This window comes from Pseudopodoces humilis, chromosome 15 (assembly GCF_049639895.1).
Source record: "Pseudopodoces humilis isolate 2021_Gansu_Grassland_sample_001 chromosome 15, ASM4963989v1, whole genome shotgun sequence".
Lineage (NCBI taxonomy): Eukaryota > Metazoa > Chordata > Aves > Passeriformes > Paridae > Pseudopodoces > Pseudopodoces humilis.
The window spans coordinates 18,305,439-18,368,810 of NC_142214.1; the positions used below are offsets into that span (position 1 = coordinate 18,305,439).

The 63,372-nt window shown below is 44.5% G+C and overlaps 2 protein-coding genes and 2 long non-coding RNA genes across 5 annotated transcripts; 2 read left to right on the forward strand and 2 right to left on the reverse strand.

The window, feature by feature from the left end:
• Window positions 1-13,384: 13,384 nt before the first annotated feature.
• LOC148183103 (uncharacterized) lies at window positions 13,385-17,933 on the reverse strand. Its single transcript, XR_015773836.1, has 5 exons — window positions 17,819-17,933; window positions 17,274-17,338; window positions 17,024-17,196; window positions 15,198-15,440; window positions 13,385-13,838 (listed from the first exon to the last, which is right to left on the reverse strand). It is a non-coding gene; the product is annotated as an uncharacterized LOC148183103 (long non-coding RNA).
• Window positions 17,934-23,054: 5,121 nt separating this feature from the next.
• Window positions 23,055-43,254, forward strand: ZDHHC15 (zDHHC palmitoyltransferase 15). 2 transcript variants are annotated; one of them, XM_005527398.3, is made up of 12 exons: window positions 23,055-23,196; window positions 26,131-26,157; window positions 28,191-28,285; window positions 28,950-29,070; window positions 30,072-30,141; window positions 30,507-30,539; window positions 31,609-31,729; window positions 32,842-32,974; window positions 34,162-34,288; window positions 34,861-34,970; window positions 36,094-36,176; window positions 37,160-43,254. In XM_005527398.3, exons 1-11 carry the CDS (start codon window positions 23,055-23,057, stop codon window positions 36,135-36,137), a joined length of 1,023 nt encoding a protein of 340 aa, XP_005527455.2. In that variant the 3' UTR covers window positions 36,138-36,176; window positions 37,160-43,254. The 2 variants fall into 2 exon arrangements, with proteins under 2 accessions (XP_005527455.2, XP_014111960.1); XM_014256485.2 differs by lacking the exon at window positions 23,055-23,196 and adding an exon at window positions 25,380-25,761.
• An 865-nt stretch (window positions 43,255-44,119) lies between these two features.
• UPRT (uracil phosphoribosyltransferase homolog) lies at window positions 44,120-57,081 on the reverse strand. The gene is made up of 7 exons (XM_005527397.2): window positions 56,779-57,081; window positions 51,087-51,129; window positions 47,452-47,521; window positions 46,702-46,764; window positions 45,863-46,024; window positions 45,215-45,313; window positions 44,120-44,514 (listed from the first exon to the last, which is right to left on the reverse strand). The coding sequence occupies exons 1-7, from the start codon at window positions 57,054-57,056 to the stop codon at window positions 44,408-44,410; spliced, it is 822 nt and encodes a 273-aa protein (XP_005527454.2). The 5' UTR covers window positions 57,057-57,081; the 3' UTR covers window positions 44,120-44,407.
• Window positions 56,047-60,455, forward strand: LOC148183104 (uncharacterized). Its single transcript, XR_015773837.1, has 3 exons — window positions 56,047-56,209; window positions 57,422-57,712; window positions 58,688-60,455. It is a non-coding gene; the product is annotated as an uncharacterized LOC148183104 (long non-coding RNA).
• Window positions 60,456-63,372: the final 2,917 nt, after the last annotated feature.

Sequence of the window (63,372 nt, forward strand, 5' to 3'; positions counted from 1 at the left end):
TTAGCATTCCTGTTATTATTTCAGTGAATGTCTCACAGCTACGTTTTTCTAATCTTTAAATTGCAGTGCAACATTTTTAATCCCGTTACGTTATCTCTCCTCATGACTTGAATGAAGTATTTTCTTCAGAGCTGTCTTTATTTTCTTTTTCTTTATTTTCTTCATTTTCTCTGTGTCTGAAAACACTCATATGGCTCAAACCCTGAGCCAAGCTATAGATAAACAGCTCATCTCAAACTGACCTTTGATTGTACTTCAAAACAATAAGGGACAAAGGAATTCTCATGGACTTGTAAATCCGTGGTGGGTCTTTGATGCTGGCACAATGCATGGATTCGTTCAAAATTTGCAGCAGAACCCAAAAAATTTTTTGGACTTTGCAAAGAGCCAAACTTTTTAAAGGGCTTCACAACCTGAGTGCTTAACCATGTCAAGTATTCTTGCAAATGAGTCTCTTGTCATGTGAGCAAAGGATGCTGAAGCAGGCTCTGAAATGCTACTGATGCAAATTTCTTCTTTTCTCTCTCTTATTTTGGATGTTTTTATCTTGTTGTGCACATTAAAGGGATGTGAGGGGTTTTTTTCCAGACTACTGTAAATTTAAAATAAATATTATTATTGATAATATGCACTAAGTTTATAAAACAGCTCAGCTGTGCTCGCTGGGGGTTTTAATCATTGTCAGAGGGGGTTCAGCACCTGCTGCTTTGACTTGTGATTTTCCAGTGGGAGCAGGTGCTGCATTTCTGCCTTTCTGCAGCTCAGGGAAGCTTGCTCAGACGAGGTTAAAGAACTGGTTCTGGCAGGATTATGTGTAGCTCATAGGTGAGGAGAAAAGGAAGGAAAATAGGAACAATTGTATGAATGTAGGAGAAATTAAAAGCTTCTCCTTGAATTTGTAAATAAAGTATTTCTGTAGTTCACTTCAGTTTAATTTATTATTTTCTTTTCCAGAAGCAGGAGGGGCAGGATAGCACTGGAGAGGGGTTCCTAGGCCTTTAGAAAAAGGGAATTTAAAAAAAAGCAACAGACCAATGCCAGAGAGGTGCCAATGGCTGCAGATGGGTCTGAGCATCCCAGAGCTGCCATTAGGGACAGTGAGGAGCTGTTGAGGCACTAATTTAATGTACTTCTGCACTGTTTCCAGTCACATGTGGCTGGATTTATCTCCTCTTTTTTCAGTCACCAGAGTTTTGGGGTCTCAGGTACTGAGATTTTACAGAAAGCAAGAAACCTCAGTATAGAGAATCGCAGAAAATCATTTATTGCCACACTCCTAAAATGGTTCTATCAGCCTCTGGTTTATTATTTGAAAGACAAACAGGAGTTTAAATATAGGACAGATATAAATTCACAAAGCAGAAAGGTTGTTTCTTCTTGTTATTAATTTGAGAATTCTCTTCTGTCACTGCCTGTTTTCCTTCTTGACACAGAAGTCACCCTGTTGGCCTGCAGCACGTGCTGAGCCATGAGCAGAGGGCACATTTTACTGCCTTAGACAACAGAAAATCTGTGAGGCAGCACTTCCACTGAGGAATGAGGATTGTGAGGGTGCCACGAGCACTGACAGGACTGCTCTGGCTCTGCAGCATCTGCTCTGCTCCCCTCCTGCACTAATGTGCTGCTGGTTTCACAGCAAGAGGTGATGTCCAGGTGTCCCCAGCACGTTCCTGGCACCAGCCAGCTCCTCTGGGCTTCCCAGCAGCTCCTCATCACATTGTCCCCACTCTCCCTGGAGCTGTGGCTCATGCAGCCAGCTCACTTGTGTGAGTGTCACTTGGTGTGTGTCACAGACACCCTCGTTCCATCCTGGCAGCACTCCCAGCTCCTCATACAGACTAGAGCATCACGCTCCTGGGAAATGCAGCATCTCCTCAGAGCCTGGGGTTAGTTCTGAAGGATCTGTGCAGCTGCTGAAGGCACCAAACAGCCCAGAAACTCAGCAGAGGGCTTTGCTGCTCCAGGCAGAGCAGGGTTTAATGGCCCGTGCAGCAGCACCTCTCCAAGCACGTGTTCCAGACAGCCAAAGCCCCAGAAACTTGATGCTCCATGTGAAGAACACAATGTTCACCTGGTGCTTGCTGCCAAGACTTGAAGGATGAATTTTGAGACCAGGGCAGCCTATAAACTCACACATTAGGCTGAGTCACTGTTCTGGCAGGATAGGTCTAATTTCTCTTTATATAAACTTATCTCCAAAGTACTTTATCATCCAGCAACTGCTCCAACACAACAGCCTCTGAATGGCTTAGCATTGCAGAAGCAATTATTTACATCAGGTGGGGGAAACAACTCTGTGGTAGGTCTTCCAAAGAAATGAAGCAAGCCCAGATATTTTATTTTTGTGCTTTGTTTTAATACTCAGCTCCCCTTCGGATGATTCAGATCTCGCAGTTTTCCACGCCAATTTGTCTTATCCTTCCCAAGAGCATTGGGTCAGTTCATGCAGCTTTTCATAAAGGCTCCATCTCTTCCACAAACACACACGCACTGACACCACTCAGAAATGGCCCCTGGTAAACAAGAATGGTAATTGCTGGTAATTATAGGCTACGAGGAGGAGGGAGGCGTTTAAAAGAAGCTGCAGGCTTTGCAAGACAACAATTTGTAGCTGGATTAAGCTGGAATAAACCCAGGTCCCAGGAGTGAAAAAACAGCATTTCTAAGCCTAAAGCAACACCAGTCTGCCAGTTGGCTTGGAGTGTGCAGTGCCCAGTTGTAGTTCCAGGCCCTCTGGAAGCATTTAACAACCAAGCATTAAGGGGACAGGAGCTTAACCCTTACATGCTGGAGGCCCGGGTTGTTTAGGGTTTTCTGCCTGTATGTATGAGTCCAGGAGGGTGTTTAACAATTTTTTAACCTAACGAGAATTTATTTTTCTGTAGTATCTCATGAACATCACTTGCTTAAAAAGCCACTTCAACAGTTAAAAGAATTAAGCTGAAATTCTTGGATTTCACTGGAAGGGCATCCTGTCCCTATCCATCAAGGCCTTGTCGCCAGCAGTTTTGCCAGGGATTTTGTTCTGAAGAGTGATGGACAGGCAAATGTTTGTATAACTGTTTATTGTAGACTTTTTTAACTCCAAGAGCGCATTGGCCACAATGCTTATCTTGACAGACTTCAGAGAGAGGCCATACAGGACAGGTATAATTGTGATTTTGGGCGGTGAATGCTTTGCAGAACGTTTCTCTCCCAGAGTGTTGGCATTTCCAGACTTGAGGGGATTGTCAGAGGTCAGTGTTTCAAGAAATTAATCCCTGGTTTGGCCTATCCCAGAGTCTTTATGTCAAACAGCACAGTTTGTAGCACATGGTTTGTGCGCTTGGGTAGTTTTTCTTTTTCCCCCTTTTCTGGCTACAAATGCAAAAAGCAGATATAAATGTGAGGTTTTACAGAAAAGTGCTCACAGGAAAAAAATTGTCCTCACAAAACCTGGGCAAACTTTAGAGGGGCCTGGAAAATGATTGGCTTCATCAGCATAACTCACAACTGTTAGATAAATATACACAACAGAAGCGTGCTTTAAAATTATTTTACTCTGCAGATCCCTGTGAGAACTCCCTTGAAGGAGCTGATGCCATTCTGGAAGGAAAATATTCTGTTCAAGGCTGGGTTTTAGCAGAGGTTCAGGAAACTTGGTGCTTCAGAGGTGAACTGCAGGACAGGGGTGTGTAGGGTGTGATGGGGAAGATGGTGTGGAGTCCATCAGGATCTTTTTCAGGTGGCTTTGATGCTACAGGAAATACTCATGAAACTGCATCCTCAGTTTCTAGTTGTAATCTCCTAGCATTCTCCTAGAGCATTCTTTAGGACATGCAAACAGATTAAAGACTTGGCAGAGTCTTTATTTAATAATAATTTATCTATAAGGAGTATTCAGTGTCTTTTTAAGTATTCACTTTCCAGGAAAACACACGCAGCAGAAGAAATCATTTCAGGCTTAACGTATTTTGGGTTATTTTTCAGTTGTTGAAATCACATTTTCTGAAGTTTTCCTTTAAAAATGCCAAGCTGATTAGTCTAGCTAGCTGCTTTCCCAGCCTAGCAGCCTCTTGCAGGGTTAAAGTAAAAAAAGCAACAATTGCTGGATCTTTTAATTTCTGAGCCTTGCTGAACGTGCTGCCTGTTAACCCCTGAGGACTGTGAAACATTTGTGCTCTGCAGGCCTGTGGCCAAGCTTAGCATGCCACAGATGAAGTAATGCCATACCTGTCCATCTGTTTGGCCTATTGCTTTACAATATTTGGAATAAAAATTGAATTTCGTCTCATTTTCTCTGACATTGTTTAGAAATAGACCATTCTGACGTGTCAGAATGAAATGCAAATCACCCCTTTAGCAAACCAAAGTGTGATTTCTGACTGATATTTTGCAAGCCCTGACTGTTATGATTGCTACCCAGTTGTATATCCTCCCCTTCCTCCAGCAGAAAATGTAATGGAAAACGTAACCCTGACAATTACATACAGATGGCACCACCCCATGATTTCAGCTCTGTGTGGTGGCTTAGATTTCTGTGCTACAACTGGTGTAAATTAAATTGTAGTCATCCCCCTGCACATGGATTATATTGTATCTGCAGCAGCAGTGAGAGCTGCACATCTGCTGGGTGAGAGGCCGTGCTGGCAATATTCAATTTATTTGCCTGGGACACGGTGCAAGTGCCAGTGAGGGCCCAGGGATCCAGCTGAATTTGCTGGAGACCGTATGAAATGTCTTGGATCACCCCAGCCAGGATTTATCATCTCTGTATGGTGACAGAACAGGCTGGGGTGTAATTTTTTTTCCTCATCTTCTCTCATGCTGGGAACAGCAGCCTTTTCCAATTGGAGTTAGGGGATCTGTTATGGGGTCGTCATGTTCAGGGGGAGAGAGGTTGGGTTTGTCCAAGCAGAGGAGGGAGGAGAGGGAAACAAGAGTCTACACCCTGCTGCACCCTTGAAAAAATCAGTATTCTCTCTTTTCTTTCTCTTTCTCTTCTTTCTTTTTCTCACAAATGCTTGGTTTTTCTTTTGAAAAGAATCAGAGGAGAAGGCTGTGGTGTCCCTGAGCCACACATGGGATCCAGCCCAGCCCCAGTGACAGCCACTGTGGCCAACACAGCACTGCTGTCACTTGTCCCTCCTCAAACCTGGCACAGTTCTTCTTCAGCCTCAGGAGACTTGGTCTTCAGCTGAGCTAGGTGAGAATATCTTTTAGAGGCAAGATGAAATGATTTTGGGGCTTGTCAGAAGAGTCAAAACATCAGCAGTAGAGCTTATCCATTGGTGTTCCCAGGGCTCTTGCTGTAGGGATTCAGCTAATTAAAATTCCTTTTACCTACATTTTCCTTTACTGCTTCAGGTGGTTATAAGAGCCTTCATTTCATGTCCCCAACTATTCTAATGTGTAAACCAGATGCTCTGCTCCACTCTGAAGTGGCAGCATTTCAACAGTGGATCAAATGATCCTCCAGCATGAGATCTGTTACTGGCTTGTGCCTTCGAAGATTGTGGCAAGAATTTTAATGAAAAGTCTAAGAATAACATGAAATTTTAAGATTGTAAGTCTTTGTGCGGTATGAAGTGCTGGTTTTATTTGATTTTACCTTCTTTCCATCCCATGGGTATGTGTGTGTTTATGTGTGTGTATATATCTCAATAAATTAAAGCAGGAGCTCTTTCTAAAGACCTGGCTGTGTGATTCATGCATGGAAAAGGGACAATACCAAACATGTGAGTTGTTACTGTGAGGTTATGAGCCCAGTCTTATTCCCAGAGAAATTGGTTTAAAGCAAGGCCTACATCCTTAATGTTTTCTACAGAAAAGCCTGAGACAGTAACCTTAGGAGAATGAAACGTGAAACCCCCGGGGCGATATAAGTAGGGCCACAGTTGAAAAGCAGCAAGAACAGGTTCCCTTTGTACTTGTCTGAGCTGCACTTGGCATCCCTTGGGGCAAATGGGGAGAATTTCAGCCTTCAGTGTCTACACAATCCCTCATTTTTCGGGAGGCTCGTTACAGAGGAATGCTCTCTGTTCTTGTGAGCCTGGAGTGGAAGGTGATCACTGATTAAAGCAGAGGCTTTTGATTAAATGATGAGGCTACTTTAGTGATTAAACACACAAAATAAGGTATTTTGGAGGGTGCTTTCTGTAGGAGCTTGGGTAGAAGGGTCAATGGTGGTTTTGGTGGTTGGGAAGGTGCACAGCTTGGAAGGGGAAATTACAATTTCAGGATTATGCCAGTATTCATCTGTAACCGGATCTCTGTTTATTTTTGTTTCCTGAGATGCTGTCACAGACATGTATTGTATTTACCTTTCTGACTCCAGACACACAATGCTGTGTCACTCATCACAGATAAAAGGCTTCAGTGTCCTCGGATAATTACGGAAGTTTTTATTAGCTGTGATGAAACAATGATAAAAGGTATCAGGGCTTTGATTCCATCTTTTGGAAGGGAGCCTATTTTTTCATCTGCATTTTCCTTTTATTGGAGCAATTTTTAAAGGACTGGTAATTTTTTAGGAGTCAAACTACCCATTTCCATTAAGCTTTTACCCATATTCTCAAGGCATTGACTTCTGTAATCACCATAATTAGCACTGCACACAGACCCACTGTTGCAGGATGATTCATTAGTGGGAGGGCACTGAAATCTCCTGTCCAGTAATCTCAGTGCACAGAACCACAGAGGTTTTGTTCACTAGGACAGGAACTCTCTGGTTTATGTGTAACTCTGCTCTGGTCTGTGTGTGCAATCCCAGCTCTGTGGAACTCCTATAAAATCGTGGAAAAAAGGCTCTTCTGCTGACATTTGTTTCTATGTATTTTGCTGAGTTGCTATGCTTGCATTTTTTAGTGTTTACATGCTGCAGGGATGTAAAAAGCGCAATGTTATGGGGGAAAGGGCAGGGTTTGCTTCAAATTATCATTGAAAGAAAGAAAAAAATGCAGAGAAATGTCAGGAGATCTTGATGAACACGTTTCTGCGGGAACTGGAAAAGAGACCAAACCACAAAATTGAGAACTAGATCCAGATTCCATATCCTTCAGCCTCACCCCTAAGGGGATGAGAAATTCAGGGCTGAAATACCACAAGTTTGGATGAAATTTCTTGACTTCAACCCCTCTCTCCACAGCCTGGTTACACTGATAACCTCCTCATAAATGTTAGTAGAGCAACACCTCTATCTGATTGTTGTTTCTGAGCATAACAAGAGCGTTTGCAATCAGTTTAAGCATAAACGTAATTTCTTCCTGTTTTTTTTTTCCATTGCATGAATGCGTTGTTTGAAACAAGCAGTTATGCTAAATATTACTGAGTTGCCTACAAAAACATTGTGAGATGTTTTCTGCTTTTAAATTCTAACTCAAAAAAATCATTGAACTTGTTTACACTCTGGCCCTTTAACCGATAAAACATAAATTAGTGATTGTAAGAGGCAAACGTGTCAGTTTTTGGACTGAAAGTAAGAGAGTTTTTAAATCTGAAAAACTAATTTGATTACAAGCCAAACCAACCCACAAGACAATACCAGAAGCTGCATTTAACTAAATAATCCAGCCCTTTTCTCCCAACTATTTAGGTGAATGAATATTAATGTCAGAAATTTGTGATACTGCTTTTAATTTCTAAATATCTCGATGACAGTAAGTGAGAACTAGTTGTAACATGTCTTTGGGTACCACAGTATTTCCCCTTCCTGCATAGCAACACTTAAGATAAAGCAAGAAAGAAAATCTTCCTGTGAATTTTAAGATTCACATTAGTGTTGTTATAATTATAATTAAATGATGGTGGGGTTTGGTGTCTTGGGTTGGCAAGAAGTGTCTGCAGGAGATGAGAGAATGTGTTGATGCCAGAGGTGCTGGTTTTTGACCCAGCTCCCGGTACCTGCTGGGATCCCCAAGGTGTGATTAAACCCCAGAGATTGATGCATTTTTGTCCTTCAGTATTGTACAGAAAATTGACTATCCCTGGACCTTTGGAATTCTGAGACTTTCAGGAGCTTTAGTCATTTAATTTATTATGTAAAACTCTGCTAATTATCTTCACAGTCAGAATGTTCTTCCTATTTTCTCTCTTCTGGCTGAATTCCTCTGATAAAATAGAAGTGAAACTGTGCAATGATGGGAAGGAGGAACCACATTTCTTACTAAGGGTAGCCAAGACATAAAAGATGAGATAAAGAGACTCAGGAACAAGAATACATCAAATCAGTCTGAACCTGGCTGTCTGCCTTGTGCCTTTTATCCTCCATCACAGAGGTACCTGCTTGTCTCTCTCTAAGTCAGAAGTTCTGTATCATTGGTCTGCTGCCAGGTCAGCTATGACAAAAGAGAGTTTACTTTCTGTAAAGAGAAAATAACTGTTGAACAGGCAAAACTACATATTTTATATTGAATATATAATTGTATATAATATATATACATATATATATATACATATATATATAATTGTAATTATAGAATTATTATAGAATATTTTTATCAGAATTATATGCAGCACCAGTTCAGTTGGTTCAGCCATACCTGGTCATTAGAATTGGCCATACCTGGCAGTATAACTGGCTTTCAATAACAATCATCTGTTTATAACTAAAGTTAGTTCAGTACCTTGACTTAGGTCAATTAATTTATTGATTAGGACTAGGAATATTATAAGCTTGGAGTAAAAGTCTCATTTCTTGCACTGTTTTACTCTGTTGGAGTGTTGCAATGCATTTAAAAAGACATCTAGTAGATAAGGGTGATATTTAGGTAAATTTAATCTGATCTGAGTTCTGCAGAACTGCCTTGTTGATCTCAAAAGCAGGAACACAAAGCTGTCATTGCACCAGAGCAGCAGCAACTGAACTCTGAAACACGTGAGGATGATAATTACCTTCAGCCTCTCTCCATGGATTCTGGCTTTTGACAGGACTCCCACCAATGGATAGAAACGTTGTGCTAGTAATGAAAATGACCTGGGTTTGTAAAGGGTTTTTTGGTTTTTAGGGCTGTCTGTCCTGGGGTTGTGTTCTGTTCCAGCAGCAGCCCGGGAAGGGCTGTGGGAGCCCAGGGACCAGGCTGGGTGGAGGCAGGAGGAGGAAGGTGCTGGAGAAGGTCAGGAGGAGCCGGGGTTGCCTCTCCCAGCCCAGCCATGAGCCAGGGCCGGTTGGTGGGGCACAGGAAGGGAAGCGGCTGAAGGTGTTCGGAGACTTAAATCATCACAGCTGCCTTTTTCCACCCGGTTTTGTTCTGCCTCCTCTGAATTCCGACACCTACACAGTGCTCTGTCTTTTCAAAACAATGTTGGAGTTCCCGACATTGAACTCTGCAAACAAGTGTGTTCTCAATTAAGGGAAGAACTTCTCCTGCCCCCCCTGCTCCATCCCAGCCTTGGCTCAGATGTGCCGGCCTCCAGAGGAATCACACCAGCACATTTTTCATAAGGTTTCCCCCTCCCAAAATCCCATTGAATGGCTGTTTCTTATAAACCAATGGAGATAATTTCATGGCTTTTCCCTTTCATGGCCACCCACCTCCTCTTCCCAGCTAGCTTTGATATAAAAAGACAAATCCTTTCCCATTCACATCAAAAGCAGGAGGGTCGCCCTGTGTCACCTACCCTGGGATTTTGACTCAAGCTTTTGGAAAAAAATTAATGGAAAGAGCAACTTGGTTTTAACTCCACCACAGTGTGTGTCACCAAGAGTTTTCAGGGTCATTGACAGATCAGTTTCATAGACCAAACAGATAAATAGGCACGAGTTATTCTTTATTATTATTGTTCATAATTTGTTCATGCCATAAGTGTGCTGAGTGCACGGCAGGGATACCAGCCCTTCCTCAGGGAACACAGGGTCTAAGCTGGACATATGTTTTGTATATTTTCAGTGTGTATTCAGGCACCTCCAGCACTGGATAGGCACTTTCAAAAACAAATTTGAAGTAATAACAATAACATGCTGAGTGATAACAACAGGCATGAGGGTGAGAGGAGGACGAGGGTTACAAAAATAAAGATCATGTGAATTGTTTGCTTTATGTCACACATGAGGCTTGGGATCTCTCTGTTTTTCTTTTTCTTTGAATGCTTTTGTCATTCCTTTCTCTTTGGCAAGAAAAGCTGACAGACTTCAGAGGCAGAGGAATTGCTGCTGGAGTGGAGGAGCAATGAGGCAGAGGAAAGGGGCTGCTCCTGCTGATACCTGAGAAACCTCTGGCCTTGCTGCAGGCTGAGGGCTGACTTAGAGAAGGGGAAAGAAAATCTGAACACAATTTCTACCATCTCTGGTGTATGAGGCTGTCCCTAGTATGAGGCTTAACACTGATTTTCTGAGGGTTAAAACTAGAAATACCTTTCTTTGTTCTTATTCCAGATGCCTCTAACAATTGTGGAGGTTTGTGAAAGCAAGAGAAAAACTGAGTGAAGTTCCCAGGACTCAGCACTGATATTTCAGTGCTCATTCTCAGCACATTTACCTGGTTCTACATGTACCTGGCATCCTTTCCTGAATCTGCTAAGTGCTTGGAGCAATCCCTGCATATAGTGGATGTTTCTACGACACCTTTAGCCCCAGACAAGTGCTGAGCACCCTGCTCTTCTGAATGGTTTAATGTTTGTCAGCTCTATCCCTGAGCATCTTTCCTGGTGCATGATACCAGGAGCTCTGTGTAAGCTGAAGAGCTGTTTGCTCCTGGGGGTCAGGAGGCTCTGGAGAGCTGTTTACACACCGGAGGATCTCCTGAGGAGCACAGGCAAGTCCCAGTTCCACACCTCCCTCCCTGCCCCGGGCAGAGGGGACAGCCCAGCCCCAGCACAGATTTGTGTTTACGTTTGCCCTGGTTGCTGGGCCAGCCCTTGGACAGAACCAGGAGCCACTTGGACTCGTGGTGGGAGTCACTGGCTCTTACTTTGTCTCAAAAGTGGGGTGTAAATTTACTACTTGCTTTGACAAGGTTGTCATTACACAAACACCTTTTTCCCTGCGCCTTACATGCTGCAAATCCTTTCTATTTCAGCATATTCCCACCACTGCATTCCCAGTGCCAAAGTCTATGCCTGCCAGGAGATGTGGTCTATTTGTGCTTTTGTTTCCAGTTAATTCTATTTTTTTCCTCATCAGCTCTTGAGAAATGCTGTGGCCTGTAGAGATAGAACACATTTTTGCGTTTTCTCCATTGCGTGAAGGAGTTAGCTGCTAATAAAGCCAATTCCTTTATCAGATGCTGCTTGCAAAAATATTTGTAACACATGCTGGAACTAATTTTTTTATCAGTTATTTGCTTCATGTGGGGATTACAATGGGCTGTGCTTCATCTGATAACTTTTGCAGCTTATTAGATGTGAATTTACTAGCTGTGAACAGTTGAATAATATAAAACTCACAGAAGAAACAAGCTGCACCATCACTAGTGTAACGATCTCTCTTAAATTAGCTCCGGCCAAAGTTCATATTTCACAATCCACTAAATAGCTTTCGTATGGATCATAAGATGAAGATACACTGAGTGAGGCAACTGAGTTTGTAATATCTTTGGGATAAGGTGAACACTTTCTAACAGATCATGACATTATCAAAGTGCTATTTGAAATTGGCTCCATATGCTGCAGCAATGCTGTGAGATTTCACCCAGAATTTCATTTTCAAATGTTTTCCATTCAAGTTCACTGAGGGTAAATTGGAAACACTTGGGTATATCCCACTTATGGACCTGTTAAGACCCACTTAATTTTAACATGTGGTTGTGCAGAGAGAGAGGAAGGAGAGGGGAGCTGTAGGATGGGGTGAGCAGGAATGACTCTATCTACTGGTGGCTTCAGAAAATCTGAACAGTGTGTGTTGGGTAGGGATTGCACAAGCACTGCTGTAAAACCCCCTCACCAGTGCATGACTTGTGTGAAGGATGAGATTTTTCTCTGAAGGGGGCAAGAGTCAGCCTTTGGCTCTGCCTGCTTCAGGTGGCAGCAGGCACCAAGGAAGAGCCAAGGCAGAGCTGCACTGGAGCTGTGCTGTGGCTGGCAGGCTCTGGGCTGGCTGCAAACCTGCCCTGCCAATGCAGGATCTGCTCAGGATGCTCTGGGCTGGCTGCAAACCTGCCCTGCCAATGCAGGATCTGCTCAGGATGCTCTGGGAGCAGGGCTGGCAGTTGCTCACTTTGCTTTGTCAGGCTCTGACAAAGAGTGGTGATCTCAGTATCATCTTTTTTTTGTAATTGTCGGGTAAAGGATGCATCAGAAATTCCAACTGGGATTGGAATTAGAATCTTTCTTTAGAAGAAACTGTATGAGGGACTTTATTTTGCAAAGAAGGATTCAAATTTCTTATTTCACCAAGGAGAGGAGCTGAGGAAGGGACCAAACTGCTTCAGTGGCCACTGGCTCCAGAAATGAGGAATCCCCCAGAGCTTTGTTACACTTGTAGGCTGATAGCATTCCTTATGTGAGCATTCTGCACCTGCTAGGAATGGGTATAAAAAATGGGATTTGGTAGCAGTACTAAAGAGTCTTTTCAACTATTTGTATAAGATATTATGGAGTGCTTTAATTTAGATCCCAGGGGCTGGACTCGATGATCCTTTTGGGTCCCTTCCAACTCAGGATTCTATGGATCATGATAATTAATTCAATTTAACAGGTTATTTGGAATAATGCCTGAAGGGGGAAAAGTGCAATTTTCTTACTGCTAGTTCAGTTCTGCATTTACATTTATCTGTGATATTTAATTATGGGCAGAAACACTGACTATTATTTGCATTAAGTATCTCAGTACCCGTCTGGTCTTATTAAATATATTTGATTTTTCTGGTGCTGATAGTTGTTTTTGTAGGTTAACCACATTCTCAAAACGTGTGGGTTTTTATCACGCTATTTCTAGCAGGTTTTCAGTGCCAGACAGGACATCTTTTCCCTAAGGGGAAAATGCAGAAGAGAGCTAACTGGGAGATGGGATGCGACAGCTATCACAGCTCCACCACATCACCCAGCAGAAACCACGGCAGGGGAGGTGATTGCACAGCTTATCCATGGCTGGAAGGGTATGGTTCTCATTTGGAAACTGCTATTCATCTAAAATCTCCAATTCTTCTTCCCTCAGCATGAGTGTTTCTGAGTTTTGCATCAGAGCCTGGAGTGGAGCCGCACACGTGCACACCTTTACATCTGGTGTTTTATGGATCGTTTGGAGGAGCTGTTACTAAGCAGCAGCTATATCAGGGCTCCATTTTATAAAGAGGAAGGGCTGTGTTACTCATTTTGTTTCCAAAAAATTCATTTGTTTTGCATTCCCAGAAGGTACTTTCATTCTCCCAGAAAGGTCAAGCAGAAACATTGATGTAAGTCCTGTTTATGGCAATTTTGTTAGATTTCCAGCAACTGCAATGGAACATATTTATAACAAGTGTGTTTCTCTCTAGGGTGATACCATTAGTCAAAATATGCTTTCTCATATTTCCTCTACATAAACACAAATAAGTTTTAGGATTCAAACTCACTGGTCTTGAGGATTTCCACAACCACATCTCATTAGAGGCTCAGAAGGCTGCACTAGCTGTAGTTTCAATTTGGGATGAAAAGGTTTTGTTAGGAGAAAGAACTTCAACCAAACTAAAAGGGTGAAAAACAGCACAATATTCCATGTTTGGGCTGTGGTCCTGAACAACACAGCAAGCCTGAGAAGTCCAACACTTTAAACATACAAGTTGAGATTTGATGTGCTGAGGATCCAGCTCTGGGATTTGTGTTGTTTCCATAGCAGTCAGCATCTCACAAACTTCCACTCAGTGTGCTCAGGATCCAGCTGTCATCTGTGGTTCAGAGCAGTCACTGCCTCTGTTCTCTCCATGTATCCCAAAATATGTGGGGTCCTAGAAGAAAATGGAAGGAAGCAAATTGTGCCCTGCTACAAATGTCAGGAACAGACTTGACAAGTAAAACTGATGGCTGGGAAAGAGATCAGGGGCTGAGAAGATCAGAAGTTGTGACTGATAAAACCATGGGGATAAAACAAGATCTATATCTCCACTTCCATCTCATTTTTTCACTCACAGGACTTCTCTTTAAATAACCTGAGTGTTAATCTGGAAAGTGTCCAGACAAAGAGGTAAAAATCAGTCAAGCTGAAATGACATTTTAGATTTCAATATAATAACGAACTGGCCATGAATTAATTATTGAAAGCAAAGCCTTCTGTGATGCCTTAGGAGGATATGTCTGCAGCATGTGTCAGCTGCTTTTTTCCATGTACGTCTCAGTCTGAACAGAGCTTGGTACAGACACAAAAACTGATTTTATAGAAATTTTAGAACTCTGGTACCTTGAACTCTACATTTAAATGCAGATCTCACTGATGTACGTGGGACAAAAGTGAATAAAACTGGAAAGTTCAAAACCTCTTTTTTTTTTCTTCTCCTCCTGCTCCAGTTGAAGAGCAGCTGTTTGAAATGCAGAGGCCCCCCTTCCTGGGGTCTACCAGCACAGGCATTAACTATTTTTTGGCAGCAATATCTCCATGTCCTAGGACCTCAGTGAGTTGAAACAGAATTTCAGGCCCAAGTTCCAAGGAACAGCATTAAGGGCGTTGTTATGTATCACTATGTTAAAAAACACTAACTACAATTCAGCGGGAAAAAAGCTGGCAAAACCCTGCCTCCTTTGCTCTGCCAATATTTATGAGCACTCTGGGGGCTCATCGGCGCTGCGAGGGAAGAGCGAAGCGAGTGGTTAGATTATGTTCTGAATATTTGGGGCCAAAACTTGTTTTTTTCACACAGCATTTCAAGAAAAGTATTTTGTTTTTCCCACAGATTAGAATGGACAATTGACAATAAATTGCATTTTTCTCAGGGTCACCAGCCATAATTCCCAGCACCCATCACATCCCTCGCAGTCACAGTTTAGAGGAGTTGGAGCTCGTGTAAAGCAAGAGAAAAGGGATGTGGGCTGTCAAAGGTGGGTTTGACCAGCAGCAGTCACTGCACTTATTGTATCTTTTTGTACATTGAAGGCTAAAAGTGACAATGCCAGGTATTTGAAAGTGTCCTGGTTTTGTGTGAAATGGATTTATTGGAGATTCGTAACAATGAGAACAAAACATTCATCGCTGATGGACTCAGCTGTATCCCAGTGAATAGAATTTGCTGAAGCTAAGACAGATCTCATGGCAGCTCAGAAGAGAGAAGTCATGTGCTAGGAATAGAGAACAATTTAAATTACACAATACTCACCAAATATTCCTTAGTATCACATTAATGGAATAAGAATGGGAAAAAAAGTGATGGAGAAACAGAGGTGAAGAATTAAATAACGGTTTTGGGAATCACTTTCTGGGCAAGCAACTTTCACCAACTTTCTGACAGCCAGAAGAAATAAAGCCATGTGGATAACGTGGTCTTCTCTTCTGATTGCTTTAGTTGTACTTCATCAGTTGTGGATTTCTCTACACCTCCAGCTTCTCTACCCCAAAGTCTCTATCAGACAATGAAAGCAAAGGAAATGTATTAGAACTGAAGGCAAAATAATAGTGAAGAAAATGGATGTTATCTCTAAAATGTAGTAAAATGAACAACTCATCCATTGGAATACTATGGACAGAGCAAAGCAGAGCCTGCTAAGGACAGTTGAGAAGGCACATTCTGAGATGATTCCCACTAGAAAATGTTTCCCTGTGTGCACCACAAGCGTGCTGGGGTCTGTCTGTCACTGCTGGGGTGGTTGAACATCGTGAAAGGAAAAACAGAGGGGAAGATTATCATGATTGACAAGAGATTAAAGGATTAAACAATTATAACTTGGATAAATGACAATTCAGGATGAGAAAACTTTCTGAAAGTAATTGAAGTTGAGCTCTGAGAGGGAGCAAAAGTGCTCAGGGTTTTTCCTGGGGCTGCAGGTAGGAAACTGAGAAAAAGAACTTGGTAAAGCTGAGGGTAAACACTGAACTTTGGTGCAGTTGTTCTGGTAAAGGTAGTACAAACTCCATCAACAAGTCCTTTATATTTCAATGTTATAAAATCTTTTTATGCTGTGGGGGATGATGTGTTACTGTCAGAAGTGCAAACCAAATCTAACACTCTTAATAGATATTAATTGTCTTCTGTGTGTCCTTGCTGCTCGGATAGGGCAGCAGAGGAAAAAGGTCATGGAATTAACAATTCATCAGCTATAATTTGTTTCTCTTTAGGAATATATCTTACACATGTAGTAGTAGATTCTTGTGGGCTTTTCCATATGTTTTCTGAGTCAGGAGTTAATATATTATAAATGAAATCACTAAAAAATTGTTCACAGGACCAGCTAAACTTTTGTATATCTTGGATTCATAGCGTTAGACAGGCAAATATTTGAATAGATCTTTTTTCCAAAAAATCAACAATTCCAGTGTCCTAGCAACAGTTCCATAGTTGATTACAAATATCAGATTTCCCAGGGTATTGTGGAATTCATTCTAGCAATCCAATTTAATTAATTCTCTTTTCAAACTGATCACCAGACTGACACAGGTTCTGAAGCTTGGAAGAAACCTCAGATGTAAATGAGAGTGGAGCATCCTCCAGGAGATGGGCACGGATCTGTGAGAAAAGGAGTAAGAAAATCCATTGTCAGTAGTGATGGCACTAATTTTAAAAAAGTGCCTAAAGCCAAAGCTTATTTCTGTTTCATGCTAGTGAAGGAGTAGCAGGATGCTTGAGAGATTTCTGCAGCACTTATCATTGTACTGAAGGAATGGACACTGCTGCCCCAAGGGAGACCCTGCCTTGGGTAGTGCAAAACCTGAGAAATCAGCTCAGAAGGCTCAGTTTGTGTTTTACTTTCAGAGGCTGAAGGGCAGTGAACTTGCTGGAATCACACCAGCTCTGTCCCGTGGGGCATGGAGGGAGTTATCAGTGTGAAACCCTTTAAAGAAAAAACAAAACTCCAGCAAGATAAGACAAAATTACATAAATAGAAAAAGACAGTTGCCTTTTCCATATGAGTGATTCTGTAGGCAAGAGAATTTGAGTCAAATGCTGAAACTGCCTCCCTTGGTTCATTAAGGATGGCTCCTCCTCACCCTGATTAGTCCAAATGAGGGAGTCCTGTGCCAGGGATCCTTAGCAGGGGCTCATCAGCAGGACCATGGGTTTGGATTTCTGGTGTCCTGATCCTGTGTAGGCTCTTCCTCAGGCTCTGCCTAGTAAACCCAGTTCTGAGGTGCTTTCAGCCACAGGGTGCAGGTTCTCCTCACTGAAATACATTTATGGTTCATTATTTTGCAAAGGACAACCCTGCAAGGACCACAAGCAGTGTTTTCAAGTCTATACCTTGAGCAGAAATTCAAAGCCACGTCGTTCTTCCGATTTCCTTGAGATTTTTCCTCCTTCAGTGCCTGAGGGATAAAACCAGTAATTTGAAATTTGCATCCATATTATCTGCTGCCTTCCCCATCCATATGCACCATCTCCAACAGCCCAGGGCAAAGATGCCATTATGCTCAGTCACTGCCCAGCCAGGTGCAGTCAGGAGATCTAACAATGTTAATAAAAGGGCTGATGAAGAACAAAAAATAAACAAACCTGCTATTGTGCCTGTAAAAATTGCTGCTACCAGGAAATTAAAAAATTACACATGGCATATGCTGCCTGGCTGCACTCAGCACTGCTGTTCAACTCTGAAATTACTGCCACCAGGTACAAAGAAAACTAAGATTTGCAAAAAAAAAATCAGTTTACAAAACATGATGAGGTTACAAAAACGTGATTTTCTTCTCTGCATCTCTGAGACTGCATATTTATTTTCATGGCTTAAAACACAACTCTAAGAAATTCCATTGCTGTGTACATCTCACTCTTGAAAGGTCTTTTCCAACCTGAAATCTGTGATTCCAAGACTGTTTTAAGCACTGTAGCAGCCCAGGGATTGTCCCAGCATTCATCTCATCTCTTCCCTTGAGGGAGTCAAGTGCGACAAGGACTCCTTTGGCTGAAAAGACAGAGATTTAAGACATCACAGAGGAACCTCCCTGGATGTAGTTTCTCTCCACATCTCTCCTTCTCTAAGGGCACTGTGTGAGGAAGGCCTTTTTCCTTCACAAAGCGAAAAGACCCCTCTGTCAGGTCAGTAGAGTCAGTGCCAACTGCTGTGATCAATCCAATGTCAAATAACAAATGTCTGTGAGAAAAATTCAGGATTCACTTGGTGATCCCAGGAGAAGAGGAGGGATGAGTAAGACAGCTTGGCTCTAAGTATGTAGAATGATATTTGTGTTAATGTTTTGCTTTTAAAAGGTGTGAAAAAATATCTGTCGTCTGTCTTATTAGAAGGATGTTATTTAGGGTGCAAAATGAAGAATTTGGAAAATAGGAAATATCAGGTTTATGGTATTCCATGGCACTTTTTACCTAAATCTATCTTATAAGTGCATTTGATCAGACATAAATCTTTGTGGAGTCTGTGAAGACAACAGCTGTAGGGAAATATTTCGATCGATATTTGGGCAAGGCTTATACACGTGACAAAACAAGATTATGGCTTTTCATCCCCAGATTTGTCTTTCTGAAGCTCTGCTGTCCCTGTGGAGAACGAGCAGCTCTGGAGCTGGATGTGGATTGGGATTGTGTGGACTCCAGCACCCTCTAATGGTGCCAGCGCTCCCTCTACGTCCCTAAATCCTTACAAATCCTTTCAAACAATGTAACAATGAGAACAATTCTACTGCAAATGGCCAATTTTTCACTCGGTGGCAGTTTTGTGCTATTTTAAACAGCTTTAATTGCAATCTGTTCTGTCAGACACACTCCATATATCCTGCCCGTATTTCCACGTTAAATTAGGAGAAAATGTTCCAGTGGGGGATGGGAAAGATGAGAAATCGGAGTGAGCAGATGCAGGTGATGACAAAGAGCAAACACCCCTTGCAGCTTGGCAGGGCTGCTACTGCTGGGTAGGACAAAAAAAAGCTGAGAAACCTGAAGGGAAAAAGTCAATCCACTTTGGTTTAATATTAATGGGAAGTTAATTGTCTAAGTGTAACTTTTGTCTGAAAGCTGAAGAGAAATCTTAAAACTGAATGTTCAAACAGAGCTCCACCTGCTTCATTAGGGCTCTGCTGATTTACATGAGTATGTTCTAGCAGTTTCCTAATTTATTTTCTCCACTGCAAGGCAGGATCCATGGGTTTATGTGAATAAAGGAATGGTAGGACCATTGTGTGTGTGCACAAACTCCTGTGAAATGCAGGAGTCCCACTACAGTGCTGCAAAATCCTGCTGAAATAACAAAAAAGAGCTTTTCCTGGGGTTTCTGGGAAGGTGTTAATGTGTAAATGTGGCGGCTTATCCCACATAGTGGAGAATTCTTAATGCTTATAACAAAAACACAACTTGCTTGTAGGTCAGTACCAATCCTCACTGCATGCTCTAGGAAAGCTCCTCTGCACGAGCTGGGGTGCAGCATTTTTGATAGAAAGCCCAAATCTGATATGATAACATTTAGCATTTTAGAGTAGATTTATCTCCTTACCTACAAGTACAGCGTGTGATAGTCCAAGATGGGATTGAGATAGGGAGGGTTGCTGTGTTTTCCTACAATAAAGGACAAAAATGGGCCAGCCTTGGGGGCTCACAAGCTTTTTTAGCTCAGCAGGAGCTCAGGAGCCAGCCAGGGTTGGGTTTAGTTCCCATTTTAGCTCATGGATTATCAAATCTTCTTGGATGTCTGTCACTGATAAGCAAAAGCATGTGTAACCTACCCAGCTATAAATATGTCTTGACAATTGGGTCACACCTTTATTTTACATGCCCTTGCTTTAGAGTAGTTTGAAAAGTTGGCTCTGTCCAGGCTTTGGCTCCCTGCAGTTTGCAGGGGTTGTACCTGACTTTCCCCACAGCTCCAAGACTCAAGATTTGGAAATGAACAGTGGGGAAGCAAATTGTACAACTTGGGTTTTCTGGATCAGAATATAATTTTGAAATTCAGACAGTAATCCAGGCATAGTTTCACATTCAGCACTGCAAAGACAAACTGCATTTTCCAATTGTGTTTCTTTCTTTTACAGGACGAGACAACTGAGCATTTTCTACCGTGAGTGATTTTTTTAAAGCATTTTCTCACATGAAAGAGCATCTCAGTGAAATTGGTACACGTGGGGGTTTCTGCAATTGTAAAAACTGGCATTTCTTTCCTGATTTCTTCTGTTTCCTGATTTATTTTAGCTGTGTTTGGACCAATGCCAGAGCTGTCTTAGCTGCTGTCAGCCTTGCTGTGGTTTTTAGCTCCTGGGGATGACGTGTTCCCTGATGCCCAGAGTGTCTCTGCCACTGGTGAGTCACCATCATCTTCCTTTCTTTAAGCACCCAACAATTTGTTTTTCAAGAAGAACCAGCGATGATGAGCCTTATTTAAATCACCCTAAAGCTGCTGGGGCTTGGGGTTTTTCTGCAGTCTGTGCCAGTAGTTTTAAACGGTGTAGTTACACCGTGGGTGCAATCACAGCTTCCTGAACTCTGCAGAAGCCTCCCTGTTTAAAGTTGTGTGAAATGTGTCTCAGCAGGAAACTGCTCAAGGTCAGGGTTAAATTTAAAATAGGGATGTTATTTAGGATAATCCCACTTCCGTAGTTTCTGTGGAGTCCAACCAGGCTGCACACTCAGAGAGCTTTTTCTCTACTTTTACAATTGGCTGAAGGTCAATTTAAATTTAATATTTATTTTGAATAACACCTGCAGTGTTGATTTCTGGAAAGGGCACAAGGTGCCTTATCCCACTTATATCTCACTCCAGCTTTTTCAAATGGGGAGCTACCAGCAGAACCACAAGTGCAGAAATACATCCTAAGAATCACAAGATTTAAGGTCACCTGATTGCTTTGTTTTAAAGAGCTGTATTTGGGAATCTTACCTCAGATGAGCTCGTGTTTATATAACTAAGTCTCCTATGGAAGCCCAGGAAACAAAAGAATTTTGAGAATAATCATGTGGACCTTAGAGAACATAGAAATACTGGTTGTTCAACCAAAGAAAAAGTCTTAACTTTATTTGCAGAGGCCTTATCTGACACAGTCTGCTCTCACTTTTGCATGCTCCTTTGCTGTCTGTTGGGAAGGTGCCTTCCTGTTTTACAGGAATATGAAGGGAAAATGTCCCATTGATGTGCTGTTCATCCCATCTATCTCAAGAGAGGAGATTCTGTGATTTGCTTCAGGGAGTGATTTAACTCACAAGAGTGATTTTTAAATCTTACTGATTATAAAATATATTGCTGGCAAAAATATTCCTTCTCAGCACTTACAGTGGGGCAAGGAGGGAAAGCAGGGGGCACTCACATCTCCTAAATCCTCAAAACTTTGAGTGTATGTGTTCTAGATCCTCTTCCTCAGTCTCCTGAGAGGAGGCTTTTCATATGTATATGTATATATATAAATAAATATAATCTTAATATTACGTAATATGAAAATAAATATATATTTCTAGTTTAGGGTTACATGCAGCTCAAGCCAACCTATGTTATCCTATCTGCAAAGCACTTTTGCTACAGCTACCCAAAATCTTGGTTAAGTTCAACCACACACAGAAAATTAAAACAAGTGCCAAAACGTTCAGGTTTTATATTAAAGAAAGAATTTAGAAGCCTGGAGAAGAGGATTATACTGATTTTATAGCCTGAGCAGGGTAGAGAAGAGGTTAAGACAGTTGTCAGCTCAGTAGTGAACAGATTTTTTGTCAAAAACAGGGGTTGTAGATCATACCCATCTTAAAATATTGAGAGAACTAAATATGGAATTACAGGTGTAGTCAGAGGATTTATGGGTGATGTCTTAATTCGTTGATCTGGGCAGGAGAATGGCAAATGTGGTGTCAAAAAGAGAAAAGGCTTGGTAGAGGCAGCACAGCTCTGAGTGTGATCCCAATAAGGGAAGTTTTAGAACAAATTCTGAGGGGAAAAAAACCTTGCTGAACAAAGAGGTGACCAGAAAGTGTCACAAATTACACCAGGGGTTTGTCAGAAGAACATTCTGTCAGATAAGTCATTCTCTTGGTGAGAAAACGAGTGTCCTTACCAGATGTGATAGAGTGGAGTTGATCACCTGCAGCTGCAACTCAAATCACTGAGAGAGGGAATGAGGAAATTCCTGCTGGAATTTAGAGGGGGTTGTGGGGCAGTCTGGGGCGGGGGGATTATTTTTGTTTTCTTTTTTGTACATTAAAAACCATGTTGGAGAGGGCACTCCTTTTGTTCCACGACTTGTCTGGAATCTGATCCTCCCCTGAATATTCCACAGCAATAAGCGAATATTTTATATATATTCACTTGTATATGTGTGTTTGTAAACATATATATATATATATTTACATACTCCTAGGTGTGTGCTGAGGGGATTGGAGAGCAATGCCAAGCTTTTGTCTGTGCAGAGGACAGGACAGCGCCACGAGATCCCGGGATGGCTCAGGATTTACCACATTGGGTCCATCTGGTGTCACCTCCCTGCTCCAGCAGAGCCATCCCAGAGCACAGGGCACAGGATTGTGTCCAGAGAGCTCCGGAATGTCCCCAGGCAGGAGATTCCAGCCCCTCTCTGGTCTCTGTTCAGGGCTGGGCACTGCCCAGGGAAGCTCGCTCTCATGTCCAGCTGAAATTTTCTGAGCATCAGCTTCTGCCCGTTCCTTTGGTGCTATTGCTGGGCCCCGGGAGCGGAGCCTGGTGCATCCTCTGACACTTCCTTTTAGATATTTATTAATGAGCCGTCTCCTCCCGAGGCTGCTGAGCCCCAGCTCCCTCAGCCTTCCCCCTCAGAGACGCTCCAGCCCCGGGTGTACTGTGCGGCGGAGCCCGGAACGGCACACAGCGCCCCAGGTATGCCCCACAGGGCTGAGAAGAGGGGCGGCATCACCTCCCTGCCCTCGCCAACAGCACCAAGGCGGGGATCGGGCGGATTCTGAGGGAAAAGTAAAGGTTTTGAGTAAAGTATTGGAGTAAAGGTCCCTCAGGTGGGACCCGCCCCGAGCGGCACCGCCCGCCCGCCCCGCCAGGGGGCGCCGCTGAGCGCAGGCCGCTCAGCCGAGCGCCGAGCGCGCCGGTCCCGGGCCAGCCCGCGCAGCCGCGCGCCGATGCGCGGCGCTGAGGGCGGCGGGATGGCGCTGTGGCGGGGGCTGCGCTGCTGCCGCCGCGCCTTCTCCTGGCTGCCCGTGCTGCTCATCGCGCTGCTCCTGCTCTGGTCCTACTACGGATACGTCTGCGAGCTCTGCCTCGGTGAGCGCCTGCTCGCGCCCCGCGGGGCCCGCCCGCCCCGGGCCGCGCCTCGGCGCCGCCGGGGCCCCCGCGGAGCAGCGGGTGGGGGACGTGGCGGGCCGGGGGCTTCGGGCCATTCCCCTTCTCTTTCTCCTCTTCCTCCTCCTTCTCCTCTTCTTTTTTCCCTTCCTCCTCCTCCTCTTCCTCGCTTTCTCCCCTTCCACCTCGTTCTCCTCATCCTCTCTTCATCCTCCTCCTCCTCGCGGGGCCCCGCGCCCGCCCAGGTGCCCGCGGTGTCCCGAGGCTCCGAGCCCGGCAGTGATCCGTGCACAGCGAGAAACACTTTAATACGAGTCGAGTCCTTTTCGGGACTAATGAGGGGGTTTAGGGCGTGCTGCCCTGTTTCCCACAGGGTTTGTGCCCCGGCCGGGCTGGTGCGGGCTGTGGGTGCTGTTTGTTAGTCATGAGCCCTTGTTTTGTGTGTTCCTGGCAGCGGAGAGGGGACGTTTGAGAGGGCTGGGAGAGTGATCCCACAGTGAAAGCCAGTGTTGTTGTGATTTGATAACGTCCAGATGTCATTTATGAGCTTTGATAACGTCCAGATGTGATTTATGAGCAAAACAGTTACAAACATCAGTTTGTGCCCTGCCTTACAATCGTTTTATGTTTATATTCTGAAAAGGAAAGAAGGAGGTTACATGAAATCCCACTCAGGGTTGGAGTTGTTACAGTAGCACAGAAAACACTGCCTTTTAGAAGAGGAAGCTTTATGCTGGCTAGTAATTGTATATTTAATGTAGCAATTGAACTGTATAGTAAGTTGCAAACTTTCTTATGTTTGTTATTTCTGGTTCAGTGTGCTACTGAAAAAAAAGAGTTCCCCGGTTTGATGGAGAGAAGAGCTGGAAGCCTGGATTTGTGAAATTGTCAGGAGGAGATGTGGCTCCCCAGGATAGAGTAAGGCAGATAAAGGAAACCAGAGGTCCCAGAAAGGATGGTTTGAGATGTTTCTGGGGCATGAGATGCCTTCTGGTGCTGCACAGCAAACATAAATCAGGTGTTTGTTAGGGTCGGCAGTGCAGTGAGACCTGTTGTTTTTTCTCAATGGGAACTAGAATGAAATGCAGCTTTTTTGGTCTGTTCTAATCAGCAGCTTGACAAAGCTCCAAAACGCTTCATCATATTTATCCCATCTCTGAGACTTTGGGCTGTTTCTTTCAAGAATTCACATGGGATGGTATCTCAGTGGTGCATGTAAACTGTCATTAGAACATGTGATAAAAAATGGGGATTATTTTCCTGAAATGCTGTCAGTCTTTTGAAACGTTCTGTGCAAATTCCATAAGCTGAACGCGGGCTGATCCCAGGTCTCAGTGCAGCTGCTAGAGGAGACTCAGGTGATTTGAGTGAGGTTTGGATTGGGGCTGTGTTGCTCTGCAAGTGCTGGTTCAGCTGGCAGGAGCTCAGCTCACTGCCTGAAATCACAGCTTAAAATCATTCATTTGCCCACACCCACCTGTTTTTTTGGCCCATTTCTCTCTCATCTCTTTTATTGGTGTGTGGAGGAGTTTATCTATGCAGAAGTTGAAATGACTGAATTATTTCAGGATTTGAGCATGAACTGTTGGCCTGTGCTGTCACTTGCTAACCAGGACATTGTCTCTCCCCACATTTCCAACACAGCAAGGCTTGCTGAGCTGGCTGCCTCTTCTCAGCTGCTGTGAGCCTGTAAATACTGAATGCTTTGTCTGGAATCTTGGTTTGCATTTTCAGCTGTGTAGAGCACTGGAAATGCTGTGAGAGTGATGTCTGGGAGGCACCTCCTGATGCTGGGTTTGAGCTCTCAGTGCCTGGGGTGACCAGTGAGTCACAGGAGGAGGCCAGAGTTCCTGTTTGGCTGGCAGTTGCTGCCACAGTGACAACAATGATCCCGCCACAGAACCTTTTGTGGTTCATCTGTGCTTGTGCTCTTTTTCTCAGGTAAAATCCTTAGCAAGGCCCTGCTGCAGGTGTGGTCAGGAGGGAGCCAGACAGTGTTTGTTTAAAGCTCATCATAGCTTGATTGACAGAAAACCAAAGGAAAAACTAAATGTTTCCTAACAGTCTTGTTTACCTGAAATTGAGTGGGCAGAGACACAAAAATATTCCATTTCTTTTTTTGTCTGTATTTCTGTGTGTCACAGAGCTTTGTCTTCCATGGAACGCTGTCAAAACATCACAGAACTCTCTGTTTTCAGTTCAAGAAAGCTGTCCTTGTCTCTTCTGTTAAACTTGGATGCTGGCTTTTAAAGTAATGGATGGATTTTCAAATAGTCACAAGAAGAAGGCATTGAACAATGCACCTTTTGCTGGTTGCTCAAAGGGCTTCTGTTAGTAGGGGCTTTTCTCTCACTATGGTGAAGTAAGAAGGGGTTGTAAAATTTCTGCTGGTAAGAAATGTAAAAACTACGAAGTCATTGCAGTTGCTGACTTGGCCAAAGCTGAGAGATTTATAACTTTTTAATCCTACTGATGCAGAAATGCTTTGGGACAGTGCTTACAGAGGAGGGTCAAGACCACCTGGAGACCAGTGGAAAGCAGCTGCAAGTATGTGGTAAATGCATAGAGATGCAGCTTGGGCACGTGCTAGAGGAGCCCTGGTGATCTTCTCACTGTCACCAGCGGATTGCTTTTGTCATATTTCTAATGCAAAATATACAGAATATATTTTATAAGCAGGGAAAACACAGCACAAGTAACAGTGACTGAACATCTTGCTGTGGGTGTGTGTGAGAGTGAAGAAGAGTTGTTACGGATGCTTTTGGTTTGATGCTGATCTGTGGGTTCTCTCTTTGCCTCTTGAATTTGAACATTTTTCCTAAAATGGCTTTATTTCACATTGAAATGTTAATTGTCACAAACTTCTCTGGGATTCATATTTCCTCTGTGAACACACATTTATTTTTTCTTTTCCAGTGACTGTGAGCAACCCTGTGGAGAAAGGTACGTGTGATAATTTATTATTTGCCATTCGATCCTTGTGTTAAAGAACTCACAACTGTTCTATCTGAAATATCAGAAATATCTGCTGTCATTTTTTTAAAGGTACATCCTCTTTCAGTGTTTCCTTCCTGTAATTGCACCCTCCTGAGGTACTCAGAGCAGGCTGCACCTTCTGGGTGCACTGGGAAATGTTTTGTTTAGTCACAGTCTGGGCAGAACATGGAAAGGCTTTGATCCCTCTGACTCTTTCAGGAAAAGCTGTGTGTGTCTGTGCACACCCACACGCCTCTTCTCCCTTTCCCTTTCACATTTCCAGAGCTGATTTTACAAGACAAACAGAAAATACTAGTTCCCATCTGCAGCCCACCTGGTTCCATTTGACCTTTCAGTGAAAGCTGAAAGCTATTTTTGATGAGCTTTTTCTCTCAGTTCTGGTGCCCACTAACAGATCCTGAGTCACAACACGGTAGGATTGCTCAGTGACACTCTTCAGACCGGTGTGTTGGTGGAAGTAACAGCCATGTTCTAAGAATAAGGAGTCAGTGGCTATTTTAATATTCTTCCTCTTCTTTCCTGGAGGTGCTTTGGATGCTTTTGGCTAATCCAGGTGCTCTCTTGGTGACTTTCTTCTTCAGAGGTTATAAAGGACAGAAGTAGGTGTAGTTGTAAGCTGTTCCATAAAGAACAGTGCCAGCTGACATTTAAAGATCCTCCAGACTGCTGCATCCAGTAAATTCTCTTTCCCCTATAGAGCAGTTCTAATGTTTGAAATTGCTACAGAGAAACTGCAGAAAGCAGGATGTTAATGTCTACTCAGCAGAAGAAAGTTAATAGTTGCCTAATCCGTTAGTGCATCTCCAGGTCAGCTTCCTCTAATGTGCTGCTGGGCTGATCAACAAAATTAAACCTGTTGCAAGATTTATCTCCTTCCATGTTAATTAAAAATGGCTCAGCTCCACCTGTAGTGTAGGGATAACATCTCAAACCAGCTTGGAGCATGAGAATGACTTAGCTGTGATTCACAGCTCCTTCCCACAGTCCATCACATCCTTGTGAGATGTGTCCCATCATTTGCTATCTCATTAGAAAGTCTCACTGATGCATTTGGCCTTTTTTACCAATTTTCACACAGGAAAAGAAGTGTTTTGACATAGTTAAGAAGTGTTTGAATTTTAGATTTCTCTTTCCAAGTAGTTATTTTAATCTTATTTTCTAGAATTTGAATCTTAAATGAAACGGGGGAAACAAGATAGTTTTATTTAAACACATCATTTCATTGCAATAACAATCTTGTAACTTTGATAATGTCTTAATGAGGTAAGTGTTAAAGAAATGGCAAATAATCTGTGCAGCTGAAGGACACAATTCTGGCAATTCTTCCTCAGTAATCACAAGCCTTATTTTACTCAATTTGAGGGAAGTTTTCCTGATTTGTTGTATCAACTGTGGCAAATGTAAAAGATGTTCAATAAGAAATTTGACTTTTCCTGGTGATGCAAAGCTCATATTATTTCCTTCTGCTCTCACAAGAAGCACGTGGTGCAGGAATGGGCAGTGCACACTCTGCTTCCCACTGCTTTTAACAGCAACTGAACCCCAATACTGGGAAGTGCTGGAGTATTGCAAAACTCACCTTTACACAGCCAGTTCTGCTGGGCTTGTGCCTGGGATGTGGGGAAGAGACAGGAATCCTGTCATTCCTAGGGACACAGGGTTGTCACTGCCCTGTGGGACAATTCTCTGACAGCTGCATCTTCCTCACCCACAGAGTGGGATCAGGTGGAGCAGGGAAGGCTCTGAGATTGGTCACCCTGAGCTCTGGGATGCTGCTGACCCTGAGCCATAAGGTTTAGCTGGACTGCAGTAATGGGTAGCACTGGATGGACATCTGTATTTTCCTTTCTTTTTTCTTTTCATTTCTTTTTTTTTTGACATCGTTGTGAAAAATTTGAATTATGCCCATCATGGATGAAACCTTTGCTTAAGAAGTCATTGCTCTGTTTCTGTTTTTTCTTTTCTTGTTTTGTTTTTAGTGGCCTATCTTGTAGTATTCCATATTCTCTTTGTGCTCTTTGTGTGGACATATTGGAAGTCTGTTTTCACTCTCCCAATACAACCAGGCAAAAAGGTAAGAGAGCCAACACCTTTCATTCCTTGCAAAACAGAAGCAGAGATGTTAAAGAAAACTTAAAAATCCTTCAGTCTAGTTGATCTGGAGAGGAGAGCCAGAGGGAAATGTGTTTTAATTATTTTTCACCCAAATATTTACTCTGTCATGTTGCTTGGATTGGTAGATTTTATTTTTTTTCACATTTTGTTTTACCTCTCTGAAATACTAATAAAACCCTCAGTTTGAGGCAACAGAATAAGGTCAATATTTGTGTGGCACTCCAAATATACACAGCCTTGTTCTGATCCTGATTACAAGAATGTAAATTTATAAATAACAACTAATCCCAGTTTTAAAAATTTAAAAATATAAAGGTTCTTGTTCACCAGAGAGGTGCTGAATGTGTTATAAAGGTGAGTAATGGTATTCATCTAAGACAGCTATAGGAGCAATTCTAGTAAGTTGTTTTATGAGCCTTAATTTCACTTTTTCATTTCTTATTGATGTGTCTCTCAGTATTCTGGCTCTCCAGCACTCACTACCTCCCTTTGTCTTAACAACCACATTTTCCCACTGCATGAATCTCAGGAGTGGGAGATAAAAACATTTCCAAACTCACCTGTGTGTGAAATGCTCTCTGCTCCCCGTGGGTAACTGCTCCTCTGGTGCCTTCTGCTCGCAGTTCCACATGTCCTACGCTGACCAGGAGCGCTATGAGAACGAGGAGAGGCCCGAGGTGCAGCGGCAGATCCTCGCCGAGATCGCCAGGAAGCTGCCGGTGTACACGAGGACAGGGAATGGAGGTCAGCCCAGCACAGTGGCCCCACATCCACCCCCACACACCCCAGCAGCACGGGCTGGCACTCACAGGATCCTGCTGACCAACAGCGTTCCCAGAAACCCACTGACTCTCCCTTGCTCTCAGGGAAAACAAAAACAGCCTTGAACCCTCAAATTCAGTGCAGTGCCACGTGCTGCCTTTGAGAAGAAAGACGTTGCCCTTTGGATTTACAGTCCATAAGCCCACATGTGCTGTCTGTATTTAGAAATAGCAATAGAATAACCAAATCTGTCCTAATTTTTACTTAAAATGGAGTCTGGCTTAGAGAGGCAGGACATACTTCTGTGATCAGTTTTCTGGACTTTGTTCAGTGATTAGAAGCCTGCTGCACTCCCTCCACAGCTTAAAGAAATCTGTGTTCATATTGGAGGCTCTGACCTGCTTGTTTCTGTCAGGCAAGCTGAAGAATTTTGAAGTAGAGAACTGGAATAAATTGGGAATTATCAAAATAAAATGTAGGTAGTCTGAGTAAATGTGGATGCAAGTGTGCAGCTTTGGTTTGCCACTTTTGAGCTGAGAGTAGGTTTGGGATAGATGTTAAGAAGGAATTCCTTCCTGTGAGGGTGGGCAGGCCCTGGCACAGGTTCCCAGAGAAGCTGTGGCTGCCCCTGGATCCCTGGAAGTGTCCAAGGCCAGGTTGGATGGGGCTTGGAGCAACCTGGGATAGTGGGATGTGTCCATGCCCCTGGCAGGAACATGGAACATGTTGAACTTTAGAGTCCCTGCCAACCCAAAGCATTCCATGGTTCTATGATTTTATGCTTTCACTGATTGTTGCCCCATCTGCAAGTCTCCAGCAGAATTATGAGCTTACCTGATTGTGACCTGGCAGCAAACACCAGCTCACCTGCTGAAGTGACGGAGGAAAAAAAAGAATAGTTAGAAAATGAGCACAGTATCAACTAAGACATGAAAAAAAGAGCATTTTTCCATTATTTTGTGTTAATTTGTCTCTAATTCCAGGGATTCGGTTCTGTGACAGATGCCAGCTGATCAAACCTGATCGTTGTCACCATTGCTCTGTTTGTGCCATGTAAGTCATGGGCTGTCCTTCACCCCAGTGCAGTCACCACAAGGTTCTGTGAGTGGGCTGCTCCTTCATGTGTCTTTTTACACAAAAAGGTTCCCCAGGCTCTCTGTTCCAGCTGCAGCCAGCAGTGCTCTAGGGCAGAAATCATTCTCTTGTCTCTTTATCGACCCAAGGACATTAGTTGGTCTTCAAACTCTAAGAAATGTTCCATCTTAAAATTATATCTACCTTAAAAAACTTAGAGACAGCATAATTTTGAGTGTCTACCGTGTACAAACCTCACAAAAATCAAAGTTTTGCTGTTGACCTGCAGTTGGTAATGAAGTACCAATTAAAAATCTTCCATTTTCCTTTTTTGTCCTTTGCAGGTGTGTGCTAAAAATGGATCATCACTGTCCATGGTATGTCCTAGATACTGGTTTGTGGTTTTCTGAAAGGAAAGGCTACTTAGATATATTTCTGTATGCCTCTCATGTCTGTATGCCTCTCACATTTTAGCCCATTCATCTCTTGAGTTTGGGAAAATTATAAAATAATTGCACTTTAAAATTTGCCTGAAATTAAATTTTAACAAATCATTCATGTTTGCTCCATAACCCATGTGTAAAAATGCTATTATATTAATAAAATTTAAACCCCAACTGCTAATACACTCATTAACTATTATTTAAATTTAAAAGGGCTCCAGCTTAGCCTTTCCTTTGGGCTGTCTCAGTGTTTCAGCTGTACTTGGGGTGCTTCCAATAACAACATTTCCACATGGATTGTTTCTGAACTGATGCTGATCAGAGACAGTCTGTGCAGAAAGCTGCATGGAATAACTGAGCTTTCCACCTTTCAGAATTGCTGCCACTAAATTTCTTAAATTCCTCCTTTTTTTAAAAAAAGGAAAATTTAAGAATTCAGAAACTACACGAACATTTCCCTACCTGAACCCTCTTGGTTATCAAAATAGTAGATGATTTTCCAAACCTGAGTTCTGACACAAACACCCACTATGGATTTTTGTACATCCCCGTGTTCCTTTCTAGAGCTGTCCTGTGCATGGAGAATTCTAACCAAGTGTGGGGTTAATTGGGCTGTATGTAAGCAAACAGGCAGGGGTGAGGTGGCTCCTGAGGTCTGCAAAGGAAGAAAGTAGCACAGAACTCCCAGCTCTGATTCCCTTGGCAGACAAGACCCAGAGAGGAGGAAGGAGCTCCTGCCTCTGTGACCCATTTGTCTGTGGTGCCAACCTCAAAACAATCCCAAAAATCTGAGCTGCGCTTCTCCTTGGCCCACAGGAAGGGTTTGAGAGGGAAGCAGAGCCAACAGTTCTGTTCCCTTTTGGCCACTGAGGGGAGCTGCTTATTGGCAAATTCGGTGGTGTGATCCGGGCCTTTCAAAGCCCCCAAACCTGGTCGTGCTCGTTGTGTTACAACCACTGTGTGCTGCACAAATCCTGATTTCAACTTTGCTTTTGTCCTCCAGGGTGAATAACTGCATTGGATTTTCTAACTACAAATTCTTTCTACTGTTCTTAGCCTATTCTTTGTTGTATTGCTTGTATATTGCTGCAACAGTCTTCAAGTATTTCATTAAGTATTGGACAGTAAGTCATGAAATCCAGTTACTTTTTCGTCTCCTGTCAGTCTCGTGGGCTTCAGTGACTCTCTGTGCTTTGTTGTTCTCAGGCAGTGAAGGAAGGGGCTGCATTTTCCTGGGAGGTGTTTCCTGGGCCCTTTGGGCGTCCACCTCCTGTTAGATGTGCAAAATGCACAAAGCAAGAAGCAAGGAATTTCAGCCTGTAGATTATTTTCTGGCAGAGAGCTTCTGTTCCTTCCCTGTCCTTGTGTTTGCATGGGTGTCCCTTGGAAAGTCTGGCATTGATGTGTAGGATTCTGGCAATGATTTGTACATATTTACTGAAAAGAAAAAACGTGTCAAAAAACCATGTTCATTTTCTAACCCCCATAGGCCTCCTTTTTCAATTTAAAAAACTGAGTGAACCAAAGGAGGCTTTTATGCTGTTACTGCTGATTGTTTCTATGCAAGCAAGGCCAGCTGACAGCTCCAGTAAGACACTGGCCCTTGGCCCTTGGCCTCTATTTCTGTCCCCTCTGCTCAATAACTCTGTCTGTTTGTGTTTAAGTACCTTTGCTGTGTACTAATTGTTCCTCACACACAGCCCTGAGCCATGGAGGTCCCCAGAACCTTCCTGTGTCACTGCTGGGCACCTCTGGTACCTGGCTCTTCTGCTGGAGAAGTCCCACTTGGCTTTTAAACTTTCCACATCCATCTGTGCACAGTTCTAACACCCCCCCATAGATGCAGATGTGGAGGGCAGGTTTCTCTGGGCTTACCTTGAGCAAGGTGCAGAATTTTAATGTATGCACAGGAAACTCAGCAGACCTTAATGAGGGCTTCAAGAGCTCATGCTCATTTCCCAGGGTGTTCCTCATGCCCACCTGGGCAGCTGTGGTGGGCTGGCTCTGAACCATACCAAGAGTTAATAACACCCCCCACTCTTTGTGCTGTGGTACAGGAGGGGAAATGAACCACATTCATTTCTTTGTCTCTTTTTGCTTTTTATAGTAAGGTTGAATTTTGTCTGTAAAAGTTTGAGAACTCCCAATAGGAGTTTTAGAATTGTATTTCTAAGTACAAATAATTTCCATCCTTAATTTGTTCCTGTCACTTGTTCTGTGTTGCTTTCCTTTCCAGGGTGAGCTGACTAATGGACGTTCCAAATTTCACATCCTTTTCCTTCTCTTCGTGGCAATCATGTTCTTTGTAAGCCTCATGTTTCTGTTTGGCTACCACTGCTGGCTCGTCAGCAGGAACAGATCCACTCTAGGTAAGGCTCTTCTGCCTGTTCCTTCTAGTAAGATACACCAAAGGTGCTGTAACAAGAAAAAGAAAGAGAAGAAAAAGGGCATTTGTTCTATTTCTGTACATTCCTGCTGGTTTATGAGGGGGGGAAGATTTAAGATCTTGGTACAAGCTGCAGAAATTTGTCATTGCAAATGAGCTGCATTTATTAGCTGGTGTGACAAAAGCTTTGTTAGGGAAACCAGAGCCTTAAAGTGTAGAAGTCCAATTATAGAAGTGTGTGTTATGCATATGTAAAATTACATTTGCTGTGAAATGAGTGCAGCTTTTCAGGAATAAGGGTTTGTTATGTTCCTGTGATGGGGTACATCCCAGCCAGCTTGGTGAGCTTGGGAAACACAGTGTCCATCTTTACTGATAAAGGCAAAGAAGTTGTGACTGTAAAACCAAAGAAATTATCATCTAAAATAGTATCATTTTACCTAAAGTTCTTTGCCTTTCCTTAGATAAATGTTCAAATTTCAAAGCTTTTGGGATAAAGTTTTGTGACAAAACAGACACGATCAAGAGTGAGCAAATATTCTGATTTTATCTAGTTCTTTACCTCAAAAGTCATTTCATGGGGCACTGAAGCTCATCTATCCCTAAACATCAGACCTGTGCAGCAGCTGAGAAGGAAGATCGAGCTGTTCCTAAGGCACTCAAGGTTCTTCTCTCCTCTCTTTTCTTAATTTTATGCCTCACCAGAACCCAGAGTTTATTTGCAGTTGTTTGTCCCTAGTGCTTGCTCATTATAACATTAACGAGTGAGGTGATTTAAATCTGCAGTGCCACTTCTGGAATATGCATTGAAGGCCAAGCTACTTCATTCTGCAGTTTTTTTACCTAGAAACTTTTACCCTCTGAATTTCATCAACTCTCACAGAAACATCTCTTAACTCCATTCTCTGGATGAAACAACCCATTGTGGGTTGGTTTGACTCTTCTCTAGGTTCAGTTGCACAACCAAATTCCTGTCTTCAGTTGTAAAGCCTTTACAGGCTTTGCAAAATGGGAAAAAAAAACATTATTTTGAAACTTTGTAGTGCTGTATCTCTATAATCCATTAAATCACATTGTCTTTAGATGGCTACAAGATGAACAACCCTGTTTCAGAGTGTTTGGCATTGATTTTCATTTTTTTTTCTCCACTGAAATTGCCTCTGTTTGCAGAGGCTTTCTCAGCTCCAGTGTTTCAAAATGGCCCAGATAAAAATGGATTCAATCTTGGCTTTGTGAAGAATCTCCAGCAAGTGTTTGGGGAAAAAAAAAAGCTCTGGCTGCTGCCTATTGCCTCTAGGTAAGTAACCCTACTAAAAGCTAAAGTGCTAAAAGCTGATATAATTATAGTTTTTCACATTTTATGTATGGGTTTAGGTCACAGGAAAGTGAGGTTTTTAATCTATCTTTCAGTAAGAGTGGGGACATTTTCTCTTGGGTGTCAGCCAAACATAAGTGAGATTTCTGCCTTGAATTTGTGGGATAAAATGATAAAATTTATACCTATTAATTGCTTCTTTTTCAAAAATGTTTTCCTTAGTTCCCCTGTCACTTCTAACTATCCACAAGTTAGTTTTTCCAGTTTTTCTTTTCTGTATTCAAATGACTTGATCAAATTAACACATTTACCTTCTGCTAAAAATTGCTTGATTCCAGGCCATAAGTTTCAATTTTTGTACTCCAGAGACCTTGAAAAAATTGAGAACCAAAATGAAATATAAACATGGTGCTTTTCAAAGCTTAAAGAAGATTTTAAGTGAACATGGAAAATACTGGCAACAGAAAACTTTGCAGAAACAATGTAGGGAAATTGTCATCTTTTAGAGTCACTTGCTGCTTTTGCAGTGTCCCTCTCTGCCTTTCTCCTTGCAGCCAGGGGGATGGACATTTTTTCCCAATGAGAGCCTTGAGTGAAGCTCGGAACCCTCTCCTGATAAATGAGGAGCAGTGGGAAGAGGATGGAATAGATGAAGAGCCTCAGGGTAAGGAAATCAGTGAAATTAGTTGTCCTGACCTGCAGTGGCCAGTAGATGAATTATAAGAGCTAATCAAATTTAAAAACTGTGTTGGTTAAGTCTCTGGGTAGCTCTGACTTGATTAATGAGCGCAGACTAAAAATAAGCTCTGCTTTGGAAAAAACTCTTTTTTTTTAGCAGCTTTCTACTCACAAGTGAATGAACTTAGAGGGTGTTTCAAGGATTAGAGAAACTGAAGTTGCTACAAACTGAGAGGATTTACATGTAAATGTTGCTGCATGCAGCACAATTATTTGGGATGTAAAGTGGTGCCTGCAAGAAGAAGGATATTTAGATTTTTTAAAGTGTATTTATCCTCTGAGAGTGTGTGAAAACAGGCATGCAAACACCTGAGTGCAGGGATACATTTAGGAAGCTGCTTTATAATTTATCCAGCTTTTTTGCCAGAGTAAATTTACCTGCTCTTCCTGGCTGGTTCTATACATTTTGGTACTTACACAAGATAACACAAACAAGTTTTGAAACCATCAGAATTCCTGTGCATTTTTGTCATTCCTGTGAATTTTTAATGATGCTTAAAATAACTCCTTTAGGAATGAGTCAGAGCTTTTTCCAATTTTTACAAACTTTAAATTATCTGAATAAATAATTAATTCTTCCATATGAATACAGTGACACTGAGGTGATTTTTGGCTAGATCAGAGCCCAGATTATGGTTAGGAGCTTATATAAAGTCTCCCAATTTATAGTGCTTATAAAATAACTGACATTTTCAGGCAGTTGGGTGATCACTGTGGGTCCTTTCAACTGAAATATTCAGATTCTCTCTTACACAACAGAGCTAAACCAGTAAAAATGTCTAACCAGAAAGACCTGAAATGTTCCATTAAAACTGCAAGACCTTTATTTGTCTTTGTGGCTTTTTAAAGCTTGTGACTTGGTTATGAAATAAATAAGGCAAATAATAGAGTAATCTCAGTTAAAAACAGCTGTTCAGTTCCCTCTGACAAGTGGTTGTCTATTTTTGTTTGTAATTATCCTTAAAAACACAATTCCATGCTTAGTGAAAAAATGTATTCTCAGTGAGAAAAACAGATTTATTTACCTCTAACTGCTTTGGTTTTCACAGGCTCTGGTGAAGCCTCATCCCTTGCCATAGAAAGGGAGACATAGCAGTGTGAAAGCACAGTGGTGTAAAGCTGGATCAGAAAGGTCAGTGTTTCTTTCTCTATTTCCCTCAAAACCACTGCAGGGTGTGGGGAGGTGATGTTGGACAGGTTTGGGCTTTAGCAGAAAAATATTTCTCCAGTTTGCCCAGAAATCCCTCATTGAAGGGGCCCTGATGGGAAGCTGAGGCTCTCAGTGGCCCTGGGCTGGGTGCTGGCACAGGTGACACCAGAGCCACCAGCACTCTCCAAAGGGAAGGACACCAACCCTGCAGCTCCTCTGGAAAACAGGGCAGGAAGGACCCTTGCAGTGACTTGGCCAGTGACAAGATGGAAATTCTGGGATCCAGGGGAGGTGTGGGAAGGTGCAGGTGCGGTGTTGAACTGAAGCTGAGCACAGCCAGGTGGCAGCTGGGAATACAAGGAAGTGCCTTGTAATGTCACATCAGCTGTCACTCTTCTCCAGGCTTTCCCTCACCCTGGAAAAGGTGACAACAGCTGACACCAGCTGCTTCCAGAACATTCCCTGCTCTGCCCCCTGTTCTGACTTGGAGAACGGGGCAGATGCCCCACACACACATCCTGCCCCAGGAGCTGCAGGCAGTGAGGAGGACAGTGTCCTGTTGTCCCAGGGGAATGTAACTGACCGAGATTCCAGGAACATCCTCTGCTGTCCCCCTGGCTGGAGGTGGAATTGCCAGCTGGAATTTGCCCCTCTCAGTTCCAGGGCAGTCAATAACTGGTGTGACAGAGCACTGCAACCCCTGCCTGGCTCCCCTGGCACACAGGGCCCCTCCACATTGCTACCAATGGGCTTCTGGCACCTTATAGAAGTGCACTAAGAAAAAACCCAGAGTATTTTTCTGTTAGCAGTGAGGGCTGCATCCTGCCATCCCACCAGGGCAGGCAAAATCAGCATTTTCCTGTTGTTCTTCATGGCTTTAAAACAACTCCCAAAGCCCAGATCAGCCCTCAATCCCTCATAAGAGCAGTGCTGTGGTTGCACATTTGTATTTCTTTAAATTTCAGCTTCCCTCTCAGGAGCCAACATCCCTTCTCTTGGCAAGGACTTCAGCTTTGAGGGTCAGAAAACAGGTGGATCTTCAAGATGAAAAAACATCCTGAAGTATTGTCTGATGGGAATCTGCATTCTAGAGTGCTTCTCCAGGAATCCTGCTGTCCAGATGTCCCAAGGCTTTATAAGTTTAATTTACAGACTTAACAGAACAATTTTACAGAGTGATTCTGGCCAATCTTCTTTGGCCTGCTCTCTTTATTTTATAAATACTATATATTTTTTATTCAAAACAGGTAAAAATGTTGATGCGAGTGCATTTCCAAAGGCCTTTTCATTTTGCAAACATCAGGGACTCGAGCTCTTGAAATTCTTCCAAGCCATAATATTCTTGGGGATGGTTATTTATTTTGAGGCTTATTCTCCAACCTTCTCTGACAAGTGACATTTTCTAATGTGTTTAAATTCTAAGTCAGTTCAGCTCAATGCAAGACAGACCCAGTTAAATCTGGCACTAAATTGGTAGCTGAATGTAAGAATATTGAAAGCAAAAGCGCTGAACATGCACATGTACATGTGCATCTGTGAATGAAAATAAAATATTTACATTGTCAGTATCAAGATTCAAGAATATTGTGGCCATAGATTTTTTAAAACTGTTTTTTAGGAGGGTGTTATTGTCTTAGAGTTTGGGTAATAGTGCTTTTGCATCCTAATTGCAGGCTCCTAAAATGCAAAAGGGAACTTCAGACAGTCCAATTTGCATTAATTCCTAGGGCTAAAATGTCATCTCATTCCTGGATCAGTATTTGATGGAGATTTGTGTGTTCATGGAGTGAGAAAGGAAGATGTGAGTTTGAAATGTGCACTGAAAGTGTGGCTCCATGAGTCGTGTTTGGAGTTTACACTCCTCAGGGGTGGTTTGAACCCCAAAATGTTGAAGACACAATTGATATATTGAATTTTATCAGACTTCTTCCCAGCTCAGTGCACTGACTGGCTTCAGGGGTTTCTGCACTAAGAGGTGATCAGATTTGTTTCTGCATTTTGCTGCATTTACAGTCAAAGAGGTGGATCCCTGTTTTTGTTCTGGGGAATGGAACTGAGACTTGGCTGGCTGGATTGTGGACATTTTTCTAGACCTGAGTCCTTTTTTTTATTTGCATGATTCAGCCCAGTCCATCATTCTTGTTTGAATTAGGTGCATGCTAAAAGTATTGCTGTACTGCCTCTAAGATCATTTAGTACCATTTTCTATCCCATTTTTGTGTTTAACAGCCCATTGATGTTGGCAGTGACTACAGGAGCAGCTGTGCATGTCAGGAGAAAGGAGTTGCTGAGTGAGTTTGGTGATGGAGGCTTTGCTTGCAGACTAAACCCCTTTTTCCTCTGTTCCTTTGCTGCTGCTGCCACAGGGAATGTGTTTGTGAGCCAGGAGAGCCTTGCAGAGGTTCCTTCCCTAAGAAAAGGTGTTAAACTCCTGGTTGATCCGCGCTCTGTGGGTGGGAATTTTGTCCTCAGCCTCTGCAGTTTGTGTGGAGCAGGCATTGCTGACCTCTCTGCGATGTCTCACTGCTGAATTTGGTTGTGAGGGACCAAGGTGGGCTGGCCCAGGCTTGTGTGGCTTTGTGTCTCTCCTCAGGGTGGCCCTGAGCACTGAAAATGTTCCTGCTTCAGCCACCTGAGCCCCATCTGTTGAGTGGGTTTGTCACCAAACTGCTGCTGAGTGCTGGAAGGGTTTTTCCTGTCAATCTGAAGCTGCATTTCTAATGTGAATCTGGTGTTGGACCTTGTGCTGTGTGTGATGCAATGTGGCAGCTGAATTAATCCCCTCATTCCTGGCTCTGGAGAGGGAGCTTGAGAGGATGATGGCAGCTAAACACAGCCAGAATTTAGCACCTACAGAGGTGCTATTTGTGCCTTTAAAAACTTTAAATTCCTTGTATATAAAACCAGGAAGATGACTTTGTTTCATCCTGTCAGCTGAAGTGTATTTTTCCAGAGGTTGTGTGGATTTCTGAGCAGGTTCTTGTGCCCTTGTTGGGCTTGGTTCTGGTTACAGCCCTGCCATTATCTGAGTTGTTTGTGTGCCAGGCAGCAGCAGCAGAGCTGTGCAGGAGCTCCCCTGCCTGTTCCTGCTGCTGCACTGCTCCTTAGGGAGTACAGAAAATCAGGCTTTGTCTTCTAATACTAAGCCAGATATCTTCATGATGGTACAGGTACCAAGCTCAGTTTAAGAAAGGTTTTCAAATGTTTCCAAGTAACTTTTATTGAGTCACTTTTCTTGTAATTAATTAGGGTCATCTCTTCCCTTTCCTTCAAAGCAACTAAAAGCCTCCCACGGTTGCAACGAACTCTTGTCCGGGTGGAAACAATACAGAGTTTACCACTTCAGAGCCACTTCTCAATATCCACATGTCAGATGCTGGAAAGCTTCATGAAATGTGAAACAAGCCCAAAAGTTGTGTAAAATGAGGCAGAACAGAATGGGGAAAACCCACATGTCTGAGTGAGCAGCTCCATTTTGTTCCCTTCCGCCTACTTAAGGTGATATTCTTATTTTACCCCTGGCCTTTGTGCTTTTTATGCTGAGTAAATGCACTGGAAGAGAGAAGTTCCTCAGGCTGACGTGGTCACTGCTGCAGGTGACAAGAGAGAGAATATTCAGCCCAGTGTGTGGTAGTTTCTTTTAACCTGCAAATGGCTCTTCAGGGGTAACCCACTGCAGCACCTCCTTCGTTTTCCATGCCCTGATCCTCATCCAGAGGCTCTCCACCATCATCACTGACTGTAAGGGCTGTATCATCAAACCTCTCCCCTACCTGCCCTCCATCCCAGCGTTCCAGGAGTGGGATTCATCCCACCAAGTCCCATCAACACCAAGGGTACTGCAGCTCTGGGAGCTGCCCAGCGATTCCAGTTCATCCTGTGCTGGTGTCCCAGCACTCCAGGTACACCCTGAGCCCTCCATGTGCCAGCAGCAGCCACCAGTGTTCACTGTCACTCTCTGGGTGTGTGCTGGAGATGCAGCTCCAGTCAGAGAACCTGGAGAATTGTAAAGGTTTGAGTCAATTCTGGTGCTGCTGTCAGTTGTGTGCCTGAAGGTGTTCCACTCCAACCTGGGAAGTGTCTCAACCCCCTCCAGGGGCTGTTTGCTCTGCTTAGCATTGGAGCTGCACTACAGCTTTCTCAGCTATGAACAACCTTTCCAAGTGATGTCACCACAGGAACGAGGGAATGCTTTTGTTGGACTTTACTGTGAGGCCTCCATTGTTATCCCTCTACTCCTGGATTCATCCTCTAAAATAACTGACCACTGACCTCACCTCCTCACCTCTCTCTCCCCCTTCTCTCCCATTTACATTCAGGTACAAAAACCCAGACAGAGCATCACATTGATGTTTCTCTGTGTGGAGTTGTCCTAAGTCCAGTCCTGGGCCAGCAAGTCCTGCCCAAGGAACCAGGACTTGTGCAATCCTCACTGCACTGCCAGGTTTCTCTTGCTGAGCTGGAAGATTTTGAAGTAGGATAATCTTGTTTTCCTCCAAGCAGGGAGCAGTTCTATGTTTGAGGAGGCTGTATCCAGTGTGTGTGGGGTGCAGTCACTGGTGAGAATCAGGAAGATTCCAAACCACACTATGCAATGAATGTTTGCTTCCTGGGACAAACAGGAATGGATTCGGCAAAATCCACACCAGCTGCAGCTCCGTAGTTCTAGATGCTGGTCTGGAATGAAAGCACAACTTGAGGCATAAAGTCTGTAATATGATATGAATGTAAAATGTCAAGGGGAAACAATAAAAAAAGTTAATTATTTTTTCCCTGTATTTAGCTATGAAGAATGACGTGCTGAGCAGTTACTCTGTGCAGTTACTCTGCTGAGCAGTTACTCTGCACAGAGCTGGTGCACTCATGGAAGGGTTTAATTAGCAGGGGAAGGAACCACTGCTGACCTTGTTTATTAAGCCAGAATTAATTAACTCAAAAGGGTCATATTTTAATTTCAATGACTCCTGTGGTACAGATTTCTGAAATGGATCCATAGTACTTGAAAATACCTCAATTTTATTGATATTTTTCCAATTCTATCCGCTTCTACTTTATTACAGAACACTTGCAAACCTCCACTCATTCTGAACAGATCACTGAAGGTGTTTGTGTGGCAGACTGATCTGGCAGACCCTGCCCTGCTCACAAACACTGAGCTTGCACCCACTGCTGCAGGGTTTTAGTCTCCTGTCCTTTTTCCATCCCACTTTGAGTGTTCCCTCTTCCTCCTGAACATACAGTTAAATATCTTCAGCTTTGAGCAGCTTGTGCTGGTTTTTTTGGGGTACTGTGAAGGTGAGTAGGTGTCATTTTATGCAGTTGTGCCACGCATTTTATTTGTAATTAATCTCTCTGTTTGTCAGGTATTGGTTTGTGGTTCCATCATCAGACCCAGCTGGCTTTGCTTAGAGCAGGATCCCACTTCCTGCATTTTCTCTTTCCTAAAAGCCTCATTTCTTCCTTCTCCAGCTTTCTTTTGGGATGTAAACCTTGTGAAATAAAATGTAAGTTTACATTTCAAGTACAAGCCTGTAAGTTGCTCATGCCTGCATGCTCCTTAAAATACTGTTGTTTTCTGTATGAGGTTTTAAGATTTACAGCAGCATTTGTGAAACTTTAAATGTGGGTAAAAACTTTAAAAAGTGAGTAAATTGTTAAAAAAAAAAAAAAAATTATGTTAAGGAGGGTGGGAAAAACCACAACCCCCAAAAAATCCAACAAAAACGACAAAGGGATCATCTCTGCTTCTTATTCCAGCTGTGCTTGAAAAGAAATGCCTGCTTGCATCCAGTGCTGGTGTCAGACAGCCCTTGGAACACGCAGGTACCTGACCGATGGCTTCCCTGCTGCTTCAGTACTTCCTGAAGCACTTCCTTGAGTTAAACCTTGCACAAATCCCACGGGAACCCTGAAACCCAACAACATCAGCCTCCCCCTCTCCTTTTTAACCTGGGGAAGGTGTGTGCAGCCCCTTGTCAGCACTTCCCTCTGTAAGAGGAACAGAAGCCCACAGTGAAAGTGTTGGTGTATTACTTCCCCCCCATTTTCTGGAGGATCCAGGAGCCTCCAGGACATGTCCCAGAACTCCCTCGGTATCTGGAATGTTGCTGATGTCATGAACTGCTGGGCTGGTGCAGGTGACCTTCCCTGGGAGGGAGGAGGTGGGACCTGTTGTTTCTCTGTTCTCATTTAACCCCATCCTTCTCTGGAATTAAGCATGCTATGGAGTGGCTTCCTGCTCTACTCAGAGCTACTCCAGAGTGATTCCAAATCCATTGTTGGAGCAGGGAACTTTGAGTTAGGAACACAGGAAGCAGGAAAAAGTCTTTGTTATTTTATAAATTTATAATCTGCCTGCTCAGCTGGCTGCTCCTCATCTGAAAATGCTGTTTGTGGTGCAAATGGGTCCCTTGAAGATGGAACCGAGCTAAATCTCAGGATCAGGGAATGGCAGAGCTGTGGTGTGTGAAACCCCAGGAAGGTTTCAGGCCCTGGCAAACGGGGCTGGAGCACAACCCCACTGCAGGGTCAGGGGGATCCTTTGGGAGCTCCCTCTGGGGCGGGATCAGCGCTGCCATTCCTGATGGAGCTGACAATTGGGAAACAGCAGCAATCCCCTGGAGCGGTTTGGAACTGCATCCAGCTGCTTTTTAGGAACCCAGCGTGGCCTGGGGCTGGCAGCTGTTCCAGTCAGAACTGGTGGCATAATACACATCCCTCCCCACTAATTCAGCGGGAATTCTTTTCCAAGGAATGTCATACCAGGATTGCTGCCCACCTTTGGGGTGTTGTGTTCAGGAGTTTAATGCTGCTGCTGCTGCTGGCATTGAGACTTTTGATATCAAATGGGTTTTTACAAAAGCTTTGGATACTCGTTTTTACTGTTGGACCAACGTTCTGACTATGCTGATGCTCTGTGGAGTTTCACTGGCATTTTCCAAGTGTTTGTACAGTTTCTACAGCTGAATATCCTGTATGTTCTGCTTTGTTGTTTTTTATTATGGTTTATACCGCACTGCAGGCAAGAACTGCATTAAAACCATTTTTGGCTAATTCATTAGACTTCTGAATGGTTATTTCCTATGCTTGGGCTAAAGAGTTCCTCCCTGGAAGTGTTACACAACTTTAACTGGAATTACTGCTTGGAACAGGGAAGGTTCTTTATCTGTGACAGAAAGATTCATTGGTGGGGCAGCCCAGGACCTCAGCACCCCACTCACCTGATGAGAGATATGGACACACAACATTGCCTAACCCTGCAATTGTAGAATCTGGACATACTTTGAAATAATAATAATAATAATAATAATTTGTATTTATGGATTTCCCCAGAGTTACAGTAAGGGGAGGTACTGGCCAGCTGGGTGTGATGTATTTGATGCCAGAAAGAAGGGATTTGGCTGCAGATTGATTTTAATGTAACCAAACAATGAGGGCCCTGAGGCTTTGGAAAGGCTGCTGAGCCCTAAGGGCCACACTTGTCTTCTAGCTCTGGTGCCCAGAGAACAGGACTAGAAATCGAGTTCCAGCTTTTTGCTGCAGTTTTCCTGTCCTTTAAAGGGTTGGTGAGACTGACCCAGCCACAAGTTTTGTCTCCTAGAACTTCTGAAGTTCTCTGTGTAGAATTTCCACAGGCAGTGCTGCTCCCACCCCCAATTCCCAGCCAGTTTACACCTGTGCTGCAACAGGAATCTTCTTGATTCAGAACCCTTGAGCAAGACAACCAGGGATGTTTCACTATTTGAGAATAATGTTTGCAGAGCAAAATTCCAAGAGTTGTATCTTTGGTTCTCGGCCACCAGCCAAAAATCCATGTGGCTGTTCAGGAGGACATTGAGATACAAGTGCACCCTGAGATTTGGAAGCACTGGGAATGGCTGTAGCTGGAGTGATGCCAAGTGACCCTAGAAATGAAGGACACTCCCTTGGGGTTTAGTTGGGTTTATTTTGCTCTTGCAGGTGGCCACGGACAGGCTGCAGAAGAATAAATAGGTTAAAGCAGAGTGTGGCAGTTATAGAACCCCAACATGGAGATGCTTGACTGTGTAACCGGAGTGCTTTGTCACTGTACCTGATCCCTGTTCAGGCCAGCACTAACCTAAGTTAGTTGGCCAAAAAGGTTTTAAACATGCCCTTGACCAACTCAACAGTAATAAAATGTAAAAAAAACCTCTTGTAATGCCATAGAGTCATATCCAGTTGTTCCAAGACTGTCAGTCTGTCCCAAAATACTTCTGTCCAAAGTGTGTTGGTGCAACAGGATGCACTTCTGTAGTTAAAATGGTGATTTCTGGGAATTCCTGGATGATGGATTTGGCACCTTGGAAGAGACAGCAAAGGCAATAATGACTACACTGCTTCAGCCCATGTCAAACTGTGATCAGAATTGCAAAGATAAGTCAGGCTCTGTGCTCCTGTCTTCTCTTCCTGTTCCTGCCTTAGCTAACCATCTATGAGGAAAACTGCCTGACTTTAGGGGACTACTTATTTGGGGTTTTCTTTGGAACTGCCTTTCCCATCCACACATACTCCCAATTGAAGTGGTTACAGGCTGCTCTGCAGTTCAGCTGAGTTTTCTGACGGTGATTTCTGCCATGGCCACTTTCTAATACAATACACAAGATCCTCTTTCTTCCCAGACAAGCAAATGTTTCTCATTTAGATCCCCTTTAACCTGCAGCCAGGCCAGTTCTGTAGCTCCATTCAGCTCCCACTCCTGGTGTTCTGGTGCTGGAGCAAGGCCCACATTCCATGGTCCAGAGCAGCAGCTGGCCTGGCACTGCTCTGTCAGCCATGGACCTGGCAGTGCTGTAAACTCCTGCTTTTAGGAACATTCTCCCATTTGCAGTTTTGCCATTCAGTCCCCTCCTCACTGCCCACATCAAACACAGCGCTGTTGGCTCACTTTCACAATTCAGCCAAAAAAACCCCAAACCTGCTGTGAGAGGCACAGCTCTGTCCTGCCTGTCCCACATGTGACTGTGCCACTGTCCCCAGCAGACAGAGCTGTGCTCACTCACCGTGAGGTGTGGAGAAGAGGCTGAGCAGGATGATGACGCTGGGCTGGACCCCGTGTTCCACTAGCACTTTGACAGCCTCGATGACCGTGTTCCCAGTACCTGAGAGGGCAAAGAGGAGACAGGGTTTAGGGGTTTTGCCCTGGTTGATGAACTTGTCCTAAGCTGTCTGAGAATACCTGTGGTACAGTTGGTGTGACTGAATGGTGATTCTGTCCTTTCCCACTGGAAAGGCATCACCTCTGCATGTACTCCCTGTAGAAAATGCTGGTCTCCTAATGGCAGAACTTGGAGCGGACAAATAACCTCATCCCAACAAACTCCTTATTATAATAATCTAGAAATGTCTCATCATAAAATAAGAAAAGCACTGAGTTTTTTCCCATGCCAAAATTAATATAATTAAATTTATATCAAGTCTTAATCTCAGCCTTTCTCCCAAAAGCAGCCATGCCCAAACGATTTGCTCTGCATTCACACTGGTGCAGCTGAGTAATGCGTGTCCTGGCACAGCCTGATCCATTCCCTCCTCTGTCACCTAAACCAAGCAGAAAACCCAATCAAAGCCCCTGAAATGTGGAAATTTCCTTCCAGTGCCGGCACTCGGCGTTCAGAGGGGTCTGTCTGTCCGTGCTGGCGGCAGACACTCACTCAGGATCGGGTACATGAGCAGCACTTTCCTCCTGTAGATGTCTGGGGGGAACTTGGCGTAGTACACCTTGGCTCGCTGGGTCTCCTCGTCGCTCTGGATCAGGATTTTCCCGATGCGGATGGATCTGCAGCAATCCCGCAGGCCCTGCTCCATCGCCTCCCCTGCAAGGGGCAGCACAAACACAGCAGCAGATGCTGACACTGACAAAGGGCTCGGGACAAGGGGCTGCAGGGAAAGGGACAGTCCCAAAGGGACAGTCCCCAAAGGGACAGTCCCACCCCTGTGCTGGTGAACAGCTCAAAGCATTCAAACACTTGAAGCTCTTTCCCTTTTTCCCCATTTAAAGCAAACCGAATCTCCTCGGTGTTGCCGAGCCCCTGGGTTTGGTGTTCCCACCTCTCCCAGGAGAGAGCTGGAAAGGGCAGAAGGCATGGGTGGGGTTTGGGGACATCCCAGTGACAGAGGGTGGGGCAGAGTGTGGGGCTGCTGGCTGTGACAGCTCCTCAGATCCAAAGGTTTGCCCAGCACTGGGCAATACCAGGGACTCTGCCCCCACGAGCGTGGCTGGGGTGGGGCCCTGGCTCTGGGCACAGGTGGGAAACAGGGGAGGGCACCTGGCCCCTCACAGGGAGCGGCTGCCAGGGAAGAGGCCACAGGAGATCTGTTCCAGACATTTGTCTCCTTAAAGGTTAATGGGAGATATTCCTGGACATCTTGTTATCAAGGATACCTAAGAAAGAATTTGGGTAAGCCTGTTGTTGCACATCTTAGCAAGGAAGTTGCTTTCAGGTTTCCAGAGCATTTAATGCATGCTCCTTCAGCAGCCAGCAGCACCTACCGCTTCTCATGATGCTGACCCCGCAGTTTCCCTTTTCAAATCGGACTCCTTCGTACTTGTGTCCTGTGGGGAAAGAAACCAGGGCTCAGTGGCAGTGGCTGCTCCCTTCTGCCCTCTCTGAACAGGGAGGAGATGGTCCCGGATCTGTCACTGACTGATGGGAACAGATGTGACACCAGTGCTCAAGCAGCTGCTGCTTGACACAAAAAGGAGCACAGGTAAGGGATGGTACCTCCTGGGTGGGTGTGTGAGCTCTGGTTCCACAGCTGAGAGTTTGCAGTCCATCATTTCTCTAAGAGTAAATGAAGCCACACCAATGCTTTACTGCAGAGTGGGAGTGTCACCCTGCAGGAATGCAAGTGGAGTTCTCAGGGGAAGCAGGACTCAGCTGGTGCAGTCTCACAGGTGTGATGTGGGTCACACCACCCAGCTAAGCAGCTCCTCACAACCTGCTGGTGCACTCAGCAGCTGCCTCTGAGTACTGCACACCTGAGCATCTGTAACCCTACAGCTGACAGGAGGAACCACAACCCCTGCAATGGTTTTCTCTAGTCCCAACATAGCCACTTTTTTATTTCCTGCTCATCCTCACTCCCAGCTGGCCCCAGTTGCAGGGCCAGATTTAGGATGGCTATGATCCTCTGAGTCTCTTCCACCTCAGGATATTCTGTAACTCTTGTAATAAACTATGTATTTTGATATCAGTTCCATTTCCAGTCCTGCCCAGGCCAGGGGTGAATTCCCACATACCTGTTGGAGTGGTCACAGTACATTCTGTGTAGGGCAGTTGATTCAGTCCCTCTTCAACCACGAGTCTGATCTGTGGAAGCAAAGAGATGGGTCAGCTTAAAGGGATTGCTATCTCTGGAGATAAGGCACTTCATGGCAGTAGTAGTTATAAGGACTGGGTGAGCCCAAAGGGTCTCTTTAACATCAGTTAGGGACTGATTTTAGAGACCTTTTTGGGGTGAGGCCTATGTTTTGGCCACAAATCAAACAAAGGCATTGCAGAACAAAATTGGGAGAAGAGAGGGGTTCATAAGCAATCATAAAACTGACTTCGTTTACATCTGACAAGCAGAGGCTTCAGAGACAAATTATTCTCAATAGGTGAGGGAGGCACCAATGCCACTTCATTTGCTGACAGGAAATCCTGGTGAGGGAAAGGAGAAGTTCCACCTCAGTCAGGCTCTATTTTCACATCCCTGTTTCTAGGACCAAACCCAGATGGGCTGCCAGAACAGCCCCAGAAGCTGCAGCAATGCACACGCACCACCAGTGCCCAAAGACAAGTAGGCAGATTTAGGAATCTCTTTATGACCATCTCCAAGCTCCTGCCAGCTCTGGTTTCCATGTGGTGCTCTGCCAATCCCTGCAATTTTGGATGGTCCAGGTGAAGGGGCAGCTTGTGAACCCCCCAGCTCTCTCCTGGTGCTGCTCTGCAAAGTAGAAAACACACCCATCTGCACCCAGAATGATTGTCCTGAAGGATGCTCTGGGTATTAAAGATGTGAGAATTTTCTCTGTTCATGAGCCAAAGATTCACAGGCCAGAACTGCTCAAGGAAAACTACTGCCAAGCAGGAGCTTCAACTGAAAAATCACAATTATTCAAAATTCACTGTGGGATGGCAGAAGTGAGGCAATGCTCCTGGGATGGAGCAGGTGTACTGCTCACCTCAGGCAGTTCTTATTCCAGGACAGCCTGTAAGGTTTTTCCTGTCCTTCCATTCTGCCCCAGTTCCTGGCACACAAGCAGCCTCTGCTAGAAATGGTCCCTTACATTTATAACCTCTCATTCAAGGTATTTTTAGTCATTTTAGTACAACTTTTTTCTTCCTAGAGCTGTGTTTGTGGCAGCCATACTCAAGAGCCTGTGGTCAGTTTCTGGTGTATTTCTACCCAGTTTTATGTTTTTGAACTTAATTCACAAATAAAAAAGCCAATCTATTTGCCAGGTTTGGAAGAAAACCTTTTTTTGTTTTGCTGCAGTCTGACATTGCTCCACATAATCTGCCAAAAGTTTAGAGTAATCCAGTGAAGGTCTTATGGTCAAATAATCTCTGTGATCTCCCCACACTTATCAATGTTTCACACAGAGGCTGGAAGGATTCTTCATAAACTTGTCAGTATTGATAAAACATTAATTTTTGCACTGTGCTTTCTGCCACCTCCACACTCAGGGATTAATTTCCTCCTCTTTTCTCTTGTGCCCCAAGAATCAGCTGCTCCTCTCCCAGAGAGAGGTGGCTGCCATTGTTTAGAAGATAAAACCAGTATTATTACAGCCCCACATGAAACAGGAAGTAAAGCTTTGGTCCCAGGGTAGAAAATCCTCTAATCCATTATGCATGGCTTTTCTTGGAAGCTCAAGAGAATGCAGAATGTCCTCTGCATCTCTACAGCTCAGCATTTCAAACCACTTTTGGAAGCTCACCCCCTGAAAGAGGTGGGCAGAAAGGTGAAGTGACCTGGTCAGTGTTACAGAGGGAGCTGCTAGTAGGATTGAGAAATGCACTCATGGCTCCACCTCAGGCCTCCAGTCACCCTCAAAAATGTGCTTTCTGCTGCACCAGCACCTGTGACAGCTGTTCAGTGCCTCCTGTGTGTGGTGTGGGATCAGGGGGTGCCTCCTGCCCCGAGAGGAGCTCTGTGCTGTTCCCACCACCTGCCCTGAGTTCCAGCTGTCCCCAGTTCCACCAGCAGCAGCCATAAGGACTGATTGTCTCCCATGCCAAGGGCTGCTTCTCCTCCTCCCCAAACACCACACAGGTTTGTCTTGGTCCTTCCTCACGACTTTAACCTCACTTCTTTCAGCTTCAGGATCACAGCCCTGGCAGTGCCTTTCACACACTCCCTACCAACCTCCACCACCCATTAAATCCTTTTTCTCACAAGTAACTTCAACCATTTCCTTTGTGTCATCCCCTTACGTGTGTAACAAACTGTCAGAAAGAAAAACTGCACCACCAGAAATCCATCAACTTTAGAATCGCTCCTCTCCCTCTGGTGACCTCAGGAGACACTGCCCCTAACAGCTGCCAAGGTAGGAGCAAACTTAACTTCATTCTCACTGCAACAAGGTGTTTTTTCTTCCCCTGTAATCCCACACTTTTCTTCATGTATTGCCTCTTGCCCTTAAACTCTGTTTGCTCTCTGGGTGGAAAAGATGGCAAGTCATAACTGTTTGCACCTTGCCAAGTATGGTAGAGACCAAATCCCACATGAAATTATAACTGTTCTTGTCACACCTAGGAAAATATTTAGAAAATGAGAGTGCTACATATTCTTTTGTGCAGAAATCCTCCTAAAAAGTGCAAAACAGAGCTGCAGGACCAGCACACAGAGGGTCTCTGGCTGTGCTGGCCAGCCCATAGAGGACACTGGTGCAAGGACCTGAACTCACTCCCTGGATCTGCAGTTTCCAGCAATGAGAGGGGGGAAAAATTCAGTGTTTGCCTCAGAACAGGGCAGGGCACCCAAGAAAGGTGAGAAGGCACATGGAAAAAAGTCCTTCACACTAATTACTGACAATAAGGTACTGGAATGCAGGAAACAGCCTCAAGAAGGGGAAAGTAGGGGAGAAAGTGGAAAGCTGTGAAGATAAAAAGCACTGCAGTCACAATCTTGGGTTGTGATCATATCTAAACCTGAGCAAGCCTGGATTAAGGTTGGGCACATCACAGGAATCCTGCCTGCTGTGGCTGTAACTGTGAATGGTTTCTGGACTATGCTGGAAGGGAAAACACTTCCCTCTGTTAATGAGAGTGGATTTGCAAAAAGCAAACACCGTTGTGGACACAAGCATGTGTGTGGTAGCAAGTGCTGGGGTTTTCTTTAAGCTTGTAATTTAAATGAGATAAAGGCTGCACTTCCTACAGTCTTTGTTCTGATTTACTAAAATATGTGAAAACTTCAAACTGCTTTGTCCCTGCCAGTAACCACCATATGGCTAAAGACAAATTCTCCATGTGGATGCACCCAGAGCTACTAATCTAATACACAGCAAGTGCCAGGAGGCACTTCTGCAGGCAAGCAACTGGTAACATCTAGGCTGTAAGAAATTATACTGCTCTGCTCACAAGATCAAAGTGCTGCTTCAAAATAAAACTCAATTATCTGCAACCTCTGTGCATCTGGTTTTGAACAGAATTCTCTTATTACTACAGGTCTCTGTCCTCAAGTAGCTGTGTCTGGTAACACCATGGTTTCTGGAACCTGCTGAGATGAAACAGTGAACAGAAGTCCCTTTACAGAAAGTTGCTGTCACACAGAAATTTCCTTTGGGTAGAAAAGTTGCTGTCACACCACCATTCTTGTGTTCTGAGAAACCCATTTTATGGAAGAGTTGCAAAGTAGAATATCAAGAAGAAATTCTTCACCTACCAGACGATCAGCAGAAAATACGAAGTCTCCTCTACTGGATTTCCTGAAAAAGGTAATAATTTACATTTTAGGTTGGGGAATAACTTTAAGAACATTGCTTAAATACAATAATAAATACTATATTCCAAGGCAGTTCAGAGAAAAGTCTTCTATTATAGATTAAATTTATCCCAGAGGTTCTGCATCGTGGGTTTCCTGGCTGGTGGCAGAGATGCAGTGACCCAGCACTGGGGTTTGGCTCTTGCTGCTGGCAATGCTGCTGCTCTGCACCAGTGGCAATTAAACACAAGAGGATGAAGTTCTGTAGGTTTTCCATGGTGCTGCTGCTCCAGCTCAGCCCCAAAACACCTCCTGAGCTCAGATATTCCTGCATTCCCTGCAGCTCTGAGCAAGTGAGCTTTGTTTGCCTGTCCTCCAGTCCATCAGAAGCTGTGGGACAATGATCATGCTAGCTCCTTAACCCAGGGCTGACAACACACCTGATAAGCAGGAGATACATCTTATCTTATCTGGAACTCACTGAGTGTGATTAGATCAGTGAATGTGGGGTTAAACTGAGCAGGGATTAACGAGCATTCTCATGAAAACACATCTCTGCCTCTTATTAGCTGGGTACAACCTTTTGCTCGTGTGCCTGTGTGGCTTTTGGCCCCTTCAGGAGGCAAAAATGAAAGCCTGAGTTTTAGAACCAGCTTTAACACCTTTCTTCCCATGCCAAGAGCAGCTCTCACCACACCAGAATAGGACCCATTTCCAGGCAAGGAGCCAACACTCACAGGACAGTAGCCTTGAAAACCCTCAGACACAGCACTAACACGGTAAGAGGTACTTCTAAATGAAATGTTCTATTAATCCCTCTCATGTTTTCAAACCCTGATACTCTGCATGTCTCCTTAAATACCATTTTGTATTTAATCCCCAAGATTCTGATACACCTCGTGGTTACATGAATTAAAGTCAAAAGGTTTGCCTGCTCATTGCCTGGGAACCAGACGCTTATTCCCCAGTTTAAAAAAGAGGTTTTTAAAAGAGCATTAACTTAATCTAGTTTCTTTCCTTGTGCTAATAACACACTGTTAAAATACTGATTGTTTTGATTTTTTCCTTCTTTCTGGTAATGACAAAATATTCCTAGCTTTCTGCTATTCTGATATTAACTAGACAGGCAATGCTCAAAAAGACACCAAAACTGAAAAAAAAAAACCCAAAAAACCCAGCCCCAAATCCGTGCAATTATATGACCTGATTTTATTAAGGATTTTGGAAAATTTCATATATGTGATGTAGATAAGAGGGAAGTACCTAAGTGGCATATCTAGATTCTTCCAGACTGGCATTTCAGAAAATTTAGCTGAATTTCACAAATAGGTGTAAGACAGAGCCAACAATGTCCAGACCACAGTTTTGACTGTAAAGTGGTAACATGTTTAGAGTGAATCATCTGAGTTATAAATGCAGATTATGAGGTTTTGAACCAATTCCTCTGTCCTTGCAGAGACATAGATGTTCCTCTGCACAGCTCACTAAACACCCTTTATTGGTTATACCTGGCTTTTGAGAAGGGGAGGGCAACAGAAAACCACAGTGCATACAAATAACAGTAATACAGAAAATGTCAGACCTCATGTACAGGGGCAGCTGGAAAGCTGTGACCACATCTCAAACCCTGTCAAAATTCCTGTCAGAATTGCCAGGGGGCAGAAAAAAAAAGGGCTTATGTGAAAACACTTTAACTGTTCTCCTTAAATACCAGATAGAAATACATAAAGTAACGATGCATGTCAGACTAGAAACTTCTAAAGATAAACATCTTTAGACAACATCTAAACCTATGAGGCATTAAAACCTAACTTGTAACAGGAACATTGTGTTACACAATATAAATGAGTTTCACTTCATTTCTGAAGGCAGGGGAGCATGGCTGATGCCACAGTGTCTGCCTTAGAAAGGGAGAAGAAATGGGTTTTTTGGGGCTGTGTTGTAATATAAAGTAGCTGCAGGGTTTCTTCCTGCTTTAGCACTCGGTATTAGTGACAAACACTGTCAGGTCTGCAGGTACTGGGGCTTCAGTAATTCTTGTTTCTCTCATTACCTCACAAAATTTGTTCAGAGACACCCAGGGTGAGGGCCAGGCTGAAAAAAGTCAGTTCTCTACAAAGGATTTGTAAAAGGTTTTAAGAAAACTGAAAGCACTGGATGAGCTGCTGGCATTCAGGGAGATGATGTGGCTGGGAACAGGTCCATGTTCTACCTGCAGCACTTCAGTACTTAAAGGACGGCAGTCCTTAATGTTTTCCATTCTGGGGCTGGGATGCAGAGGGATCCCACCCTCCCTGCCTGCAGCAGTTGTCCTTACCCAGCACAGGTGAGTCACACTCCTGAATCCCCCTGCTCTGTGCAGCAGCCAGGACTGCACATCCAAGCACTCTGCCATCTCCATTTCTATGTTATCACTCATTCCTTAGGGAATAAGAAGCTTTAGCAGAATACCACAGAATGATCCCACCCAACAGACACAAAAACCTTAAAGTATCTGAATTTAAATCATATCTCTTGTTAAATCATGACTTAAAATGACACTGCCAACCTGGGCTAATGAATTTGCTTCTATATAAACACGTCACTGCACTACCCATTTCAGCTTCCAGATGCCTGGTTCACATTTGTGAGGCTAGAAATTACCTTGAGATCATTCCCTCCTTGTAAAGAGGCTGTAACTGTTCTAGAATGTTCAGTACTTCAGTGCACCAGCTCATATCCCATTAGAGCATTTGAGGTTCATATCCCACTCAGTATAAAAGGCACCTGCCCCCATTAAGCATTTCATGAGCAGAAAAGCCTGAGGGGAAATGAGGAAACCCAGGCAGAGTTAAGATGATCTATCCATCTACCCAAATCTGGCACACAGACCAAGTTCTTTTTAATTTTAAGGAAGCAAAAGTGCCATTTCAGTCTACCAGGAGGACAACCCTGACCCAGCCACCCACCTCTGAATCCCATGGGACACCATGACCAGCCACATGAAGATGGGTTTTTCTTTATAGTAATACCAATTGAAAGGCCATGATTTCTTTCTCTGAATCCTCTCAGGAATAAGGAAAGAGCTTTCCACTTCTCTGAGCAGCTCATGCTATGGACAAAACAGTCCCCAAAGTCTTCTGCATCTGGCCTGACCATTCTTAGCTCCATATAAGCGTGCCTGGTTCTACCTTGCAGTTCACTGGGATTATGTATCTGAGTATTTACCCCTTCCTCACTTACAGGAATAGTCCCAAATTGACTGGGTTTTTTTCCCTACTTTTGTTCCATTTCTCACTCCCCAGGAGCTTGCCTTTTAATGTCTGCCATTTTCAGGTATTGCTGTATTTGGAACATCCATCCTCAGCATTAAGGAATCTAAATATTCTCCTTGAGTTAAGGTGTTACCTGTTCTTTTTCAATCCAGAAAGTCTAAGTGACAGGGCTCTAATTGCCTGTAGATGACAGCTTCTCCCTCTTCCCAAGCACTGTATGTGAACATACCCCTCTACTTATTATCTAAAGTAATATTTTTTTTATTATTATTTTTGACCAGTAGCTGCTCTGAGCCACATTGCTGCCAGCTCACAAACACAGTTCTGAGAAGGAGGAGTTTCTTTTAGCACCTTTGAATGCTACAGTAGCTACAGAGTTGTCTTAGGGCAAATTATAGCTGCCCAGGGAAAGGTTAATGAACAGTGCTTAAAAAATCCTCTTCTCCCTTCAGCATCTTTCTGAATGACAGGCACTAAAATAGGCCACTCTGAGGCCTCTTAATGAGATGCATTTTTCTGAATGTTGAATTCCTGGGACAGAACACAAAAATAATGTTTCCCTACTGTCTTTACCTACAAAGCCAACCCTTCTGAGCAGGCTGCAGCCCGATTTTCCTCACTGGTTGGGAAGGGAGCTTGGAAGTGACAGTTCCATCCCCACTTCCAGGGCAACATAGCACTCAGAATAAAGTACAGGCTACAATTGCTGCAGCTGCTCTGACTAATTCACTGTTTACAAGTCCTATTCTAGACTTCCTCTTACCAAAGTCTTGCACAATGAAGCTAATGTAACTCTAAAAAATGTCCTTCAAGTTAAAATTGCAGCTGCTGCTCTCTGGATAAGCTCACTGTAACCTGAAACCTCTTAAATGTATTTGAAAGAGGTCAAAACCTCTGTACAACAAAATAATAACAATAAAATCCCTGAGTAAAGTAATAACATTGTTAGTATTTATCCAGACATCAAAACTATATGGTTTTCACTAACCTCAAAACATGTCACAGGCCATCACCAAGCCTAGTTCAGATTCCCCCCGTTTCCCTCTGCTTAACCCACTCCCAGCTCCCTTCTCTGCTCCACAGAGAAGCTGCCAGGTGGGAGATCTTCTGTTTGGTCTTGCCACAAGTGCTCTCCTTACATCAAGACTGCACTGCCTCTGGTGCTTCTGCTGACAGCTTTTGTTTTTGCCACAATGCTTTGAAAATGAAGAAAAATCCTCCACAAACTAGTTTAAGGTAAGGAGGCTCAGCTAAGTTAATAAAATTAATGGAGGTATTGTCTTTGAGAAATGGTGATCAGTTTTGCTTTAAATAATGAATTACTGTTAGCTACAAAGTTAAGCGTCAAGAGCCAGAAAATAGAAAAATGTGGACTATGCAGATGGACTGATGTGAAACACAGCAAGGAACAGTGTCTCTGAAATGACTTATTGCAGATGTCAGAAAGCCACTGTGTCTCAGGGAAGAGAGGGCTTTATTCAGAATCTTATCACTCTGTTGATAGGCTTGATTTCACACCTTTTTGCTGGTGGTTCTTGCAAACCAGTATTTTTTAATAAATAGATGGATGCTACTGAGTTTGTCTTATGTTGCATGCTGTATTTAATACCTTCCACTATCACCTTCCCAGTGCTGAACAAGCACAGCTACAAACGTGACCGGTGGGAGAGACGTGTTCAACACCTGAGCTGGGTTGTGGACCATGGTGCTCACAGCTGTCCCCAGTTAGATCCTGGGAACGGCACCTCGCCCCATCCTGCCTGCAGGCTCCGATCTCAAGAAGCGGTAACGAGCCCCAGCTGCTGCCGGGCCCGCCCGCGGGACCGTAAGGTACAGCCTCCTTTCTCACGGTCTTGACACACCATTGTACTGCTCCTTGTGCTGATGTGGCACGCAAGCTCCGAGCCGCCCGCAGGGCGGAGGTGAGCAAAAATCCCCATCAGGAACCGTCCAAGTGTGTGAGGGTTTAAAGACGCGCCGAGGCGCTGTCTCGGACCCCGGCAGCCCCGCGGCGGGGGTGGGCATGGAGCCCCGGGAGCGCAGCCGTGCCCTGCCCTCGGGCCCGCCTCACCAGACATGGCCGCGCCGCCGGCCCGGCCGTTCGAGCGGGCACACGCGGCACGGCAGCGCGTCCCGCCGGCCTCGGCCCCGGCCCCGGCCCCCGGGCCCGGCGGGGACAGCCCGGCCACGCCGGGACCCGCCGGCAGCGCATCCCTCCGGCGGCAGCGCCGAGCCGGACAGCAGGCACCAGGGGCCGGCTGAGAGAGGCTCGGCGGGGCTGCGGCTCCCTGGAAGAGGGAGGGATGGAACGAGTGACCGGTGACGATCCCCCTCCGTGTTCCCGGCCCGCCGCGGCTCCTCCCCAGCCCACGGTACCCGGCCCGGCCCGGCGCGCTCACTTGTCCCTGATGATGGTCTGTAGCTCCCGCAGTTGATCGTTCATGGGCAGCAGCTTCAGCTGCGGCCCGATGGCCGGCGCGCCGACCTCCCCCGCGGGGACCGGCGCCTCCGCTGCCACTCCGTTGCTGCTGCTGCTGCTGTCCGGGCTGGGGCAGCCGCTGTCATCGCTGGGCTCGGCGAAGCGAATCAGCCGGGAGCCGCCGGGAGCCGTGGCCGTGGCGGCCGCTGGCGGCTCATCCTGCGGCCGCGGGCCGAGGCGCTGGTTCTGGCAGGGCATAGCCTCCCTGCGCCGGGGCCGCGCCCCCGTGCGCGCCGCCGGGGCGGGGGAAGCGCGCCCGCCGCCCGCGCTCCATTGGCGGCCCGAGCCCCCCCTCAGCCCCGCGGCGGGAGCGCAGCGCGAGGGAGGGACCGGCAACGTCCAGCCCCGGCCCAGCCCCGGCCCAGCCCCGGCCCAGCCCCGGCCCAGCCCCGGCCCAGCCCCGGCCCAGCCCCGGCCCAGCCCGCACTTCGCCCCCCCCACCCGGGACAGCCCCCGCGAACTGTGTAAAAGCGTCGTTTGCATCACTGCTTTTAAATTGAAAAAGGAGGCCTATGGGGGTTAGAAAATGAACATGGTTTTTTGACACGTTTTTTTCTTTTCAGTAAATATGTACAAATCATTGCCAGAATCCTACACATCAATGCCAGACTTTCCAAGGGACACCCATGCAAACACAAGGACAGGGAAGGAACAGAAGCTCTCTGCCAGAAAATAATCTACAGGCTGAAATTCCTTGCTTCTTGCTTTGTGCATTTTGCACATCTAACAGGAGGTGGACGCCCAAAGGGCCCAGGAAACACCTCCCAGGAAAATGCAGCCCCTTCCTTCACTGCCTGAGAACAACAAAGCACAGAGAGTCACTGAAGCCCACGAGACTGACAGGAGACGAAAAAGTAACTGGATTTCATGACTTACTGTCCAATACTTAATGAAATACTTGAAGACTGTTGCAGCAATATACAAGCAATACAACAAAGAATAGGCTAAGAACAGTAGAAAGAATTTGTAGTTAGAAAATCCAATGCAGTTATTCACCCTGGAGGACAAAAGCAAAGTTGAAATCAGGATTTGTGCAGCACACAGTGGTTGTAACACAACGAGCACGACCAGGTTTGGGGGCTTTGAAAGGCCCGGATCACACCACCGAATTTGCCAATAAGCAGCTCCCCTCAGTGGCCAAAAGGGAACAGAACTGTTGGCTCTGCTTCCCTCTCAAACCCTTCCTGTGGGCCAAGGAGAAGCGCAGCTCAGATTTTTGGGATTGTTTAGAGGTTGGCACCACAGACAAATGGGTCACAGAGGCAGGAGCTCCTTCCTCCTGTCTGGGTCTTGTCTGCCAAGGGAATCAGAGCTGGGAGTTCTGTGCTACTTTCTTCCTTTGCAGACCTCAGGAGCCACCTCACCCCTGCCTGTTTGCTTACATACAGCCCAATTAACCCCACACTTGGTTAGAATTCTCCATGCACAGGACAACTCTAGAAAGGAACACGGGGATGTACAAAAATCCATAGTGGGTGTTTGTGTCAGAACTCAGGTTTGGAAAATCATCTACTATTTTGATAACCAAGAGGGTTCAGGTAGGGAAATGCTTGGTGCTTCAAATTCCTAAATATTTTAAAAATTTAAGGAATTTAAGGAATTTATTTAAGGAATTTAAGAAATTTAGTGGCAGCAATTCTGAAAGGTGGAAAGCTCAATTATTCCATGCAGCTTTCTGCATAGACTGTCTAAAATGAGAGAGGGATATAAATGTGTAGCAGAAATATATATAAAACCGATTCTTTTCAGAAATGTGCCTTTTAAAAAGAGAAACTGCATGAGAAAAGAAAGACAGAGACTCACCCTCTCTCCTCCTCTTTCCTTGCCAGGTTCTGGTGTGCAATTCAAGAGCAACAGTGTGCTGTCGGAAATGATGCTGAGCCTGCAAAAACTGAATCCTTCTTACTGAGGCTGAAGCAATTCCTGAAGAATAAACAAAGCTGGAACCATGAACTACACACACGGAATTTCTCCCTTCCTCTCTGGCACACCTGACAAGCCTTAAAGCTTTGTCAGAAAACCATCCCATCCCACCCAGCCCAGCAGTCCAGGCTGAGCCCCTGGCTGCAGACAGATTCCCCCTGAGTTCCTGGCTGTTTGCATCCCCTCCCGGAGCGCTGTCTCAGAGCAGCTGCAGGAGCAGAGCTGGTGTTTAGTCCACACCTTCTCTTTGCCCCAGTGTTCCAGACACGCCCAGTAGGTGCTCAAGGCTGTTGCTCACTGGGAAAGACAAATTTCCAACGTGCCTGACAGAGCCGTGGAAGGTGAGGAGGGTCCCAGAGCAGTTCCCAGGCTTCTCCATTCCTTGACAGGCTCCTTGTTCCACCAAACACCCAAAAGATGTCCAACCCTGCCTCACATGGATAAAAACCTCCTTATTCGAGTCAGGCAGTTCAAGCAGGGTCACAGCCTCTGAGGATCCCCTGGCCCCATTAAACTCTGCTCTTAACAGGCTCTGAGCCCCCCAAATCTGTCCCTGCCTATTCCTTCATTTCTCCCCCACCTTCCTCCCAACTTTTCAGCTTTATATTGTAACTCTTCCTTAAATTGTGCATTTCTCTTACCGGTTTCCATGGCCAAACACCTCATTATTGGTGCCTTCTGAGCAGGAGGAAAGAAAAGCTCCCATTTGTGCCTGGGCCAAGGCGAGCGCTCTGTGGACAGAAGGCTCTGTGTGCCCTCATTCCCTTGGCAAGAAGAACAACCTCGGCCACTTCAGGGGAGGTGACTGGATTAGCAGGGGAGAAAGAAAAAAAAAAAGGGAAGAAGAAAAGCAACCAACAACAACCAAGAAGTCTCAAGCATGGCCTGGTGTATTTGCAGTGAGCCAGAGCACAGGTTGGAATAAAACCTGGAGAAGGCAAAAGGATCAGGACATGACAGAGTCACAAACTGCTTTGGATTCAGTGTAGGTTTGATCTTCTCACAGGCACTAAATCCATGACCTGGGCAAGGCTGGATGCCTCTGCTCTGTGCTGGGCTGTTGTGCCACATTCAGTTGTTTCTTGAACACTTCAAGGGGTGGTAACTCCACCACTCTCCTGGATGACCCCTTCCAATGCCTGACCACATTTTCAGTGAAAACAACTGGACGTCATTTTTGTAACACAATCAAACACATTTAAAAATACAGCTCTTTCATGCTACTTATTTAATTGACTGTGAGATACAATTCACACTGCATTTCCAAAGTCTGTGCATCTGCTCAGTTCTTAAATGCAGGGTCTGAGGATTAATAGTTCATATTTTTCTAGAAATAAGTGCAAGAGTTGCTATCTCCAAAAGAGCGCTGTGCCTTTCAGTACACATTCTACTTACCAAAATTATTTTACACCTCTGAACAAGGGCTTCTATCTGCCCCCAATCTTGTCTTGTTTTTCTGGTTTTATTTTCTTTGCTTTACTTTCTTCTCATTAATTTTTCCTCTTGCTTCATATACTTCCTTGAAGCATTCCCATCCTTTTATTCATATCCTTCCAATACCATTGATTCTAAATTATGTTTGAATATTCACACTTTTCCTCTAGCCTTACTCTTGGTTTTGATTCCCACAGACCTGGGGGACTTTCTTTTAGGCTAATGTCTGCTATAGCTGAAACTGTCAATGTTACCACACAGAACAGAGGTTTCAGTCTCCCTTTGGCATACTGATTATCTGGAATTCAGTGTTGATTATTTCCATTTTATAGGAATGTTATTAATTATAAATCTTACTTCTATATATAGTCTTTATGAAATTGTACTCTGCTTTTTACAGCTGGAAGAAATAAGTGCTTGTTGCTAGAAGTGAAATTCATTACAGCACTAGAATCATATTAAGGACCTTTAATGAGAAAGAAGCTAAGAATTTCAAGAAACTCTAAATAAAATGTTATTTTACCTCCACAAGATGGGTGTTGTATTTCTGTTGCTGAGCTGCTTCTGTAAACTTTTCTAGCCGAAAAACTAACATGCTCTCATTTAGTACACTGACCTTATTCTCAAGCCCTGGTTTGTTGTCTACACAGCTCCTGGAAAAAGGCCAGATTAGGTATTTTTTAGGATTCTATTCACAAATCTTCTTTGTGGTGAGTAATTTCCATTCCCAAAGCTATTTCTTCAACTGAGCTGCTTCAGCAGGCATTGATCTGTCTGTCTCCAAGGAGATCCTCTGCTTCCACAGCTAAATCTGCAGAGAAATAGGTATTTATTCTGTGGTGAGCTACTTTAAGCAGTGTAAGTTTATAAAACTTCTCTGTTGACCTTCTGTGTCTCTATCATGAGCTCTGTTCTCCTGGTTCTGTCACTCTGGGATAGAAGTTGTAACTACTACAGAAATGTGGGCTCTTTTCACCCTGTGTGTCCCTCAGGCTTTGTGCAGTGCCTTGTACAGTTATCAGTAATCCAGGATCACATAAATAAAGTGGTATCAAAAGGAGAAAGAAAATATCAGAACTGGAAACAAGACTGAAATATTAGCAAGAGGAAATAAAGCCAGTAGCATGGGAGAGTTATTAAAGAAGGAAGAGCAGCTGAAGTAAAATTGGCAGGGAGAAGGCTTATATCAAATATATTACATGTGGTAAAAAGTAAAATGGTACATTGTCTGACATATACAAGGCTGAGATGATGCAGGGGGTGTGAGGTTTGACAATAAACTTTTGCTGAGTGATTTGTAAGACTCCGTTAGAGGCACTGGAGCTGTGAGATCCTGTGATACCACAGGTTCTGTTATCCCAGTGCAGGATGTTCCATGTGGCACATATCTGAAGAGACATGGTGAAAACACTGGACACATTTCACAGGGCTAAGAGCCTGTGTTGCATGTTGAATTGACCCATAAAGCACCACGTGTGCACTCAAACACTGTGCATGAAACCATCACAGCAGTGCATGTGGGAAAATTGCAGAAACGTTTGAAATCACTCAAACAATGCAGCTGTGTTGGCCAGCCTGTCTGTCCAGGCTATCCCAGACAGATTTGTGATTATCCTGCTTTGCCTGGTCAAACTTCCACATAGAGCAGAGCATAGGGAAGGAAGCGGATGTATGGAAGCCAGAAGCCCAGAATTCCTGTTTATCCCTCTGAACAATGCCACGGGGCGGCACTGTTCAGAGCCAGCTCTGCCAAATGCAATTATGATGAAGAATTAGATTAGTGCCAGAGAAATGTCACCTCTGTCGTCTGAAGTGGATCTTGGTCAGGAGCAAAGTTGCGTATCAAAGCACAGACTAGAGAAATCCTGCCTCATTAAAAATCTACTTTAAGCCAATTGTCCTCTTCCTTTCTGTCTGTCTGTCTGTCTTTCTCCCCTGCAAATGAGCTTACAACTCTCCCTCAAGGCAAGAGCATCAGCAGTCAAGCTCTGGTAGCTTTGAAGAAATCTTCATGTGATTAAAAATGCCACATAGAGTTACAGCCTTCTGACAGCTCTGCATGCCGATCACATGGGAGTATATAGGCCATCAGAAATGTAATCCATGGCATAGCTCTATCTTCCTAAGTGGGTGTTTAATTAGGATCCGTTCTCTTGCTGCATGATTCTGCCTCAAAGGAACTATGGCTGAGCTGTGTGGGCTGGAGGAGGCCTCTGAGGTAGCTCAGAATTTAACCCTGGGAAGGGTGTGGAATAAAGGATTAGGTCTGTGCAGAGATGTATCATCCCACATGTCATCCTCACCTTTCCCTCTGGTGCTGGGGGTCAGGGCTTTTCTGTACCCCAGGCAAGGAAACTGACTGGGCAGCTGCTCTGTGGGGGACCCAAAATCCAGAGGGACTGTGTGCCAGCTCGAGCACCTCTTTCTGTCTACAGCAAGGTGTGTCCAGCTGCATCAGGACAAAGTGATGGGAGTGCTACCATCAGCTTGGGAGAAGTACCCTGTATGAAATATTGACAGAGCTGCTGACCAACATAAGCGATGCTTGCAGCTGTGTGGCTTGTGCTGGGGACACCCCTCTTCCAACAGCACAGTGCGCCAAGGAGAAGGCTTTTACCTGCAGTCAGAACAGAAAGCCCTCTGAGACGGGCACGGCCCAGAATGGCTTGTTTAATTCTGGCTGGGAAGGGCCTGGTTAACTCCCAGCTTGGCAGGGGTGTGCCTGTCCCCCTCAGGGTGCCATGGCAGGACTGAGAGCAGCCACTTTCTGGATGCTGCCATGGACTGAGGACAGCTCCTCTCACTGCATGCTTTGGTGGGGCCATGGGCTGCTCCTCTGAGGAGCCCCTCTCGAGACACCATAGCAGGGCCAAGAGCTGCTCATCTCTGGGCTCCATGAGGGTACAGAGGGCAGCCCCCCTGAGAGTGGCAGGACTCAGGGCTGCTCCTCTCCGAGTCCAATGGTGGAGCTGAGGGCTGCACATCTCTAGGCACCATGGTAGGGTTGAAAACTGCCCTTCTCCGGGTGCCATGGTGGCACCATGGCTCAGAATACCTCCTTTTTTGGCACCATGGGGAATGAGGGCAGTTCCTCTCAGGGTGCCATGGTGGGGCTGAGAGATGCCCTTCTCAGGGTGCCATGGTGGGGCTGAGGGCA

Bases quoted from the DNA above. Each gene is read 5' to 3' on its own strand.
- ZDHHC15 (XM_005527398.3), top strand. From the start codon at position 23,055: ATGCGCGGCGCTGAGGGCGGCGGGATGGCGCTGTGGCGGGGGCTGCGC. The intron at 23,197-26,130 runs GTGAGCGCCTGC...TTTCTTTTCCAG, and splicing joins CGTCTGCGAGCTCTGCCTCG to TGACTGTGAGCAACCCTGTG. The intron at 28,286-28,949 runs GTAAGAGAGCCA...TTCTGCTCGCAG, and splicing joins CAATACAACCAGGCAAAAAG to TTCCACATGTCCTACGCTGA.
- UPRT (XM_005527397.2), bottom strand. From the start codon at position 57,056: ATGCCCTGCCAGAACCAGCGCCTCGGCCCGCGGCCGCAGGATGAGCCG. The intron at 47,522-51,086 runs GTAGGTGAAGAA...TTGCTTCCACAG, and splicing joins TATTTTCTGCTGATCGTCTG to ATCAGACTCGTGGTTGAAGA. The intron at 46,765-47,451 runs GTATGTGGGAAT...CTTTCCCCACAG, and splicing joins TACTGTGACCACTCCAACAG to GACACAAGTACGAAGGAGTC.